The sequence below is a fragment of the Amphiura filiformis genome, chromosome 12 (assembly GCF_039555335.1).
Source record: "Amphiura filiformis chromosome 12, Afil_fr2py, whole genome shotgun sequence".
Lineage (NCBI taxonomy): Eukaryota > Metazoa > Echinodermata > Ophiuroidea > Amphilepidida > Amphiuridae > Amphiura > Amphiura filiformis.
In genome coordinates, this window is record NC_092639.1 from 14,849,393 (window position 1) to 14,921,481 (window position 72,089).

At 36.5% G+C, this 72,089-nt stretch overlaps 1 protein-coding gene across 3 annotated transcripts; it reads right to left on the bottom strand.

Annotated features, from left to right (window-relative positions):
- Positions 1-17,687: 17,687 nt before the first annotated feature.
- Positions 17,688-59,972, bottom strand: LOC140165838 (uncharacterized). Of its 3 annotated transcripts, none has more exons than XM_072189161.1 (4): positions 59,737-59,972; positions 35,801-35,941; positions 22,252-22,346; positions 17,688-18,592 (listed from the first exon to the last, which is right to left on the bottom strand). In XM_072189161.1, the coding sequence occupies exons 1-4, from the start codon at positions 59,906-59,908 to the stop codon at positions 18,251-18,253; spliced, it is 750 nt and encodes a 249-aa protein (XP_072045262.1). In that variant the 5' UTR covers positions 59,909-59,972; the 3' UTR covers positions 17,688-18,250. The 3 variants fall into 3 exon arrangements, with proteins under 3 accessions (XP_072045262.1, XP_072045261.1, XP_072045263.1); XM_072189160.1 differs by lacking the exon at positions 59,737-59,972 and adding an exon at positions 53,230-53,486; XM_072189162.1 differs by lacking the exon at positions 59,737-59,972 and adding an exon at positions 43,274-43,559.
- Positions 59,973-72,089: the final 12,117 nt, after the last annotated feature.

The following is a 72,089-nucleotide window of genomic DNA, read 5'->3' on the forward strand; positions in this document are numbered from 1 at the left end:
TATTCTGAAATATACACACATCATTTCTCCTGCGATTTCTCCACATATCCACCTCTGCATATGTATAAAACGCAAGTATTGCATGTTGTTGAATCCTGGGCATATATATGTGCTGGCACTATGACGATTCAATTGATGGTACTGTTCTCGTACATATTTAATAAATTCTTCCTGTCTGGAAATTTAACAATAGTAATAATAATAATAATAAATTACAATGAGTATGTAGTAAATAATACATATATTCTATAAGAAGATTGTATATTAGAAAAATGGGATTAAAATTTTTTGAGAGGTATTTCCATAATTATAAAGAATAAAATGATCAGGCTTGATCTTTTACTGCTATTTTTTAGCATCATGTTCCTATTGGAAGCACGTAACTTTTGCAATCGTACTCACCCTCGACTGATCATCTTGATGATACATAATTATATGTCTCAGTATTTTTCCACAGTATATCTTTTTGCAATAATAGTAACTGTGATGTTTTGTGTAGTTTCTTTGCCCAGGCTTTTTTTCTTTATAACGTGGTACCGTGATTTGTGGAAATTGGGTGGTTTCACTGTTGGTTCCCTACATTAAAGAGATAAAGTACATATTGAAAACAACATTAAAATGTATTGCAGATCGCCATGAACTTTTGTGGAAAATGAATACTTAAAAATGGATATTTTAAAAAATCTTAAAATTTGCAGCCATTCGCGATCATACCCAAAATTGTTGATGTTTTTTGCACATCGCGAATTCTCCAAGTGTTTACCTATAGGAATAACTGGCTCCACAGTGTCTGCTCGAAACTGTGTTACTTTGCTCATTCCAGATAGCGTGAGGAGCATATCCCCAAACGTATAGTTGTGTCGGTTTGATACAAACGACCCATTCTGAGAACAAAAGTCCTCGCAATAATCTGAACCGGTCTTGGCAAGACATACTGGTAAGTCAGGTGTGTACTCTGCTTGCTTTGACAAGCAACACTGCCCACAACAATCCGAATCGGTCTTGGCCAGGCATATTGGGAAGTGAGATAGTCTCTGCTTGCTTTGACAAGAAACACTGCTCGCCAACAATCCGAATCGGTCTTGGCAAGGCATATTGGTTAAGTGAGGTAGTCTCTGCTTGCTTTGACAAGCAAGACTGCTACATGGCAGGCCAACAAGTCATTGTAATTTTGGCGGCTGATGAAGTTGTCTTTTAGACTTAAGTCACTGCCCCTGTGAATCCATCAACGCCAAATTCGCAAGAAGTTGGCAACATGGGATGCATATTGGATTCGTTTTACAAGGTTGGCACTACTGGAGCAAAATATTTCGACAAACTTGAAGCAATTGTTGAGGTATATACGAGTACCAGCAACATCTTCTTGTTGCACGCCATTGCCTTGTTCGATCTTCTCAAGTAGTGACCGAACCCTTGGGAAGAAAAGCCGCTGTGCCAAGGTCCAGTTTTGACGGTCTTTGCGCTCCACATCTTCAAGTCTTAGACCATGGTCCTTTGAAATGAATGTGTTGTACATACAAGCTGCAAGTGCTTGATATCAGCCACATGACCTCCAATTGGTCCAGTTGGTTCATAAGTTTCTTTGCATTGTGAATGTAATCTTGATTCATTATGTTATGAGATGAATCCTCCCCATTGTATGTTGCACTCACTGGTTGGAGACTTTGGCGATTCTCCTGTTCACCGCAAAATCCCAGTAATTCATCCATCTCTGGCTGATCGGCTGCCTCAGCTTTTATCGCTGTCTTGTCTTCTGCCGTTAATACCGGAACAAGATGCTGAATGTCTGTTTTCTTCTTTGCCTCAGTGTAGACAAAGAAAATCCTTAAGTCACTGCTCCTGTGAATCCACCAACGCCAAATTCGCAGGAAGTTGGCAACATGGGATGCATATTGGATATGTTCTACAAGGCTGGCACTACTGGAGCAAAAATTTTTAACAAACTAGAAGCAAATGTAGAGGTAGATACGAGTAGCAGCAACATCTTGTTGCTGTACCCCATCGCCTTGTTTGATCTTCTCAAGTAGAGTCTTGACCCTTGGGAAGAATAGCCGCTGTGCCGAGGTCCAGTTTTGACGGTCTTTGCGCTCCCAAGTCTTGGACCATGGTCCTTTGCATTGAATGTGTTATATACAAGCTGCAGGGGGTTGATATGAGCCACATGACCTCCAATGGTTAATTGTCTAGTTTGGTCCAGTTGATTCATGAGTTTCTTTCCATTATGAATGTAGTCTTGATTCATTATGTTAAGTTAATCCTCCCCACGCCCCATCGCCTTGTTTGATCTTCTCAAGTAGCGACTAGCGACTGAACCCTTGGGAAGAATAGCCACTGTGCCGATGAGGTCCAGTTTCGACGGTCTTTGTGCTCTACATCTTCAAGTCTTATAGACCATGGTCCTTTGCATTGAATGTGTTATATACAAGCTGTAGGTGGTTAATTGTCTAGTTTGGTCCAGTTGATTCATGAGTTTCTTTCCATTGTGAATGTAGTCTTGATTCATTATGTTAAGTGATGAATCCTCCCCATATTTGTATGTTTGTATTCTTCCTGTCAGCGTGAAGTCATGCTCAAGGGTGTGCACCATGAATGTTCACCTTCAGGACATAGTTCATGTCTTGGGTCGTCATCAGTCGACATTGCATGGTGTCATGTGGCCATTATTCCATTCTGCATGCTTTGAACAGATGACAAATTTCCGCAGATAGCCTTTCCATAGTACGCTGTTAGTTTTGTTATTGTCTTTTCCGTTAATTTGCCATGACCTCTACCACCTTAAGTCACACCATCTTTTTTACTATCTGAAGAAACCTTGTGAAGGGCAGTACCATTCTTTTTGAAACATGGTTAACACATTCTTCTTTCATGATTGGGTGCTCGGGGCCATAGACATCTTCCCGACAGAGGTGATCAAATAGTTTTATGTCTCCATCTGAAAGCATTACAGTATATCGAAATTTGCAATTCTGAATACTGCGGTTGAACAGGATAGAGCCTGCAACCAGCTCCATCAGGGGCCAGGCCAAGAAAAAAATTGTTTGCTTGCCCTCAATTGAATTTTAACAATTGGGTCGGTCGGTCGGGATTTCTTTTTTTTCTTTTTTTTTTTAAATTACTAGGAAACTATACTGTTTGTATATGAAAAATCAGACAATTTTGGTGTCAAAATGAATCAACTAACATTATAAAACAACTAAAATGTTGAACACAAGCTCTAAAATATATATTTTTTACATTTTCAGTATGCAGAAATTTGAAAAGAAAAAAAAAAAACTTTTTCAGGAATTTCCAAAAATAGGGTCGGTATTCTTTTGTACAGTAAATAGAAAAAAAAACCCTTTTTTTCTGATTTCCAAAATTAGGGTCGGTCGGTTGAGGGCAAGCAAACATCTTTTTTTTTTGGCCCCATCATAATTTGATTCACATTCTCCTTTTTCGGGCCTTATGGCTGATAAGCCATTGACTGAACTCATCTTTCTCAAGTTTCGATTTTTTTGAGTTCACATGTATGGCAGTACTTGCTAAGTAGCTCATAAGTCCTGTTTCAAATTCAACTACAAATCCTACTCCATACAGCGACTTATGTCCTCGCTTCATCCATGTTCCGTCAAAAGAGGCGTTAATGTCAATTACATCATCATCACCAAGCTCTCCGGCGTAGTATGTCTCGTTATAATGTTTGCGCACAATTTCTATACTTTCCTTTAGTGTTCTCTGAGGATATAGTTGACTGACCAAGTCATGGTCATAGTTGACCTTGTCACCAAGTCATAGTTGACAATATCACCAAGTCATAGTTGACTATGACCAAGTGTTTGATGTATATGTTCTTGTTCAAGATGCTAAGAAAACTGTATGTGAGCTTATCACAGCTAGGTACATTGGCAGCAAGATTCAGATTTTGATACTGCATAGATCTATTCAAATAGCATTTTAAGGAATATTTATGATAGATTTGCATTTTTGTTTTAACTGCATGACAATTCTCAATTCTGAGCCTGATGGCACCATGTAATTGTTGATTTGACTATCACCAAGTCATAGTAAACTATATCACCCAAGTATTTGTTATATGTTCTTGTTCAAGATGCAAAGAAAACTGTATGTCAGCTTGTCACAGAGTACGTTGGCAGCAAGGTTCAGATTTTGATACGGCATAGATCTATTCAAATAGCATTTTAAGGAATATTTATGATAGATTTGCATTTTTGTTTTAACTGACAATTCTCAATTCTGAGCCTGATGGCACCATGTAATTGTTGATTTGACTATCACCCAAGTATTTGTTATATGTTCTTGTTCAAGATGCGAAGAAAACTGTATGTGCGCTTGTCACAGAGTACGTTGGCAGCTGTGTTGGCAGCAAGATTTAGATGATGATACTGCATCTATTCAAATAGCATTTCAAGGAATATTATGTTGTCCTTGCAATTCACAGCTTGTCAGGTCAAAGATCAGATAAATCATATTCCGATTCCATGTTTAATTTGAAATGAATGAAAACAAAAGCCATGTAATTACTGGCATGGCCAGTCATACACGCCACCGTAATAATATTTCTTTCCAAATACAACAAGGCAAATGAAACTAATAAACTGCAATTTGTTCTGTTAAAGACAGCCCATGCATCTATTAGAAAGTCAGGTCAAATTGCAAAAAGCTACAATTGAGCTCAGCTGTGAGGACAGTGATCCCAGCCAAAGGACACACCCTGATTTTAAGATCTGCAAAAGCCAATAACCATGACAGCCGAGAACCGCAAAATACGGGTAACCGCTCTAGTAATAACAGTTCCTTACCGTTATAGTTGAAACCTCTGTCGTTTTCAGCTGTGTTTTGTTATTGAACTTGTCGACAACAATATTATGGACTTGAACTGTACATCCCTCATCAGATTTGTTTGTGTCCTGTTTCTGTCCTCATAGTTTTAAGCAGATCTTATTTTGTTATTTGGTTGCATCTGTTATAATAACATCCTTTTTCTCCTTCAGGCCCATTCCATGTCAACTCCAGGGATGTGCACGCAGCACCTCTTCAATTTTTTCTTTTTCTGTGTGGTGGTAGATATTGATGAGAAAGTAAAATCCTGAAAAATGGAGCTTCATACTCCATTTAGTTTCCCATGGCATCAATTTGAAATTTAGGGGGTCAGCAAAATGTGTACAACTCTAAGCGAGTTTGGAGGTCCATAAATGTATGTGGAACCCTTTAAAACTTTGAAAAGTAATATCTGGGGTACTTTTTGGTGTAGAAATCAAATTGTATCAAGAACATATCTTCAACCCTTTACTTTAAAAGTTGATGGTCAAAATGCAAATTGTCTGACATTGGTTTTCAGAACTCAAAATGTAAAAAAAGTGGTTTCAATGGGTAATATCTCAGCTAAATGTATTCTAATATGCTCAATATTGATAAGAGTAATGTCCTACCAAAGGGCTCTGACTGGCAAAAAACTTGACGCTAACATTCTTTTTACTTTTGTTGTTCTGCCCCCCCAAAGTTGGTCCTGGTTGGACGGTTGCATTTTGAGGGCCCTGTATCTTTTAAAGTAAAGGAGTTGACAAGTTTTCTGATAGCAGATTTGAATTCTGACACCAAAAGAACCCCAGGATACATACTTTTCAAAGTTTTAAAGGGTTGCCTTTTACATTTATGGAGTTGCTCACATTGCATCATTTTACGCTGACCCCTAAATTTCAAATTGATGCCACTGGGAAAACTAAATGGAGTATGAAGCTCAAATTTTCAGGATTTTACTTTCTCATCAATATCTACCACCACACAGAAAAAGAAAAAATTGAAGAGGTGCTGCAATGTGCACATCCCTGAGTTGACATGGAATGGGCCTTTATCACTCTTCATAAGACATTTTGCAAGAGGGGAAGTAGGCCTATGTTATGTTAGGGCACTTTGACTACAATTACAATATAAACTTCTTTCGGAAGATTTGGTAGCAGTATGGCTAATGGCATTTAATTTTACAATATCCCATTCATTCGTGCACCGTAAAATTTTTACATACTGCATATAAAAAGTCTTCGAATTTATATTTTGCACTTGCAAACTTCAAAAATAAGAATATTAATTTGAATTCTTCCTGCAGTGCTGCAATAAGGGTTTGTCTATTGACAGATGGATTGTCTCTTCTTGAAACACGTCGTTCAAGCTCATCCCAGAGATGTTAGATTGGGTTGAGGTCTGGCGACCGGGAACAGAACACCATTGTAACACATCAAATATGCTGTTCTTCAAGGAAGTTCATGGTAAGACGGGCAGTGTGTGCTCTTGCACCATCCTGTTGAAAATATGAAATGTCTGGATGGGCTGCCATAAATGGTACCAGATGGGGCTCAAAAATTTGACCCACATACCCTGTGCATTTAAATTTCCTTCAACAACAAGTGTCCTGTAATTCCTGGAGATGCCACCCCACACCATCACATTTGGTCCTCCGAAATTGTCGACCTCTCTGATGCAGTAGTCTGCATTTCTCTCACCCCTTCTCTCCGCCACACACATTGACGACCGTCACTTCTGTTGAGGCAAAACCTACTTTCGTCACTGAACACAACAGTGCTCCACTGATGCTGTGTCCATCATTGATGACGTTTCAACCAATCCAGTATGTTGTGCCCTTAAATGGACTTGGAATCAAATGATTGCCAAATAAAAAACAATATACTGGTACTTGCCTTCAAACCCATCTGGTGTTAATACATGTTCAAGATCTTCCTGGTGTTCTTCCAAGAAATCATCAACTTCAAAGTCTGTATTAATTGATGAAGAAGCAGGTGTAGGCCTATGTCTTGGTGTACGACTTGATGATGATGATGATGCCGACGATGAGGAGGGTAGAGATGCTGGTGATACAGGTGTTTTGTCAAGCAAATCGTCTCAAACATTTCCTGATCCTCCAGCACCAGAATTGATTGTTATGCGTGGATTTATCAGATCTCCTATATAAAAAAAAATTGTGCCTTTTTTGAGAGGGCCATAAAGATGTTGTCAACCAAAAAATACATAGACTGTTTTAGAAAATGTAGTTTATAAATATGTGAGGCCATACAGGTACTATACAGTACCAGGAGCGGAGCAAATTTAGCCGGTATTCGCTGCCAAATACTGGAGGACGGCATTTTCTACTATAATCAAAATTATAAGATTCTTTTTGGCTTAGTGTAGAATGGGAATAGTAGAAGTTTTATTGCTGTCAGTCACTGATTTCACAAGTTTGTTACATGCGCTCTTATATCTTTTAAAGTTCTTGTTCAGAGATGCAGCAAGATTGATGTGGATATGTTCAAAACAGTTTTGCACACAGATTTAATGTACTAAACGGTCCCGGCTTCCTGCAAACCGGTCACCGTCATTTTCATCATGATCATTCTCTTGTTGTCGTGCCGGTGGCTCAAACATGTGGGCTTCATGCCCTCTCACTTCAATTCTGCCGTCTTTTTAATCAGGGAAACTATAAAGCCTGTTTGCTGAAAGCTAAATCAAAATGGTAATAACCTGCCTGTTGTGTTTATTGTGAGTAGTTTGCTCTGCTCACTTCAAAAGCAATTCCGGGGACACATCAACAAACCCTCAGCCCTTTGTTCCTTTGTGAAATTATAATTAAAATAATTCACACTACACTGATCATGCTCAAGACACTTTGCACAACCAAACCCCATCAGCTCTCCCTCAATGTGTTTCCCTGAAATTCACCAATTGGGTTGGTTTTGCTTTCATCAATTGCTCTCTTGACATGAATTGATTGTAGGTTGTGCTTTCAGTTCCCAGGTAATTTACTAATCATATATGAGCTCACTTTACCACTCTCAACTGCAGCAACTGGAAAGCCTGGTTCCCCGACTTTTATCCTATGTTTATCATCAAGGCTTATGAATACCGTCTTCATTCTGTGACATATTGCAAAATCTTTCAAGTTTTTTAGATACACAGCACAATAATAATGTGCATCATCGTGTCACGCTCGTAGAAGTCTCTGCTGGACCATGAGCTTTAGATTGAACCTTCATTTTTTAAGCGGGTCTGTTTCTACTGAACCCAAAATTCAATGTTTGGTATTTCTTCAGCAAAAGCTTCTTATGCTGATAGTTAATCAAAAGTAACCAACTGTCCCCAAGTCCACTCTGACCTGGGGACAGTCAGTGGATCTTGATTTTGGCACCTCCACCCCCTCTTAGCGTGAACGTTTCTCTGTTCCCTACCCTCTACCACCACCGAACCCACCTCTGTCGAGGCCTGTATGCCACGCAGTCCCTTCACCTCCACCTCCTTGCACCTACTTTAAACCTCTTCCTAGTCCTACTTCTTTTGCCTACTCCAATTCCTTCTCTTCTCGCTCTTGTTCCCTTTCCCTCCTGTTCTTGTTCCTTCCTTTTTTGCTTTCTCTCTTTTTGAAGTCACTACAGATCATGGATATTTACTTTTTTAGGCCATCTTTCTCTTTCCTTTCTAATTCCCATTCTTCCTCCTGTTCTCTCTCTTGTGACTCAAATATGAAAATGAATCAATGCGAGATTGAATCGTCTCCAAGGCGTCATCTGCTGTCTTTGGTTTAGGGAAATGCCTTCCATGTGAATCAGCAGGCATTGTAATATTTCCTGGCTTGACGCTTCCAAGAGCGGTGGTGAGCACTTTGTTATATGTGTATCCCAAGGTGTGCCGGAAGAAGACTGTGCCCACAAGCTGGTCATTACCATCGCTGTCTGGCATCCAGTAGTATCTGGAGAACTGCTGAGTCGTATTGCTTGTAGGAGTAAGAACATGCCTCTTCGGTTCTTCTTGGATGTGGGAATAAATCCAATCTCTTCTCTTATCATAGTTTAATTCCCAAAACTTTGCTTCTCATTATTCTTGGTTGATCTTTTGAAGGCACTTACTCTTGCAGAATGGGGAAAGGATCAAGAAGTGGATAGTTCTAGGGAGGGTCTGTCTCATCAGCACTAAACCCAATCCTCTGCTTTTAATAGATAAATTGAGACCTCTATACTGGAAAAATTAAGCAATAATTGCAATAAGAAGATACATTTGTGACGTGTCATGTCAAAAGGAGACACTTTTGGGCAGGGTCGTAAAGAGAGAAATAGTCAAATATCTGCTCGTGGGTGATTTTTTCACAATTTGGGTTTGTTGCGAATTTGTGATGTTAGTGATAGTAAAAATAGTGCCTGATAGTTTCAGACCGGAATATAACTGGCATCTTGTAATTTTTGAGACATTTTTCCAGATAATTCCTACTCTCAACATTGTCAATAATATTTTTAAAAGCCGATATCTCAATTTCTAATTTTATAATACCATAACTTATGAACTCAATATCTTCGCTTAGGAATGTCTGATTTCATTGAGGAAAACGGCATTGTGGGGCAAAATATCTCTATATTTAAGATATGTTAAAACCTATGTTAAATTGATAACCTGCCCAAAAGTGTCTCCTTTTGACATGACACGTCACATTTGTATAACAATGAAAACACATTTGTATAACAATGATGATACAAAATCTTGATAGTAGGGTGCCTGCGGGAGTACCTTTTTACCAGTGTTACTGCCTCTAGATGTGATGGGGCTTTTGGTATTAAAGTCTCCAAAACTGTTTACGATCCTTCATAATCATTTGTTAAAAATCCCAATAGTATTGTGGTGCCCTCACACGATGGCGTCCCACACATCAAATCAGCCAGACTGGGTGTTACATGACTGGTTTGTTCACTGGATTCATTCAGGCACTAAATTCTGTCGGTCGAACATCCGGGCTATCTCTAGTCTCGGGCCCAAACTGCATGTGGCGCACGGTTTGTTGTGTACAACAGAAACCGGCTGTGAAGGAGGCTACATAGCGATGTTGCTGGAGTGGCATTCAATTTCGGGAAAAAACGACACTCGACCATGGAATTTAATTTTAAGTTTGTCAGTATATAAACGGTAAATCAAGTAAGTTTCTTTCACTCTTAAGACTAAGAAACGGTTGTTTGATTCCACTGACTATTTGCGATCGAAATTTACATAACACCAATGACAGAAATCATCAACAAAAATCGAATCAGGGACTTGTTTTCACTCGAACATCATCAACCGGAAGTGACGTGACACGGACCGACAGAATACACTACCAGATTCCTATTGCAGACCCCAGAGGTACACTGCTGCCCAGCTACCTTGTGGCTACCCTAGAGTACCAGTGCAGTACCAGTATTAATCCAATACCAGTGTGTGTGTACTACTGTATAAGTGGTAATTTTCGCGAATTTCGCGATTAGAGCTCCAACCGCGAAAATAACACCTCGCGAATGTATGCAATAATGTATTACAAGTATAAGGAAGGACTGGGCAATCGCAAAAAATAACATTCGCGAAAATGTGTCTCGCACTCCAAATCGCGAAAATAACTGTACGTGAAAATTACCACTTATACTGTATGTGTGCGATTCCGATATGTGTAGTCTATAGAGCACCCCCCCCCCCCCTTCCCGGTACTCTAGTACCAGTGATGTAGCTAGGCAGCAGTGTACCTCTGGGGTTGGCAGCAATAGAAATCCGGTAGTAATAGTACTCGCAATATGGTAAACTGAAGCTTGCATTATCAGGTTGTGGCGTCACACTGACATCCTCTCTTATCCAGCAGCATGTCATCATATATTTTGTGGCAGTGACAATTTCAATTTTTGAAAAAATTTTGTTTTCTTTTTGTACTAATGCACATGAAATTACATTTTTGTACATTCAGTGTAAAACATGGTATTTTACATCTATTTGGAAAGTTACGTAGGCTTAATATACCTGCATTGCATTTTTTCTTGCATAATTGCTGTTTATTAATATTTAAACATGGTGTGGTACTGAACCTTAACACATGAATAACCCTCGGAGGCAGAGACAGAGGAAGCCATCTTTCTTGAAGTGTCTCTTGATGATGCCCTCAAGATCCTGTGCATGAAAAATGATATGTATTCATCCTGTTTTAATTGTATGCATAGTAAATAAATTGAGATTTTGACTTGCTGTCATGGTTTCAACTTTACGACTAAGGCAAGGGAAAGGAAAACAGTTTTACGGGCAGACTTTTTTCTAGAGGCTAAAATTACTGTAAAATATCAATCAAAAGTTTAAAAATCTTGCAAAAATTTCTTGATTTTTTTGCAAACATTTTGAAAATGTGAATTTTTTTCAAAAAGTTTAAGTCAAATTCAATCAATTTTGCCCAAAAAAAGAGCTGATTTTGCCTTAACAAAATTAATTTTGAATCCCAAAATGCAAAATCTGAGTCGGTCTGTTCTGTAAAACTGGTTATTTTTTTGTTGCCTAAATGTACAAAATGCATAAAAATTAAGCGAAAAGTGATACGAATTGTAGTTAGAAATCATAAGTTTATCTGAAATGTTCGGGTTGTATGTAAGAGTATTCAAATAAGTATAACTTATGAGCTATAAGCTTGGTTTGATAGAGTGGCGTAACTAGGGTTGGTAGCGCCCGGGGCAAGAAACAAAAATGGCGCCCCCTCCCCAATTCTTGAAACAATTGTGCGCGGAGCGCGCAAAATTTTGGACAAATAAGGCCTACAATTAATTAATTTTGGTTACTAGAAGTTGAATATCGGTCTTAAAATGTTCTTTTAATTGATTTTGTGCTTTTTATGCGCGCGAATATTTTGACTTTTATTGCTTGGAGGGCGCAGAATTGGTCAATTTGGCGCCCCCTAAGGGTAGCGCCGGGGCATGTTGCCCCCCTGCCCCCCCTAGTTACGCCACTGGTTTGATAAACAAGGTTGAACATTTTTAAGCAGGGTATATTATTGTGCTGTGTTTTGAATCAGTATTATTTCAGTGTATGTTTGAAGTTTTATTAAAAAGTTTTCTTTATAAACCTTTCTAATCAATGTGCAGTCATGGCAGTGATAACACATGACATAATACAGTGCTTAATTTCACAGTACCTGTCTGATGTAAGTCATGCTGTGATTGAGTCATTTCAAGTTTTCTTATTTATTATCATACAGGCTGCATCAAAATGTTGTTACCCATTAGGCGAGGGAAAAAACACTGTTCTATGGGCCAGACTGAACCAGAATTTGCATTTTGGAGATATTTTTTTTAAATTTTGCTCAAATCATGTAAAATCAGCTGGGGGGGGGGGGCAAAATTCATTAATTTTGGCTGAACATTTTTAGAAAATATATTTGCAAAATAAATGTGGGTAATTTTAGCCTTCAGAAAGAAAAAAACACGCCCTACCGACCAGCCCTACTTGACAGGTCCGTCTGCCCATAGAACAGTGTGTGGGTGCGTGCGTTTTCACCAACGAACGAGGACACCCACTTGACATTTCACTTATAAACTACAGACACACACAAAAACGAGGGCGTCCTTGTTTTTTTAACGCTTGCAGAGGCGCTATACAGCTCAAAATTGCATAGGGGGTAGGTCCCCCATTGCCGGTAATATGTCAAAGTCCTCGGTTAGTCGATTAATTGTCATGTTTTCACACAAAAGTCCACGATTAGAATGTGAAAATTCAAATGTATAAGGTCCTCGGTTTTACTGTGAAAAGTTAGGTGTCCTCGTTTGGCGGTGGACACGGGTAGGGGTGTGTGTGTGTGTGTTTTTTGTTGCCTTAGTTGTGATATTTATTAAAAAGCCTGCTTCTTTCAAATGCAAGTGATTGGATCTTCTTGAATGACAAGAATATTTTGTCACAAGTTTATTTATTTCAGTCCAATTTGTGTTGTACAAGAATAATTGATTTTCATGCCTGATTTTGATTCCTGTCAGACATTTGATTGGTATGCCTATCATCTTGAGAAAACTAGTAGTAACAAACCAACATATCATTCAGATGTATTTTATTTACCACCAATTATGTACAAGAACAAATCTAGAACTACAAAACAACAAGTTGTAACATTAAAGCATCATGTTAAAAAATTAAGAAATATTTGGTTTGATAATGTCTCATACAATGTTAGGGACCGTTCACAAACACTTGTAAGGGGGGGGGGCTGATGCAAAAAAAAAAAAATTGGGGGCCCCCACTTTACAGACCTCAAAAATTTCAGCCCCCCTTTTTGACATGAAAATTATGGGTCAACCCCATAGAAAAGCATATAAACTCAATTTTCCCAGGAAAATTTGTGGTCATTTTTTTCAGGCCCCCCAAAGTTTTCAGGGCCCCTCCCCTTTTTGCATCAGGCCCCCCTAACAAGTGTTTGTGAACGGTCCCTTATGAAGAGTAATGGGCAGAAAGATGGACAAGTGCAGGCCTCGAAATTCAAAGTTTCAAGGGCTCATTTTAAGGCCAGTGAACAAAGGGCATGAAGGACACTGTACAGAAGAATGCTTTGAAATTAGGTCAAGTCTAAGGCAATGGTCTTTGTGAATTGGGCTATTCCATGTAAAATCCACACTCCCCTGTGGAAGATTTTGGAAATATCTTCCACAGGGGGAGTATGAATTTCAAATGGAATGAACATATTAGACAGCTCCATTGGAAACTCACCCTCCCTCTGTGGAAGATTCAGGTTGAATCTTTCTCAGAGGGTGTATGAAATTCAAATGGAGCTGCCTAATGTGCTAATTCCATTTAAAATTCATACTCCCTCTGTGGAAGATATTTCCAAAATCTTCCACAGGGGTAGTGTGTATTTCAAATGGAATGGCCCATTTCGAGGCCTGGACAAGTGTTCATTTACCATATTTAATTTAAAGGTTACAGGAGAGTTTGTCTCATAGTTAACAAGCAAAGCTGTAAATATTTATATTTATAAAGAGCACTTTCTTTTTTATGTTTTAGTCAGAAAAAATAAATTTGGCTTCTGAAGGCTAAAAATGCAATAAAAAGGTAATTGCACATTTTCACATGATTTAGCATTGGAAAAAATAGAAATGCATACCACTTTGAGATTTTTATCATTTTCTGCTGGGACAACACTTTTTATGACCTTTTATGTTGTTGCATAGATGACAAATTCATGTGAGAGTTTTATTTTTGAGATACATGTAAGTTAGCTTAAAAATGGGATGCTTTAAAAGCAGTGAATTAAGGGGGTTCTACACCCCTGGCCAATTTTGTGCTTATTTTTGCATTTTTCTCAAAAATTGTAGAGCATTGATGACAAGTAAGATATGTATATTATAAGCATGATAAGGGCAAGGACTACAACTACTGCACTGGAAATTTTATATCTGCACAGACAACAGTTGTGGAGTTACAGTAAAAAAAGAGGGAAAACCAATATTTGATCAATAAATCAATAACTACTTGCCTTGAGTTGCTGAATTTTCAGTGCAGTAGTTGTAGTCCTTGCCCTAATAATATACATATCTTATTTGTCACCAATGTGCTATAATTTTTTGAGAAAAATGCAAAATAGGCACAAAATTGGCCAGGGGTGTAGTACCCCCTTAACACATTGGCTATGCCATTTGAAATGCACATCCTCTGATGGAAGACATGACCTAAATCTCCCACACAGTGGGTATAGATTTTAAATTGAGTCGTCCAGTCAGGTAACCCTGTTTGAATGTTACACTCCCTATGTTACGGGCATGTCTTTCATAGGGGGTGTATGCATTTCAACTGGAATAACCAATTTTCTAAGATTTCCAGGTTTGCCATTTTATAAGTTCAATTGTACATACCAACAGTTAGTGATGAACTTATTTGTCCAATATCTCAATAATGAAAATCGGACATCAATTTGTCATCTTTTAACCTATTTTTTTGTAGTTCCACATTTTGCTGTATAGAAAAGAGTTGTTTCTCAATTTGAAGCAAGATTGTGTTTCTACCATATAGATTTGTACTTAACTTTCTCTTCCCAAATATTGTATTGATGCATTCCATTGTTAAATAAACCACATGGCTGATATCTTTTTATACCTCTTTGATTTTGTCAAATATATTTCTGTGTGTTATGTCACAAATTACTTGGCGTATATTTTTACGAATACATAAACCATTCATATAATTGGTTGTATTCATAAAATCATCTGTTGAACCACAAAATAAACCTAAGTACAGTAAGCCAAAGAATTAAGGTACCAGTTATGTTCACCCCCTGTATATCCTACACAAAGACAGATATGTCATAATTAGAACCCGCAGCCAATAGCTGCATCTTTTAGGTCTAATTTAAGACCTTATTTGTTGGAATTGTTCTAGAAATAAAAACATCATGATCCAAAAACCCAAGGAAGATGCCAATTTGTTGGAATTGTTCTAGAAATAAAAACATCATGATCCAAAAACCCAAGGAAGATGCCAATTTGAAAGTTGCAGTTTGCTCCATTGCATGCGAACAAGAGAACCAGCGCCATGCTTCCATTGATTAGCATGTCGTGCTTTCATTGAAAAGAACACAAAAATGCAACTTTTGATTTTGTTTCTTCATTAGTTTTAGATCACTGTTTCTTTAATTCTCAACCAATTTCAAAAAATAAATCAGAGCTACAGAGTACAGGTATTGGCTGCTTGTTTTTAATTTTGACATATTTGTCTTTATTCAGGATATACAGGGGTGAACACAACTGGTACCGTAATTGTTTGGCTTACTGTATAACCCTAATCTTAACCCTAACCCTAAAAAAATAGGGTGTGCAGGGTAAACCAGAATTGTATTGAAAACAAGTTCAGTTCCCATAGGCCACTGTGTTGAATTTTCTCAATCCGGTTTACAAAAAATACAAAGTTCACTCATGAAGCATAAAAACACAGTTTAAAGCTTATTAGTATTACAGAAGCAAGTTACTATTGTTGCAGACAATCAAATTTTGTCTTTGTACCATTAAAAATTGACCAATCCCTGCATATCCCTTTAATGCAACATTTAACAAACAGTGAAAACAAAGCATGTCTGGTATGGAAATGAGACATTCAATATAGGATATAATATGCCTATGGGTCAACACGTCCAGACAGTCCATTCCATCTATGAATAGAGAAAATACAAAGCAGAAACACTTTCATTTTGAACAAACATTTTGTCATAAGCAACATTAAATTAGCTAAAAAAGTACATGGTATCTTGATTGCATGTACTGAAGTATAATTTATTCAATCAGTGCCCGGACACTTGCTAACTGAAGATCTTAGGTGATGAAATAATTCTATTGGATGATGTGATTGACAGCTTCTTACATCCTCCTACTTAACCATCAAATTAAGATTTTGGCATCTCACAAAAGCTCTTTATTTATTTCCTATAAGGCAAAAAAAAAGTTTGTTTCCTGTAGTGCACGCATTTCGTTTTTGATGGCTTTGTGCGCATTTGAATTTTTTTCCACTTAAAAAGGAAAAAAAACCTGGAAAAATCGCAAAAAAAATAATATAAAACACTACTGGAGTAAACATTTACAAATTACACAACAAATAAACAATATAAATATTCTTGAATATGAAGAAATATGATTTTTTTGTGTGTGTGTCGGAGAAACCCATCACTGTAAATTCCCATTCCAATTTGCAGCGAAAAGGGTATTTTTTTCCATTTCAAGACATGGATTTAAAAAAAATGCATTTCGCATTTGACTTTTTGGACCTGCTACAGGAAACAAACATGTTTTTTTGTGGCCTAACCCATGTAAAAATTATGCCCAAGTTTTGTTTTGTTTTGATGTTACTAAACAAAGTAGTAGCCTCATCCCCATGATGGTATCACCCATACTGTTCTGTGATACACGATGTTTCAAACATATTAGCAGTAAAACAGTGCAAAATTACCACAAAATTGAAAGAAGAGTTACTGTTTTTATGCTGTATTTTCATTGGGCAAGAGAACATAGACAAAATCTCAACCCATCTTGATCAATATAATGTCTGAAAATTATGCACTCTTGGGTACTATACCCCTGCCCAATTTTGTGCCTATTTTTGCACTTTTCTCATAAATTATAGCGCATTTGTGACAAGTAAGATATGTATATTATAGGGGCAAGGACTACAACTACTGCACTGGAATTTTTATTTCAGCACAGACAACAGTTGTGGCGTTACAGTCAAAAATGAGGGAAAACCAATATTTGATCAGTAAATCAATAACTACTTGCCTTGAGTTGCTGAATTTTCAGTGCAGTAGTTGTAGTCCTTGCCCTATTAGCCACTTGCGGTTCGCCATTATGCACTATATGTGAGGGGAGAGCCTCGAACTGGCAGCATACATGAATGGGAATTGAACCAGTCATAACATTCTGTGTAAGGTTACGTAATTCTTCCTTTCATGTATGCTGCCAGTTCGAGGCTCTCCCCATATAGTGCATAATTATGAACCGCAAGGGCTAATAATATACATATCTTACTTGTCACCCATGCGCTATAAATTTTGAGAAAAATGCAAAAATAGGCACAAAATTCTCCAGGAGAGTGATTGGAAGCTCTCCTTATAATATTTCAGAGACCACTACTAGGAAATCAGGTGGAATATATACGACATTTCTCGGTACGCTAGTTCATGAGTTCTCATCACTCACACTGCGCTCCCCTATATAAGAGGGTCTACTTGAATCACCAGGAGAGCGATTCAAAGCTCTCCTCTGCAAAACAATATCTTTAAAGCTGGAATAGATGTGCCAGTTATAGATGTGTCTCAGGGTCAGGGCACTAGTACACTACTGACTAGTTCATAAAGTTTGTACAGGCACATAGTGCACTCGCATCCCACCAGAGGATCTCTATGGAGGCACGTTTTTAAATGCGTCCTTCCAAACGATACACTTGAAATGATCACTTGAAAAGTATCAGGTCTGGTCATTTCAAGTGAATCCAATTAAATGCAAGGGCGTAGCAAGAGCCTGGGGGTGGGGGTAGGGCATGGACAAGCATATCTAACATACTTCATTTGGGCTTTTGCTCGGAGCCCCTGAAGCCTCAGGGCCCCTGGACTCTGTCCATCCTGTCCACCCGCTTGCTACGCCCTTGATTAAATGGTACATTTAGAAGAATCGAGCTTTTCAAATATACCACCAAATAAATGCCCTCCTTAATAAAAGAATTTCTTTAAACCCAATAAATATTATTGACATTGTCCATCAACTAATCAAGATAGAACCACTTGCCTAATTTCTCAGTTGGAGTATATTTAATGCCACTGAAAAAGTTAAAATATAAACGTGTGTAAGATTCTATATTAGTCGCATCACACGAACACAGTTTTATATACAAGAGTTAACAAAGTTCAAGAGTGGATATACTATTGGTCATAACTATAGCTTATCAATATTTGGTCCATCCACATTATAAACAAATCATCTCAATCCCAATGGTTGATAGGGGACATCAAGACATTATCCGGATCAATCCGATAGATAGCCGCGTTCTCTCTGTGAAAACCATGCGGTACTGGCACCTGTTTGAATTGCTCCAGAAGCTGATTGGCTGCGTACATCTCTCCCTCCTGACTCGCGTTTAGCTCACACCGTATCACGTATGGAAATGACATGTATGGAGGACCTGGTGGCGTGAAGAGACGGTACAAACCGATGTTACCCACGTGGAGATCTGGGGTGTTGTTTTTCTTCAGGAAAGCGGCGCCTGTTGACTCCTGCCAGGTATGTTCAAAGCTTTCAATATCTGCTGTACCGTCATCTGTGGGCTACAATTTAAAAGGTAACATACTATTAAATGTGGATATGATTTTAAAAGTGGCCGAAAAATAATTATATCTTGTTAAATGGTTCTGATAAGGCGTATTGCTGGATCAGTAGTCCTTGTGGACTCTTAAGGCACGAGAACTCTGCAGTAAGAGACCGTTCACAAACACTTGTTAGGGGGCGTGATGCAAAAAGGGGGCCCTTAAAAGTGTTGACCCTAAGGGAAAAAAAAAAAAAAAATGACCACAAATTTTCCGGGGAAAATTGAGTTTATATGCTTTTCTATATGGGGTTGACCCATAATTTTCATGTCAAAAAGGGGGCCCTGAAATTTTTGAGATCTGTAAGGGGGGGGGGGCCGAAAATTTTTCGTGATGAAATTTTTTTGCATCAGGCCCCCCTAACAAGTGTTTGTGAACGGTCCCTAAACACGTTTAGAGTTAAGGCATATTTAAAAGGTAAACATAACTCATTAAGGGGTAAGTGGTTGAAATGAGAACAAACAAATGGGCCATTTTGCCGAAAGGTGGGGAACACGCACCCACCCCGTCCCCCAGGATTGACGCCCATGCACAAACACAGTTTTATATACAACTTTTTAGAACATAGGCCTAAATACCAACTTGTAAAACTGTAAAAGCCTAAACGCATATGAAGAGCTTTGTTTCAAAATCCCTTACAATAAGTTACATCCACTTGCCCATTTTTGAGAACACATCAAAAAATCATCAAAAAAATCACTGATATATGGGGGTTTGCAACAAAGGCAGTTTTTGGCGGGATGCTTGGGTAGGATGAGCATCCTGCCAAAAACTGCTTTTGTTGAAAAACACCTTATATCAGTGATTATTTTGATGATTTTTTGATGTGTTCTCAAAATTGGGCAAGTGATGTAAGGGTTTTGAAACAGAGCTCTTCATATGTCAAAATAGGCCTACCCCTATTATCGCATGTTGAATTCCTCAACACAAACCTTCATATTCTAAACTTGTTTAGTCTCAAATCGATTTCAAAATAAGTGTTTTAATCTGTACACACTATTATTTTTGTAGTGAATTTTAAAATATTCCAGTAAAGTTACATGTTCTCGTTTATAAGGCTTATACGGTATGAAGTTAATAGTTTTCATTTATACCTTGGTCATACACGTGTCTTGTTTTTCTTTACTCTGTTGTGTGTTTGGTGTTTAACTGTGTAAGACTTTAATTCAAAATTTCCACTTTTAAATGTTGAACAAAAGCGTCAGATTCAGAAATTACAGGAAGTAAACATGGTAAATGAAAAGATTAGTTATGTCAATGAAGTGAATTAGTTTGCTCCTGATGCTGTTGGCATTATTGGCTCTTTGATAATGACCCCATAACCACAAAATCGGTCACTTTCACAACAAATTAACACGGTGTTAAAGATGTTTTAATACGTTTAAAAACGTTTTCTAAAGGTATCGGGAATTTGAGTATAAGTGACATTTTGAACTTTGTGACTTTAGGCTAAGAGAGCTTGATGAATGAGGTAATAAGTTATAAAAGCAAAGTAAAAATCAACAGTGTACCAACTTCGACTTCTCGGTGTAAGATTGGGCCACATAAAACAAAATTTACAATAATAAAAGAACCAGTTTTGTCCCAGCAAACACAAAAACGTTTTTAAAATGTTATATTTTAGGTTTTGGTTTCGGTAAAAACGTTTTAATAACACTGAATGTCGGGTTATATAAAGGTCATAAAAACGTAACGTTATTTTTAAAAATAATGTTTTCAAAATTTTATTGTGAACTACTTTTGCAAACATTTTTGCCAAATATTTTGTCAACACTTAAATGTTAAAATATTTGCACCCAGCAAACACAGAAATGTTCTTAAAATGTGGGGTTTTTTTTTCAAAACGTTTTAATAACATTTAAATGTCCTCATTACATTGAATCCAAACAACTATTGTTGAATATATAATAGACCAACATTTTATAATGGTAGACCTTTCAACTAGTATTATTTATTTGTTGTAAGCGTTGTGGTCATTTGGATTTGCTGGTAAAGTTCATGTAAGGCAGCTTTTAAAACTTTTTTTGATCCTACAGGCAAGTCTTTACCAACGAATAAAAAAGGATTGGAATAAAAAGCTGATTAAGAAGGGCAATCAAAATATTAAGATGAAAAGATACGTTTCTTTGCTCGTGATGATTGATCAAAATTTGCGCCAGTAAAATGAATTATACAGTTGACGCGGGAAGAAACGGTGCGTGTAATTGGTCAAGCTCAATCGCTCATCAGTAGCGATTGCAATGTTAAGTCAGATTTACACTTTTAACCATTTTCCTGATATGACAGACGGATCCTTCCAACAGGAACAACAAATATTTAAGTTCTGCAATTTTTTCTTTAAATTTAATAAATAACCAGGATAACATTATCGAAGTAAGCGCTAATTAAGCTACTAGTATTTTCAATCATGATGGAGATACATTTACTAGACGGAAAATGTGCGATATGGCGAAATTTTGTTCGTCCAAGTTCTTCAATCAACTATCATGACTATACTCAAAGTACTAAGTGAAATTGAAGTGCATTGCCTTGTTATCGAGTTTATTTACCCCAGTATATAAAGCAATGAAAAGCATACCACTTGTTAATGCTTCTTTTAGCTTTCTAAAGGCTTGTTGAAGCAGAAATAGATTCATGTTTATGTTGTTTAAAAAGGCCACTGCTGGCCGTCACCTTTAGGAACGTGAGGTGGAACTTAAGTCTCGCTTTTATTACCAATCTCAGCAAGTGAGATTGTGTAGACTTTATTTGTCAGTTAAATGTAACTATTGGAATATGATATCAGAAGAAAAAGCAATAATATACCCCGCTATTCTGATTTGTTAAGTTATTAAATAAAATAAGCACAGTCGTGATCATGTCGGCACCCCAGAACTGAAAGTTTCCAGTCGCACTCTTATAAAAGTATATATATGAAAGTATATGTGCAGCTAGCTTTACATGGAAAGTCATGATGATAGTTGCGAGTTTTGTTTTGCTTGTTTGTTATGTTGTTATTGTTTTGTAGTTATTGTTGTTGTTGTTGTTGTTGTTTTTATTAAACTTAAAACTTAAAGATTAATTATGTCCTATCAAAATTACAACAAAATGTTGTCTATATAATGGTAGTAGCCTACAGCTCTGAACTATATACCGACTCGCAAAGATTCTCTTCATAATATAGGCCAAAATAACTGACATAAAAAGTGCAATTTAGTTAATCGAAATTTTAAGAACAAATCATTAAGTGATGCTTCTCTTAATTACATAAGATACACGTGGCTGGAGCACGTAGGCCTATACGTACCCTTAATAATATACATGATATATAGACCATTCCTTTAATTGGCACTTACCTGCCGTTGATGGGGTGAACATTGAACAAGGGCGTGATATCAATGTTCATCTCATCAACGATATGAAAGTGCCAATTATAGGAATTTCTGTTAGGCCTAACCCTAATGATTCCATTGTTTTGGTTCGAAAATATAATTATTTACTTAATTAAACATTAATTCACATCACAAAAGAAGTTGTTTTGACCAAAATTTAAACAAAAGAAGTTGTTTTGTGAACATTCGCATCAAATTTAAATATTTAAATAAAAGAAATTTGTGAACATTTCTTTTACCATAACTTACTCTGAAACATGCCATGAGGAAATACGACTTGAGTTTAGGTGGGAGGTCTGGTGCTATTGGTAGGCCGTCGAAGGTTGCAACCTCCTTATAACCACCTACATTATGTGAAAATGAAAGAAGGAAATTAATTCAAAATCAGTGAGAGATAGATAAAAGAGAAGCTATTAGAGAGAAAAGGTGGGAGATGGAGCAGAGAAAGGGCAAGGGACGGGGGGAGGCTATACGAGCTGGGTATGCATCTCCCTATAAACTGATAAAAACCCTTCTTTATTGGCCGCGCATGCAGCTCTAAAACTAAAAGACTCTTGAATCTTTTCAAAACAGATCGCTATAAAAGACCATTGTTTTTTGATCATTTCAGCTCTAAAAGACCCCTAATTGCTCATTCCTCTCATTTCTGAGGGTTTCCAAGCGATTTTCAAGCCGAAAGCCAAGAAAGACACTGGGCAGTGCCAGTTCGCAGCTCAAGATATACGCCGTCATCTCGAAGACCCATCGAGGGAAGCATAATGCACACATCAAAACACTGATGAAGTTGCCCCTCCCCCTTCACAGACATACAGACAAATGGTTACAGAAATATAGCAACCGCTGTCATCTTTCCTATTCTACTTTCAATTTAACATTCTGTTTTTCTTTCATACTTTCCACCTGCCCAGCAAAAGTGTTATATAAATAGCTCAAAGGACCAAAAAGGGCAAATTCGCACACATTTGGCTAGTCCTTTGCGCACCACTATTATGACGGTGCATTAAACTACTAACTAAAATCCCATGACTACCCGTTGATTTTTCCCGGATACCACAGCGTCCAATTTCGACTTTTCATCTTGAATTATTAAAAGGTATGGAATTGAAAGTGATGGATACGTTATGACACATGCAATTAAGGTATCTGGAATGAGCGTTTTGAGTGTTTCGACAGTATTTTTTGTGGGACATGAGAGCACATCAGACATATCGAATTGCATTCTGAATACGAAGAATGTCTTTCTGGTATCAAATAATTTTCATTTTTGAAATTCACGATATAATACAAATTTTATGACAAATTATTAAAATTTGATATTCTTCACATTTTTGATATATAACAGTCCTCGAAGTAAATTTGATAAATCTAATGATATATTCTTACAGTGTATGTAGTTGGCCTTTCATATTGAAGATATGGATTTTTTCCCAAAAGACCAAATTTTTTTGGTGTTTTGGGAAAAAATCCATATCTTCAATACGAAAAGGTCAAAATTTTCAATTGATCGTCGGCTTTTCATCCCACCTACATACACTTTAAGTACATATTAGGCAAAGTAAAATAAAAAACATGTTTCACGTCCGGGTTTTTGAAAAAAAGGAGGAAGAGGGGGCTTTTTATTTTTTATTTTTTATCGCAAAATCGGTGTGAATACCCATAAACCAGAGCTGTTTTAGCGTATACAATAATCATGAATAATGCCTGGAAAAAGGAGGAGGCCTCTTTTTATTTCTTGTTCTGAGAGATAGGCCCCTCTAACTATCACAAAACCTTATAAAAGTGTTTCTTGTGTATTAGCAAGGCTATAGAAAGCATCTCTACTTCCTAGACATATTTTTTGAAAAGTTATAACTGAATTTCAAAAAATAAAAAATAAATTGAAGAAACCTCAAAAAAGGAAGCGGGAGGGGACGTGAAACATGTTTATTTTTTTATATGGCCTTATCAGATTTATAAAGTTTACTTCGAGTACTGTTAAATATCAAAAATATCAATTTTTAATCGTTTGCCATAAAATGTGTATTACATTGCGAATTTCAAAAAATCAAAATTATTTGATATCAGAAGGACATTCTTCGTATTCAGAATTCAATTCGATATGTCTGTTGTGCTCTAATGTCCCACAATAAATACTGTCCAAACGTCCATACCCCACCCCTTAAGCATGCAAAAGTTCACGATAAATGTATGTCACATGAGTTGAGAAACACTAAGATGCTGGGGTTTATACCTCCAAGATCGAGGACAATATCGATTTCAAATTTGAACTCAAAATCAGGTTGCTCAATAACCACAGTACTTTACGGTCTTACTAACACTATGTTACCTGCAAACATTAAAACAGAGGAAAAGGAGGACTCCGATATTATTTCGGACCTTTTCCCAATGTTGTCAAAATGTTATTACAAAATGTTTTTTGGCAAATATTTTGGCAAAACAGTTTGTCAACTCTTTAAAAAAAAGGGGTATAATCCATACAAGATCCCGTCCAACAATTTTTCTTAAACTTCGTACCAATTACCTTTCATCGATATACTTCGAATATCTAAAATAAAAAGAGGGGTCACTGAGCTCGTTTTTGAGAAATAACCATTTTAGGCCGTGTAAAATTAATATTTTGGTTCTCGTCCCTCCCTCCTCAATTTCTGGGATTTGTCAGATTTTTTTTTTTTTTTAGATTTTTCAATTTTTTAGACTTTGGAATGATTTATGAAATCTTCATACATATAAATAAGTTTATTAGAGAACAAGCATCACTTCCAAGTCTTTTGTGGTACTCTAGGGGTTTATCCCTCAGAATCTCACATTTGAAAAAAAAAAAAGGGCCTCATCGTTTCCTCGAGCACTGTTGGAGAAGACCGAAAACTACTGACAATGCTAATTTTACATTGAAAAAAAAAAAAAAAAAAAAAACACCTCCTCCCTCATCAATTCATGAAAATCCTCTGGACGAGAACCAAAACATTAATTTTATACGGCCTTAAAAAGGCTGTTTTGGGGGAAAATTAGTACAGGCGTCTATGGAAAAATGGAAAATTTAGACATATTTTCGATTATAACAAAAAATCTACCCCAACAATTTTGCTGATTTTTTGATATAATATGCGCACTGATAGGATGTTTCATTAAAGCTAATAAAAAATGGGGGTCACCGAGTTACTTTTTTCACAATTTGAGCGGAAATGGCATATTTTTTGGTTCAAAATACCAGTGCGATATCATAGCGCGTCACTCGCAAAAACTTGTCGCAGCTCATACGCGCTAAATTGTCCGCGTATGCAGGTGATATCGCAAACACCTGCAACAACACTGCAAAAAAAAGTGTTCAACATTAGAACACCACCTGTGCAAAATTTGACACACTGTATTCAATTTCATAATGCTTGGTGTTCGTAACCATAATGCTTAGTGTTCGTAACATAACGTCAGAGGAAACTTTTAAACACATAGTGTTTGAAGTGTTCAGCATTAGAACACCACCTGTTCAAATGTTGACATACTGTATTCAATTTCAGAATGCTTAGTGTTCGTAACATAATGTCAGAGGAAACTTTTAACACATAGTGTTTGAAATGTTCAGCATTAGAACACCACCTGTTCAAATTCGACATATATAGGCCTATTTGACATACTGCATTCAATTTTGTAATGCTTAGTGTTCGTAACAACGTCAGAGGAAACTTTTAAACACATAGTGTTTGATCATTCACTAAATGTTCATAAAATGAACACTGTATGTTTAATCTACAATTTTTACAACACTATTAATAGGCATATAGCATAAAATGCTCACCTGATTGTAAAACCATTTTCTAATTACTATTATTTATGGAGATCATCAGTTCTCATTTTATTTTACACAGGCCTGCAGCTTGCACGGAATGAAAGAACATTGAACATTTTGAACATTTTGCGGTTTATAGAAAAATACCTGATAATAGGCCTATTATAGGGGTAGGCTTACGTCGAATATTGAAATTTAGGCCTATACCGTACACTCCAAATAACTCTGGGTGCACGCCCATAAAGGTGTTCACAACTTTTACACTGAATGAACATGTAATGTGTTCGTTTTGAACACTGTATGTATGTAGGCTATATTTACCACGTGCTGGCCCACGCATGCGTCGTTGCACCGTATAATAGAACAGACGATGTCATCGGAGTGAGAAACCGCGATTTGGACGGGGTTTTGGAGGTGAGATTTTATCCACAAAATACCATTTTATTTAAAAACAAATATATCGAACGTGTTCTCCACATATCATAGAACAACGAGACTAAAAATGTAAATTCATCGTTTTTGTATTGCGTGGTTTTAGTGCATTTTAATGAATGCGCAGTAAGCTTATCAATCATGACCATGCAATAGTCACATGGTCAGACAGTGTGCAAATCTGCAATTTGATATAGGCCTAATGTGAATTATACTGTAGGCCTATAGGCCTAAACCTCTGACGAGTGTGTCTTACAACTGGTCAGTATGCGGGTCGATTTCATGCCATGGCATGCCTGATGGAATAGATGTAGGCCTAATTGCGATATTGCACTAGTCAAACATGCATAGGCCTAGCCCTAGGTTTGCTGTAATTTACTACTGAGTCTGTTGTTACAATTAAATTTCGGACAAAGGTGTACATTTATACATTGACCCATTGTACTTTGCTTTGTGTAGCCGTATTGCATCCCTTTTTGTAACACTTATTGAACATATGTAGGCCTAAGTGTCATATGTTCCAGACTTGAACACTAAGTGTAGGCCCTATGACATTTGTGAACACAACTCAGTGTTCAAAGATTAGAACACAAGTGTTCTAAATGATTCGAACACAAGTGTTCTAAAGCTGAACACATTTGATTTTGAACATGTAAATGTGTTCTTAAAGTGTTACATGGCATTGAACATGTAAATGTGTTAGGATTTGGAACACTTTGTGTTCAAAGTTTTAACATTAGGTGTTCAAAACATGAACACACCATGTTCACAAAATGACGACAATATGTTAACATCAAGTGTTCAAAAGGTGAACACACGTGTTCACAAATTATACTGTTGTGTTAAAGTCTGGAACACTTGGTGTTCACAATCAGTACACTTTTATATGTTCAATAAGTGTTACAATTTTTAGTGTTCTAATTCAGAACACTTTTTTTTGCAGTGAAGACAGTGGGGTGATTTTCTTCGGTTTTATTAACCCTCTTGATTCCAAAGTATCCATTAGGTTATAATATAGGTTATAATATAGTTTCACTCAATATTAAGTTCTTCAAAAATCGAAAACCAAAAGTGGTTAAGCCAACAAACAAAATGAGATATTTTACATGAATCTGTAATTTCAAATTGAATTGAATTTGAACTTTGTCAATACTGGCGTTTTTTCTCGTTGCTTTGCATATAGCAAAAATACTATTTGTTTGTTGTCGAGTAATGAGATTTTGAAAATGTAAAGGTTGAACACCAGCATTCTGAAAATCAATATTTGAACACGTGTCATGTGTTAAAAAACCGTTACATTTCTTTCATGTGTCCGAGGTGTTCATAGATAGTAATTTTGAACACCAGAGTTTAAAGGATTAGAACATGTTACACTAGTGTTCTGAGGTAATAACACCTGTGTTCTCTACATTAACACTAGTGTTCTCTAAATAAGTTGAACACGTGTCATGTGTTAAAAAACCGTTACATCAATGAACGCGTTCCATGTGTTCTGGTCAATTTACAGTGTACCTATGACAACTTTCACGACTTATCCTTCACTCCTATATGCAATCCTATAAACAATGATACTTTTTTGCAGGCTATCACTGAATAGGCCTTTACTTTATATTAACTTAAATATTAGCGGATCCCGTTATTTATCATGTTTAGAGTCATATTAATATTACTCAAATATCATCTCAGGCAGGTACCCAGCAAACACAAAACATTTTCGACATCATTCGCAAAGGTTAGAAAAGGTTGCAAACGTTTAAATGCCGACATTTAATTTACTCAAATCAAAACCCAAATGTTTAAAAAGTTTTAAAATTTTTTGTGTTTGCTGGGAAAACTTGGTTCGATCTACGTATCATTCTTGTTTTATCATAAGTTATAAAGTCAGCTGCACGCGAAGTAACTCAGATGTGAAAATAGACATTTTATTTAAAAAATAAAATTGACTTCATGTGAAAAATATATTTCAAATTACAGAATTTTACCTTAAAATACTATTGAAATAATTTCATTATATTAATAATCAGTAAAATAAGAAACTGCTTTATAATAAATAAGTTATATAATACTAGTTAATAAGACAAATAAAAAGGCCGTTTGATATCCCTTTTATAGGCCTATATAATATATAATCCTATAGCCTATATTATTTTTACGTATTATTGATTTCCTCTTGCCCAACCTTTACCAAAATTGAGTTAAATTGTGTTACATTACATTACGAAGTTACACTTTATATATGTAACCAAATGAGAGATGTGTAACGCTAATACCATTACATCATAATTTTCTTTTCCATGAAATAATACATTTTTTGGATTTCTGAAATGGGCTCGCCCTAGTCTAATTAGGCCTAGGTCTATATATTTTGTTATCTTGGTTATTATTTTATCTTTCTTTTCCCTCATTATTTAATTCTGTATTCCTATTTCTTACTTTTCCTTCTTCTGTCTTTGTTTTGTTTTGTTTTGTTTTCGTTTCCTTTCTTCTTTTTATTCTTTCTCACTTCTTTCTGTTGTTGTTATTTATTTGATTGATTACATTAATTTTTTCAGTTTCCTTTATTCTTAAATTTTCTGTTATTTCACTCTGTCTTTCTTTGTTTATCTTCCTTTTATTCCTTCTCTTTTCTTTCTTCCTTTTATTAGTTTTCTTTTTCTTTCTTTCTTTCTTTCTTTCTTTCTTTCTTTCTTTCTTTCTTTCTTTCTTTCTTTCTTTCTTTCTTTCTTTCTTTCTTTCTTTCTTTCTTTCTTTCTTTCTTTCTTTCTTTCTTTCTTTCTTTCTTTCTTTCTTTCACTCCTGAACTTTTTCTTTCTTTCTTTCTTTAGTTATTTCTTTCCTTCTTTTATTCTTTGTTTATCTTTCTTTCTTCTACAAAAATCATTGGTAAATGGCGATGAAAACACGGCACTCTCGCGTAGCTGAACTTCTTACCAGTGCCTGGCGCACACTCCACGCAGTTTTTAGTTTGACGCGTGCGTGGCGGCAAGAACTGCGCGGACAAGATTTCACAGACATTTCAGTTAGAAACGAGTGCGTACTAGACGCGTGGATTATACCCCTTAAAGACCCATTCAGTGATCCCAGCGAAAGTGTAAAAAAAATTAAATTGCTTATAAATTGCTTAAAAGTGAAGGATAAGTCATTCAAATTGTCATTTTGTATTTTTGAAATGAAAAATTTGGCAAAAAAATTAAGAAAACAGCAGTATTGAATCATAGACAGTAATTCTATGGCTGTCGAAAGATCAAAAAAAAGTTGAAGCCCCATTCAAATACATGTACTAATTTATATACTGTCAGTATATAAATTACAGATTCATGTAAATTCCTTATTTTTGTCTTAAATACACGGCTTTCGGCGAATCACTAGCATTCTATGTTAACACATTTATGACAATGACAAGGGTACCAAAATCTGAATTTTGATGATTTTTACGATCGTCCGGATGAGCAAATCACTGAATGGGCCTTTAATAACATTATGTTAGCATGTTTTGCATTAAGTTTTCAAAGATGTTTTCTAAAGTTTTTTTTTTTTTTTTTTTTTTTTTTTGAAGTTTTTATTCCCTGTTCTTGGAACTGGTGGAGGAGAGAAAACATACAAAATGGGCCACCAGTTCCCAACGATCATGAATTAAAATATAATATTATAGTCAAAATTTTTAAGAACAGGTACAAAGGACAATCACAAAAGAGACAAAGACGATGGACAAAGAGAACGTTCACTCTTACAAACAAAACACAAGCACCAGTCTTGTGTCAAACAAGTGCACACATTACTTGGTTACACCCATCTTGATCCTGCCATAATCAGTTTGAAAATAATTGAAGAAAAGGACAACAATTTAAGATGCTTCAAGATCAATGGTCCATTTTTTGAAATGGAGCCGCAGTTTACCTTTACTTTCAGCAATTTTATACTCAATTTTCTGCTTCAATTTGACCATATTCAGAAAGGCATTGAAACTAAGGTTAGTCTGTTTAAATCTGCACTTATGAATGTAAAATTTAAGGCACAGAAAAAGGAAATTAATACAAAGGTCATGTTCTGAGGTATCCTGATACCAAACATTTTATCAAATTTGGAAAATGTAAAAAGAATCCCCAGTGACACTGTTAATATAAAAACATAGTTCATCCCACATGGGAGACACATTCTTGCATTCACAAAATAAATGCAAAATTGTTTCGGGCAATTCATTACAAAAGTAACAATTGGGTGAATCCACCCTACCAATTCTGTGAAGAAAATTATTTGTACAAATTGCCCTATGAAAAACTTTAAAATAAAAAGAGCGTAACTGGGTTTCAATAGTACATTTAAAATTGCTACTATGCACACAGTTCCATTCAATTTCATCAAACACATCGAGACAATCAACCCATTTGTTTTCAGCTTCAACAGTGGCTTGGTTCCTAAGAGTTGAGTAGGCATGTTTTGAAACCTTCTCTGCATCTAAAAGCGAAGCAGAAATAGTATCAAAAATGTTTTCTTGAATGTTCTTAGGGTTCTGGAACCAATCCAAATAAATCCCATTCATTAAATAATTGTATTTTCTCCTGTCTTTAATGGAAATATCAAATTCTAAAACCAAATCTTCAAAGGTTTTAACTAAATTGTGACCCATATAAAGATCTGAAATGCAATGGATCCCTTTTTCATCCCAAGTAGGGTAAAAGAAAAACTTTTTTGTTTTTAACCGAACATCTTTGTTCCACCAAATTGGGTCCTGGAGATGGAAATCGGACCAGTTTAATTTTTCCTTCATCTTGCATTTGTATAAATACCATAATTTGATAGTCTCAATTAGCTGACAATTTGACAGGGTATTTAAAACACAATCTGGAGCATCTGTCTTCAACAAGACAGTATAATCTGGATAAAAAGAAGATAAAACAGAAAGTTCAAGGGATTTCCAAAAACTAGAATAATTAGGATCAAGCAGCTGCTTAACCCACACAAATTTTTGAGCCTGTGAGAACACAAGAAGGTCAATCATCCGAAGACCACCATTATCATAATCATTACACATGACATCCCTCTTAACTCTGTCATTCCCTCCATTCCAAATGAATTTATAAAACATACTATTCAGTTTCTTGAAAAAACTTTTTGGAATGTTTATACAAAGAACAGAAAAGAGATACAAGAGCTGGGGTAACAACAGGGATTTTACAACTGTAACTTTGCCCAAGAGAGATAAATATCTACTCCTCCAGCAATTGAGTGTTTGCTCAATTTGATGAAGTTTAGGGGTAAAGTTGAGCTCAAAAAAGAGCATGTGTATTAAGAGAAAAATTAACACCTAAGGTTTTAAAGGTGTTTGTCTTCCACTTCAGCCCAATATCTTCAAAGGGATGGAAATCAGAACCTTTTAAGCTGCCAATATGAATGGCCTCAGATTTTGACATATTGATTTTGCAACCTGAAAAGGAAGCAAATTTATCAAGGATGTTGAAGAGAATTTGGAAAGATTCCAAATCCTTGTAAGAAACAAGTGGTATCATCAGCCAGCAAATTAATCTTCTTTTCTATGTTACCCACTTTAAGACCTTTTTATTTTTCATTACTGCGAACTGCGATAGCCAAAATTTCAATGGCAAAAGGAACAAAAAGGGTGAAATAGGACAGCCTTGAAAAATTCCACGAGACATGTCAATAGGATTGCTGAGAAAACCATTATTGATAACATAACTTTTCCGGCAATTGTAAAAAGTTTTGACCCACTGAATAAAATTATCCCCAAGATTAAACCGACTTAAAACCTGAAATAAGAAACTGTGTTCAACGCTGTCGAAAGCCTTTTCTATATCTAACAAGACAATAGACCCTGGGATATTATTCATATCGGAATATTCAATCAAATCAATAATGTTACGAATGTTACAACCAATATTCCTACCCTTCATGAAACCAGTTTGATCATCATGAATAAGATCCTGAAGAACAAGTTTGAGACGATTAGCCATGGTCTTTGCAATAAGCTTATAATCAGTCGTCAATAAGGAAATAGGACGGTAATTTTTAACAAAAATAGGATCACGGTCCTTTTTAGGAAGCAAAGTAACAACACCATTTCTTTGGGAAAGAGACAAAAGGCCTTGTTCAAAGGAAAAATTAAAAGATGCAATTAACATATCAGCAATATCATTAAAAAGACGATGTAAAACTCCACTGGGAGGCCATCTAAACCTGGTGCTTTGTTATGGCACAAAGATTTCAAATTCAAAAGCAGTTCAGCTTTTGTAACAGGTCTATTCAAATTCTCTTTACTTTCTTCAGACAGCTGAGGAATTTCAAGCTGATCAAGAAAAGTACTTGCAGCTTGGTCTGATGCTGTAGTAGAGCGAGAAGTATAAAGATCATCATAAAACCATGAAGGTCTTTCAAAATGTTAACAGGATCAGTTTGAATGGTACCGTTTTCCTTCATAAGATTCCGGATGACCTTTTTCTCTGAGGAGCGCTTCTCAAGATTGCAGAAATATCTGGTACTCTTTTCACCATGCTCAACCCACTTTAATCTAGATCTGACAACTAGCCCAGCAGTCTCTTGATCAATAATATTATTTAAATCACTTTCCAGAGAACTAAGTCGTTCAACCAAGACATCAAGACTAACATCATTATTGATATTAGAAAATTCAGAAATGTCCTTTCTCACTTTGTCAATTTCTTTTAGAAGATTAGACTTTACTTGATTTCGTTCCTTTTTCTTTCTGCTGCTATATTCAATACAATGGCCTGTAATGACACATTTCAAACTGTCCCAAATGATGTTTGGGTTTGCAGGAGATTGACTATGGATATTTTTAAACTCAGTAATTTTTGATTTAATAAAATCAACAAAATCTGAGTCATGTCTCAAATAATAGCAGTTACATTTCCAATAGCCCTTTCCTCTTGCATGGACATCAGTTGAAATTTTAGCTGTAACAATCGAGTGATCAGAGCTAACACCAGAAATGATATTAGATGATTTAACATTGTTTGCCAGGTTACTGGAAGCAAGAATGTAATCAAGTCTGGAAAGCACAACAGGGTGTTTCTGGTGCCTGGTATAACTCCTGGTGTTGAGGTGTTCAGACCTCCAAATATCGACTAGATTAAATTCATCCATTAAAGCTTCAAGAGCATTTCTTGAATTAATATTAGAATGATTTGTGAGAGAACCTTGATAATCCAGGGGACCTAAAGCAATGTTTAAATCACCGGCAACAAGAAAACTAGAAGAATCCATATTATCAAGTAAGGAAAAAAGATCAGGAAAAAAATCAGGGTCATCCTTATTGGGAGCATAAACATTTACTAAAATTAAATGTAAACCATTTAACAAAACATCAAGAATTAAGTATCTACCATCAGGATCTTTAATAACCGCATTTGTAGTCACAGAAACAGAAGACTTGATTAAAATCCCAACACCTCTACTGTTAGAAGCAAAGCTGCACAGCCATGAGTGACCGCCCCATTGGGTAGACCACCAGTTTTCATCATTCACGGAAGAGTGGGTCTCCTGTAGAAAAATAATATCATCATTACGTTTATGAAAATAACTGAAAATTTTCTTACGTTTAAAATTATCTTGAAGCCCTCTGCAATTAAAAGTACTAAACTTTAAAGCCATATCTGGGGAATATAAAAAAAAGAAACAAGTTACAAAAAGATCATTAAAGATTTAAATATCATGGCAAGATCAAGATAATAAAAACAAGACATGAAATATGAGCACAACATGAAACATGAAAACAAAACACTAAAACAGACCACCACACACACAAACAAAAACAAACACAAATACAAAATTGTCACAGAAAACCACATCATGGGGTGGAACCTCAAGTTTTATCACAGTTCCAACCGACAGGTATCACTGATCAAAAGGAGTGGCATGTGGCTACTCCACATTAAAAATGCAAAGTTTGAGGCATAAAGTTCAAAGTCAATTAAAAGTCTATTGATATAATGCCTCCATAATTCCCTCGGAAAGGAATAGGATCGATTCTTTTGAGAACAAACAGCAAACATGCAGAAGATAGAAACATTGCAGCACGTGAAGAGATAATAAAAAGCTCAATTGGCTTGAAAACATGAATGTTTGTGCCACCTAAATTCCCGCAAAAGGGAACAAACATGAGAAACAGTATACTTAATAACGTCATATAAGTGTCCTTTTTCACAAAATGGTTCAAGTCCAAAGAAAATGGCCTAATAATTTTTTTAAGAGTTGGACTTGAATTTTAAACTTTTAAACTTCAATTTCATACATATTTTTTCCAAAGAAAACTGGCAAGAAGACACAAAATGTCCGCTTAAAACTGAAGCTGGATAATGAAAGTGTTTTGCCAAAATGAAGATATTTGGATGAAAGCAAATATGCAACCAAATGTCACTGAAGAAAGTTCAAGTTCTTGAATTTGAAAGTTAGACTAAAGTGCTGGTTGCTGAGACCTCAATGGGGTATTCTGACGACTGAAAGGATTCACATCTGGTGTGATCTTGAAGACTTTGACAGCGCCGTTTTCCCAATATTTCAGGATGGCCGGGTAGGAAAAGAAGGGTCTTTTGCCCTCCTCACGAAGCTTCTTGAAGGTAGGTAACATTTCCTTTCTCTTATTCTGGAGACGCTTGCTTATGTCCTCAGCCACAAAGAGTTTGCAGTTCTTATACTTTGTTGCTTTGAAAGCTGGAATTGCTGCCTTGCGAACCATTTCTTTCTGAGAAAATTGGTTGAAATATACATGAATGGGTCTGGGCTTGATCTGACCTGGTCTAGGAGGTCCAGTCGGCGTACGATGCGCTCGCTGAATATCAACTGATCCTTCTGGAATATTGGGGTCGATGAATTCTGTGATCAAATTGTTCACAAAGTCAATGCAGTTGCTTGGATTTGCTTCAGAACCTTCTGGGATATTAAACAGCACAATGTTATTACGACGAGCACGGTTTTCTAAATCATCTATTTTGTCCCAACACTTATCTATCTCTGATTGCAACTCCTTCACTTTGGAATCACATGCTTCATTGTGAAAATCCAGGGCTTCACTAACTTCCAGCTTGATCTTCAAATACAAAGATTTAAAACGATCCTCCAACCTTTGCTCGTATGCTGTAAACCATTGTGGTTGTTGTTCATGCACAGCGCCGCCGCCGTCTGCTTGTGACTTGGAATTAGCATGGCTGCTTAAGCTTAACTCCTGCGTTGTCGACGCAAAGTCCAGTTTTTAGCCTGCTTTTTCTTGTTGTTCCTTGAGCTCCTCCAGGTGTTCCTGGTCTCTTCTGCTTCCCTGAACCTTGGTTATTATTCATCTTGGAAAAGTAGCTCTCAAATCCGAGGGGGAATGGGTAAAATGAACAGAAATAGTGGAGCAACCGAGCCGCGTGACTCGCCTACTCAGTGACCATGCTGCAAATTTATGTTTTCTAAAGTTGATTACAACGTTTTATATTATATATTAAATATACCCTCCATATAACTTGACTTTTAAACGTTTTCTGTAAAACGTTTTGTGTTTGCTGGTTAATGACAGGTACTTTGATATCAGACCCCCCCTTATCCGGATGAATCGGTTGTATCACATACCTGGGAAGTTAACTTGGTGTCCTGGTGGGCCATGTGCATCGATTAAAGCTGCCATTAACTCTGGTCCCGGGTTGATAAAATCATCCATTACTTTGTGGTCGGATCCTTGGAATATGGCAAAATTGACGTATGGAAAACGTTCTGCATTAGGTAAAAGCACAGAAAGAAAAGTAAAAAATATCAGACACGTCAGAAATGATCAATTCTCGCGTTCTGTCAAATCTTGGAGCTTACGAAGAGTTTAAACTCCAATGCGGGTTGCGGTTTTCTCTTTCCCGACTCAAACTCAAATAAGCTTGAGATGCTCGAAACTTACCTTCCTTTGACATAATGAAATACTTTTACTAATTTATAGCGTTAATCATGCTCTGTCAACAAATGCCTTTAAAATACGACAAATTAAATTGTTCATTTTCTCCGAGACAAATAGCAGCCTTTTGTAGGCCTATGCTATCTTTAGTAGATAGAAGTATCTGGTATACTATCTTCAGTAGATAGCAGTATCAGGTATGCTATCTTCAGTAGATAGCAATCTCAAGTATGCTATCTTTAGGAGATAGCAGTCTCAGGTCTGCTATCTTCAGTAGATAGCAATCTCAACTATGCTATCTTCAGTAGATAGCAGTCTCAGGTATGCTATCTTCAGTAGATACTGTCTCAGACATGCAATCTTCAGTAGATAACAGTCTCATGTATGCTATATATAGCAGTCTCAGATATGCTATATTCAGTAGATAGTGGTCTCAGATATGCTATATTCAGTAGATAGTGGTCTCAGATATGCTATATTCAGTAGATTGCAGTCTCAAATATGCTATCTTAAGTAGATAGATATATGCAATCTTCAGTAGATAGCTGTCACGGGTATTATATTTCAAGTAGATCTCAGGTATGCCAACTTCAGTATATAGCAGTCTGTGACATGCTATCGTCAGTAGATATCAGTCTCAGGTATGCTATCTTCAGTAGCTAGCATTCTCCGGTATGTTATCTTTAGTAGATACATACATACATACATAAAGGTATTTATAAAGCGCCTTTAAAATTTATCAAAGCGCTGAACAAGGAGAGAAAGGATGGGGAAAAAAAAGAAACACAGCGGAACAAGAAAGAAGCTAACTGAAAAGGTGAGTTTTCAGTTTCTTCCTGAAAACTGGAATTGATGGAGACTCCCTAATGGCTTTAGGGAGTTTGTTCCATTCCCTCGGGCCAGAGACAGAGAAGGTATTTAAACCAGATCCTATATGTGCCCTAGGCTGACTAAGCAGAGTCTTATCAGAAGAAGATATCCTTCTCTTCCGGGAGCATAGGCTGAAAGAAGCTCACAAAGATAATTAGGGGCACGGCCCTGAGAGCGCTTGAAAACATAAAGCAGAAGTTTAAAAAGAATTCGGTCCTGGATTGGAAGCCAATGCAATTGAATGAGAAGGTTGGAGGTACCAGTTGAGCGAGGGACAGAGAAAATCAAACGCACAGCACGATTTTGCAGCTTCTGCAGTCTGTTTCTTTCACCTTGAGTGATACCATAGAGGATTGCATTGCCATAATCAAGTCGGGACCATGACAGTATGAGAGAGCGAACAGCATGGTGACAGGTATCCTGGTCAATGAATTTACGGATGCGGTAAAGATTACGAAGATGGAAATTGACAGACTTTGTGAGAGTGGTAATGTGGTCACGCATAGACATGGTGGGATCAAATATGATTCCCAGATTCCGGATGGAATTGGAAGGCTCGATGATGACTGAGCTGCTCAAATGAAGCGTAACATTCGAAATAGAGTTAATGGCACGAGGGGATGCAGCAGCAAAGAATTCAGTTTTTTGATCATTCAACTTGAGTTTATTGATTGTCATCCACTTCTTGATATCTGAGATACATGCAGACAATCTAGTCCTGCCAGCAAGACTTCAGTCTTTATCATTTAACATAATGACATCTACTGACCTGAAGTCTTGCAGCGGTACATAGGGATGCACTGTACGTTTAAGAAATCCAAACTTCAAGCATCAAGAAATATACCTTGTATTTGTCAGTTTTACCTCAGAGATGCTGTAGACTCTCTCTACACAGTGTAGAAACATCACAAGTAGAATGCTGCTCAATATGATAAATCCAAATCATGAAAATCAAGACATTTTGCAGAGCAATATTTTGACCACTTTTGCACTAAGTAAATTACTCCCATGAAGATTGCAGGTTTTGCCAACCCTGGGAATTTTGAACCCACCCAAAAGATGAGATCAATGTTGATCAATTACCTCAACTTTGGGAGTATAGACTAGCACAGTGGGATTAAATCATCCAAGCACGCCCACACCCTGGTACAATGGGATTAAAATCGTCAGTGCATGCCCAAACTGTCCTTGAGAGAGTTCCTCAGCTGCACCCTTAGAGCCCAAAATGAGCCCACATAATGTGATGTTTCTTATTTGTGGAAAAGATAATAATAGAGTGAACTGTAACTCTAGGTACGACGAGTTACAGTTACTGGAACTAGCAGACAATCTGGATAAAGCTAGATCAGAACTTCCAGGAACAGAAGGATCAAAGGCAGTATAAAGCTGTGTATCATCTGCATATACGTGGTATCTCAAATGATGATGAGTTATGATATCAGCGACAGGTTTAGTGTAAAAAGTAAATATGAGGGGACCCACGACTGAGCCCTGAGGAACCCCAAAATCCACAGATTGCTCATCCGAAAGGGTGCCAGAGATACTGACACGATTTGTGCGGCTCTTGAGGTAGATAGCAGTCTCTGGTATGTTATCTTCAGTAGATATCAGTCTGTCTCTGGTGCTATATTCAGTAGATATCAGTCTCAGGTATGCTATCTTCAGTATCTAGCAGTCTGTGGCATGCTATCGTCAGTAGATATCAGTCTCAGGTATGCTATCTTCAGTAGCTAGCATTCTCCGGTATGTTATCTTTAGTAGATAGCAGTCTCAGGTATGTTATCTTCAGTAGATAGCTGTCTCTGGTATGCTATTTCCAAGTCTCTGATATGCTATCTTCAGTAGAAAACAGTCTCAGGTATGCTATCTTCAGTACATAGCAGTCTCAGGTATGCTATCTTCAGTAGATAGAATTCTCAGATATGTTATCTTCGGTAGATAGCAGTCTCAGATATGCTATCTTCAGTAGATAGTTGTGTCTGGTATGATATTTCCAAGTCTCTGGTATGCTATCTTAACAGTAGAAAACAGTGTCAAGTATGCTATCTTCAGTAGATAGCAGTCTCTGATATGCTATCTTCAGGAGATAGCATTCTCTTGTATGCTATCTTCAGTAGATAGCAGTCTCTGATATGCTATCTTCAGTAGATAGCATGTGCTATATCTAGTAGATAGCAGTCTCAAGTATGATATCTTAAGTAGATAGAAGTGTCTGGTATGCTATCTTCAGTAGATAGCAGTCGCTGGTATGCTATCTTCAGTAGATAGCAGTCTCTGGTATGCTATCTTCAGTAGATAGCAGTCTCTGGTATGCTATCTTCAGTAGATAGCAGTATCTGGTATGCTATCTTCAGTAGATAGCAGTCTCTGGTATGCTATCTTCAATAGATAACAGTATCTGGTATGCTATCTTCAGTAGATAGCAGTCTCTGATATGCTATCTTCAGTAGATAGCATGTGCTATATCTAGTAGATAGCAGTCTCAAGTATGATATCTTAAGTAGATAGAAGTGTCTGGTATGCTATCTTCAGTAGATAGCAGTCTCAGGTATGCTATCTTCAGTAGATAGCATGTGCTATATCTAGTAGATAGCAGTCTCAAGTATGATATCTTAAGTAGATAGAAGTGTCTTGTATGCTGTCTTCAGTAGATAGCAGTCTCTGGTATGCTATCTTCAGTAGATAGCAGTCTCTGGTATGCTATCTTCAGTAGATAGCAGTCTCTGGTATGCTATCTTCAGTAGATAGCATGTGCTATATCTAGTAGATAGCAGTCTCAAGTATGATATCTTAAGTAGATAGAAGTGTCTGGTATGCTATCTTCAGTAGATAGCAGTCTCAGGTATGATATTTCCAAGTCTCTGGTATGCTATCTTAACAGTAGATAACAATGTCAGGTATGCTATCTTCAGTAGATAGCAGTCTCTGGTATGCTATCTTCAGCAAATAGCAGTCTCTGGTATGCTATCTTCAGTAGATAGCAGTCTCTGATATGCTATCTTCAGTATATAGCAGTCTCAGGTATGCTATCTTCAGTAGATATCAGTCTGTGGTATGCTGTCTTCAGTACCTGTAGATAGCAGGCTCAGACATGCTATATTCAGTAGATAACACTCTTTGGTATTTTGACAAATATGATAATATTACGCTCGTGCCTTACAAATGTTTAGAGTGGCAAAAGTAGACTTACTCCTGCCCTTTTGGGTTTCTTTGCATCTAAAGCACCACTAAATAAATGTTTTCTCAACTCTTTTTTAAACGTTTTCAGTGTTTTCTATACGTTTCACATTAAAGAATAGGTCACTTCGGTGTTAGGACTCTACAGACGTTCCTTTTAGAAATAATATCCCTGTATTGACCATTTTGAGCCCAGGCACCTATGTCTTCAAAGTGACACTCATAGGTAATGTATGCGTTCTGTAAAGGGTCAGTCAAAAGCTGCACCCACACTCATATCTTTGCATTATATTTGAGTCATAGACTTCGAAAATACCTTTAAGCAGAAACATATGCATAGCATGATTTAACTTTTTGAATGCATAAAATGTATACAGAAATACATCGAAAACAACGAAACAATAAAATAGATCTGCTTCCCATGCATGTTCACCCAATCACCCAAACAAATATTTTGTTTTTAGCAAGAGCAAATAAATATGGAATGCATGCTCTACAAGTTAAATGCATACGCTTTTTTTTTCATAATCTGAAAGCTTGCTTTACGTGCGTGGGTTCGAGTCCCCGTCCCGCCACCGTGTTGCGCCCTTGGGCAAGGCGCTTTGTCTCGCTTGCTTCACCCCACCCAGATGCAATGGGAAGCTGTTAGGGGTAGTCACATTAGTTGTACTGATGAACCCTGCGCCATTTGTAGGCAGCAAACGTGGTTCCGACATATTCTAATAACGGCGGAATAAATGTAAAGCGCTTTGAGGCTGTTTACGGCATAAAGTGCTATATAAATATCTACATTTTTTTTATTTTATTTAAACGACCGCTTCTAAAATCGGTTTTAGGTAATCTAATTATTTTTGTAATTGGCGAGTCTTATATACAAGAATGTGAGATGACAAAACTGTATTTCTGAGGCTCGAGGCATAACATTTTGAATGACCCTCGTAAGTGCTCAGTATTACATGGCATCAAGTTTACAGGAGCATGAAGCGAATACTAATTTGTGTCTCGGATTAAATCTACTGAGGCAAGATTTCATTGATTATTATAATTTGTGTCGAGCGAGGGGAATTCAGTTGCAATGCATTTGATTAGATTATGCAAGAGAATTTTATAAGCATTGCGTTTAAACATTCATATTCTTTTTTTAAAATATATATTATAATATGTAAATTTTGTACGCAAAAAATTATATCTCAACTCTCAAAATAATTTTAAAGGAGGATTTCGTGATCCTAGCATCCTCTTTTTATGACATTTTTCAGTAGATATCCACGAAAAAGCTTATTTCCAAAATTTCAGTTGATTCCGATTTTGCGTTTGCGAGTTATGCATGATTATGTGTATTACACTGCTCCATAGACAATGTGTTGTAATTTCGTTCTGGTGCACCAGAACGAAATTCAAATTTGGCGATATTTTTGCTAAACGAATTAATCTGCAAGAAATATTTGGTACATAAACATTTTGTAGCCAGAGGTATCCAGTGGTGTAAAAATCTCAACTTTTTTTGGGAAAAGTGGGTGGATGAGGCTGTGGATCACGAAATGCCCCTTTAAGAAGACCAAATAAAGAAGCATTCTACATCTGTGTGCGTTTGATCCTCGTTTTTGTAACAGACATAAACTCATAATGAGTTTACTAAGTGACGTATTAATTAAGCTCATCTTTCCGAAATTGTAAAAGTAAGAACGGAGTTGACTGATTATGTTTCCGAACACATTAATGACAATTATTACATTTCGTCTAGCCTTAGTCTATAGCAGAGAAACTGGATTCTATTGTCTAGTCTAAGTAGATCAAGCTACACTGTTAAAAATATCAATTACTGTAAACATGGTAAATAAAAAAGAGTAAAAATTACTCAATGTTGAGTAAAAAGGGAACAAAGAAACCAAATGTATCAAATGCAACTCAATATTGATTATTTTACTCAATGGTATGAGTACAATATAATCAACATTGAGTTAAACTCACTCATTTTGTTGCTCCGTTCCTATACTCAAGAGTTGAGTCATAATTATTTGTAGTAAGGTTAAAGTTTACCCAACTTTTGGATACTCAACCATTAACCAACAGAGCAACATTTACTCCAAAGCATGTACAATATTATACGAAAACTGTGTACTAACACATGGACCACAATAGCTTCATCTCAATGGCATAGTCCAATATTCTCAATTAAACAATCATAGTGCAAAAATTGACCTCAAGTTGCAGAGTATGAGTTTTTGTACCCAAAGTTTCAAAGGTCATTCAATGAATGTACAAATGTATTGGGGTTAAAGAACTGTGTGCTGATAGATGCGCATGTTGTGGATCCTATAGTGTAAGGACATCAACACCAGTGGCGTTAATCCGTCTTGAAAAGTGGGGTAGGTGGAGAGTATTTGGCCTAAATTGTCAAATAAAGGCTGAAAAGAACAAAAAATCGCTTATTTTGCCAAAAAGTGGGGCCACATAATACCAACGTTTCCCAAGGATTTACGCAAACGATCAGTATATGTGATTTGGGAATCTTGACCCTTTTTTTTAAACAGTGTATTCAAGTATCCTCTTCATTCAGCTCCGTGTCGACGACGCCATACATTCACGAGAGACCATCAAATCGAGGGCAAATTCATTTACGGTAACAGTACCTAGACCTCATACCGTGATAGTGAAGACAACATAGATTCACTACCATATTATATTAACTAATCATTTTACAGTATATTGAAATATACAACACGCCGCCACCAAAAAAAAATCATATGTTTGTACTAGTTTGGAATATTTTAAGCCGCAAGCACGTTTGTTTGGCTTGCGAAACATGTGACATTATACTTTCATTAACGTTTGATATATTGCTTCATACGAAATGTAGAAACTAAAATGCACTAAATTTGAGGAGCATTTTGAGGTCAATCCCACGTGCTATCTACTGAAGATAGCACGCAAGCACATTATCGAATTATACATCGTCATTTGATAGCATTTTCAAATAAGAGATGGTTCAGTTCAACACAACTTTGAAAGATTTTTGTTCCAATAATGGTAACATTTCAATAAAAGGTTAGTACAATATGTTTTGCTACATGTGCACAGGTTAACATCATCATCAGCAAAGCATGCACTCTTACCCGCCTGGTCAGTGTTCTTATACAGTTGTGTACACAAATAATGATCCAAGTTATCAACAAATTTGCTCATCTTATGCCATCCGTCTAAAAATGTCTCATAGTTTGGCGCTGGATTCAACGTTTGATAAAAGTTAAACACCGTATTGATTTCTGGTTTAGAAGCCATGGTTTTAGATCAAAAATTATCAGTAGTTCTTCACGATCCAGGTATTCCAAATGATGGTTTGTTTAAACTGCGGCTGACTTAATGTCGTGCGTGACCTGGTTTGGGGTGCAAGGATAGCGAAGGCGATTTACTCATGCTCTTCCTCCCTCATTATGTACACTAGGAAAGTGCAGCGCCCTATCAGAGCTGATAAATCTATAATTTTGCATTTATACCCACCACATTTTGCTTCACTATAATTATTGTTACTAATTATATGAATCAATGCCGCATACGGTAAGTACAAGTTGCTGGAAAACCAAGGTTTATTTCATTTCTATTAATTGGTGGTATAATGAGTTAATTGCCTGGTAAGGCCGTATAAAATTAATGTTTTGGTTCTCGTCCAGAGGATTTTCATGAATTGATGAGGAGGGAGGTTTTTTTTTTTTTGGTTTTTTTTTCAATGTAAAATTAGCATTGTCAGTAGTTTTCGGTCTTCTCCAACAGTGCTCGAGGAAACGATGAGGCCCTTTTTTTTTTTTTTTTTTTTGTATTTTTAGGGATAAACCTTTTAGATTACCACAAAAAGACTTGGAAGTGATGCTTGTTCTCTAATAAACATATTTATATGTATGAAGATTTCATAAATCATTCAAAAGTCTAAAAATATTGAAAAATCTATAAAAAAAAAAAAAATCTGACAAATCCCAGAAATTGAGGAGGGAGGGACGAGAACCAAAATATTAATTTTACGCGGCCTAATATCAACTGCTCAGTGCCAGAAGTGGGTAAGTACATTTATAGCTGCAATGTGGAACTACCGTACAATATACTGTGTGTAAATTACCAAATGTTCACAGGGCAGCTATTGCACTTACCCACTTCTGGCACTGAGCAGCCGATATTTTCTATTATATTTGTAACATGCTGCTATGAGCATAAATAATTGGATAGAATACAGGCACATTATTATAACGTTATTATGTAAAACAATGCTTTTTTGCTTTAATTTTCTTTGTTGTTGTATTGTTCTGGTTTTTTTTGTTTTTGTTTTTTTAATTTACATTCCATGATATTTTCAATTTGAAAGCGCCCAAATGTTGAATTTTGCAAAATTTTGCTACAAAAATTGACACTCTTTGAGAAAATGGGGAAAACAGCCTTTCTCAAACCGTTTTTCATGAAGTAGAGCCATCAATAAACCAAATTGGCTGAAATGCACCCCAAAACTAAACTAAAGGATGAAAATGCACCCGAGTCTGCCGCACATCGCCGTGCCCTCATTTCCACGAAGAACACCTCCTCCCCCCAAAGACCAGACCACTCGAGACCCCATTGGCACAACACAAAATACATGCGCTGATTGTAGATGAAGAAGGATGCAGTCTTCTTCCCCATGACAAAATAATTGCTTCACATGAAGTCGCGCGACCCCATCGTAGCGACCCCAATGGAATCAGTCACTGGTTTTGAGCTCCAATTTCCAAACTACAAAATGTTGAGAACCAAATTGTCCAATTTGCAAAACCAGGTCGGCAGAACGTTCCTCAAGCCTAAAAGCATTAGGTCCTCGGGCAATATACATGCTATACGTGCTTTTTTAAAGATAATGGCATGCCAATTTGTGCCAGCATGCAGCATTTATTTTCAATTTTACATCCGTATTACATACATACATTATAAACATGGAATAGACAAATTAAACCGGGAAAGAAATAGAAATTTACACCAAAGAGTAATTAAAAAGAGAACAAAATCAAGAAAAAAGAAAGAATGAAAAATTTAAAAAAAAAGCAAGATGGAAGGAAGCAAGAACTTCATAAAACATGAATACAAAGAAAAAGGAAAGTATACAAAAAAGGAAATTAGAAAATCCAGGAAGAGAAAAGGTAAAGAAAGAAAGAAATCGAAAGAACGGAAACGAAACCAAAGAAATAGATGAACGATTGGAAACATTAAACAAGATGGAAAAGAAATGAAAAAAGAAAGAATTACACGATAAAAAAGATTTTTGGAAAGAAAGTAAAAAAACCTTGTGTGTATCCAGGTAAAAATAAGGAGCAAAACAACAATCAAATACATATCAAAGTTGATAATTTTACAACCAAGAGTACAATGTACGATTTCAGCAATAGTGCACGTGTTGGCTCTGAAAAGAGCCGTTCACGTGATAATAGTATACGTGGTGGCTCTGAAAAGAGCCGTTCACGTGATAATAGTACACGTGGTGGCTCTGAAAAGAGCCGTTCACGTGATAATAGTACACGTATTGATTATCCTTAATTACTGGACAAGTTTATGATGATAATAACTCGATAATCAACATTTTCTCCTTCACTCTTAGACAAAATGGTTCTAACTAAGTAAAACCTAAAAAGGTTCTTGAACAGTCCTGTATGTAGAACCTCAAATAGTTTTATGAATAAGGTTCTTACACCATAACTTGTTCTAGGCATATGATGAGCCAATATCATTCTGGAAAGGCCAGAAAGAACAATTTTGGACCTGAAAAAGTTCTCTAAATGCTAGAAAGAACAATTTAAAGGTTCTTTCAATTTTCAAGAACCCTTTTCTCTTGAGTGTTCTACAAATCGGACAGACAACCTTTTTATATATATATATATATATAAGAGTGATTGACCTTCTTAGATCATATCCCGTCATGTAGTTTACAAGCACTATACCTGCCGATCTAACATTGCCCCTGATTGATCAATTACACGATATCTTCATTTTAATCACCAATCAGAATGGAGCTTTGCAAATAATTCACCCCAAATTTTTTGCGTGGTGAAATTGTTCTAACAATGTTGCTGATTGGTCCAATTGATAATAAAAACTTCTTTTTGACCAATAGGCAGGTAGTTCTCATGGAGTTAAGTAACAATTGCACCCCGATTGCGAAGATGCACGATTACCATGAGCAGGTGTAAGGGTAATTCTTTAAACGCGCGGAATGCAATCTTGAAGATACGATATTATAAGCGAGTCATTTTGATTTTACGGTCCGATGGCATTAGTTATTTAACACTTAAGATATCCCAGACAGTTTTGGTGTCAGGAATTATATGGGCATAGCATCGATTCCAGTGGGGATAGATTTGGTAGTTTGATCTCAGTTACCACAAAAGTAGAGTGAACTTCAAGAAATAGGTTTATTGGGCTATTCCATTTAAAATCCACACTACCCCTGTGGAAGATTTTGGAAATATCGTCCACAGGGGGAGTATGTTTTTCAAATGTAATTGGTCACATATTTAATCATTTTGAAACCCCTACTCCCCCTGTATATCCGTTACAACTGGAGTGAGTATTTCAAATATAAGTTACCCAATTTGAAACTTATACTCACTCTGCGGCAGACTTTAGCTAAATCTTCCACAGGGGTAGTGTGGAATTTAAATGGAATAGCCCATTCCGTAGGCCTACTATTTTCTTACACGTTTTTATTATTATCATTATTTTTGTTGTTGATCGAACGCAACGACGACTATATGCCCTTAAAATGTCTCTAAATCATTATAAATTAAGACGAGCATATTATTAGCTATAAGTACAAGACAATTTCTTGATTACAACAATAAAGCATGCATACAGATTATTAAAGTCATAATGTACGATCTTATAATATGAATTTGGTTAATTTTTTTCAAACCTGATTTTTTGGCATATTTGTAATGTTTACACATGTCACAACTTGCACCTAAATGGAATCAGCCACATTTGTCGTGTTTGTAGGTAAACAGAGCAAAGTTCGACATTAAGTCATAATTCAAAGAATTATGACTTTATGTCCTCCCATAGAACTGCGTGTTAAACGGTCAAAATAACAAGCAGTGTTTCTTTCACTTTACCTCGTTATTTCAGCTCAAAATGGACAGAAACCATTCCCGATAATTATTACTAGTATTATTTCAGCATTTTGAGTATATAATGACAAATTTAAAATTTGAAGGAAATCGTACATTAAGCCTTTAATATCCCTTAGGCCCTAATAAGTTCTCAGATTAATTAGAATTATGCCAAATAGTTGTCAAATAATGAGAACTGAGCCACGAATTTAATACAGACGAAACGATGATAACAAAAATCAATATCGATATTGTTCGTCTACTGAAGACAGCATAAATTCTAGACTATGCCATAGTCGAATTTTGATTTAAAAAAATACATTATTATTATTTAATCATGATGAACGCATTCCGTTGAACTCAAAATTATACTGATGTTTATTAAACATGTTAAAATTAAAGTGTTCAATAATAAAATGGTCATAAAGAGGTTATATAATTAGATGATTAGTGACAATAAAAGTTATTGAATGCAAAATATCTTGTATAATTATAATTTCTCACTTCAATACTAAACAATTATGATTTTGGAATCTACCAGTTAATTGATCGCGAAAGCCCGAGTAAAAAACACTTGGGAAGCTAACAAACAGATGGGAGTATGGTGACTGAAAATATCAGATGTGAAAATCTATCAATTGCACACAAATTAATACAAATCAGCGTTTTATGCTTAATGTAATAGCCAGAGTATATGCAAAATGGGCAAGTGGACTACGGAGAAGTCTACATAAATTCGTGAGCATCCTAGCCGTTGAACTCCATGCCCATCACATACCACACACGGAGCAGGTATTAAATTCAGACTATAGGAAAATGTACATCAGATAATAATTCTATAATTCTATTACTCCAGACTTAACCAAACACCCTCCAAGAATTTCAATATTTGATTTAAAGAAATATTTCGATGGAAGTAATTATGTAGTGAGATGTGTAAGAGAACATTACGCTCAATTACAGCGATCAATTGCACAGGCGACAATGAGTTGAGGGTTATTTGTATTCATGCTGAGGATTACAGGGTGAAACAAAGGTTCAAGTTCGGATATTAATTTTGCCTTAGGTTGTATTTGTTTATACTAGATAATAAATAGGCCTTTCCAGATTACTTAAAAAGGGACGTTTCGTGATTTTAGCATCCTCTTTTTAAGGTACCAGGTATGATTTAAAGGCCCATTCAGTGATTTGTTCATCCTGACGATTGTAAAAATCATCCAAATTCAGATTTTCTGCTAGTGGTTCAGCCGAAAGCTGTGTATTTAAGACAAAATAAGGAAGTTTACATGAATCTGTAATTTATATACTGACAGTATATTTAATTAGCTACGTGTATTTGAACGGGCTTCAACTTTGTCAATACTGCTGTTTTCTTCGTTTTTTGTCCAATTTTCATTTCAAAAATACCAAAAGACAATTTGAATGACGTATCCTTCAGTTTTAAGCAATTTATAAATTTTATATTTTTTTACACTTTCGCTGGATCACTGGATCGCTGAATGGGACTTTAATTGATATCAACAACAACAACAACAACAACAAAACACTTATATCCAAAATTCCAGTTGAGTAATGATTATTTGCAGTGTATGCAATTATGCGTTACTCACAAATTCAACTGGAATTTTGGATATAAGTGTTTTGTTGTTGTTGTTGTTGTTGTTGAACTCAGTGATGATTAAATTGTACTCGCAAACATTTGAGTTCAATTTCACCCATTTTGTTGCTCTGTTCCGCCCTCTTAGTCAACATTGAGTATTTTTTACTTAGAGTGATAAGTCTCTAGCGACAAAACTGTGGGCGGACATAATTCTAAATAATGAACAATTATTCTTGAAATGCAAGAACCTTTAAAGGTGGTGCTACACCCCCTGATAAATTTTGTGACTGATTTTGCATTTTTCTCAAAAAATATCTATACAAACTGGTAACAAAAGTTATGTATAGGGGCAAGGAATCCAATTACTTCACTGAAATTTCAGTGATTCAAGACAAGTGGTTCATTATAGGCCTACCCACGGTATATGTTAAGAAATGAGATACATTCTAGCGGTACCTCCTTTCTTATCATAAATAACGTACCGCTTGTCTTGAGTCACTGAAATTCCAGTATAGTGGATTCCTTGCCCCTATAATATAGGCCTACATAAGTTTTGTTACCAGTGTGTAGTTATTATTTTTTGAGAAAAATTCAAAAATAGTCACAACTTTATCAAGGGTGTAGTACCACCTTAAAATTACATACAATCATCGTTGATTCGAGTCCAGAATGCAGTCTGCCTGAGAGTGAAATGTCAGACATTTTTAGCCTAAGAACCAGGGTTGCAGATGCGGTCCTGTCGTTCACATTAAAAAATTTCTTGATTTTTTTTAAATAATATGAATCACAAAATCGGCAGTCTCAATTGTGAATACCGTGAATATAGGCCCTAGGGCCCACTGTAATAATTAAATTTTCCTATTAGTGATTTTTTATTTGTTTAAAGCTATCGTACGATTTCATCAAATTTTAATGTAATAACGAGGTAAAGTGAAAGAAACATCACAGGGTTTTTTTGGCCGTTGTACGTGGAGTTCTCTGAGCGAATGAATCTATGCAAGAATATTTGTAACCCGGGGTTTCCGGTGGTATACAAAGTCTCAACTATTTTTGAGAAAAGTGGGGGGGGTGAGGCTATGGATCACGAAACGCCCCTTTAACATAAAATTACAATGGGAACATTAACATGCACATGCAGTTAAGTCAGATTAAAAAAAACTCCGGACATAGGCCTACATGCCTGTGCATGGATTTGAACCCTGGACCTTCGGATAGCGAATCAGATGCTCTATAACCATTTTAATGACTTGATAAACATGATAAAGAAATCTCAAGTCTGGTATACTGATAATGGATTTGTTAATTGTGACGTATAGTTAAATGTGTTTGTTTGTTTGTTTGTTTAACCCCATGAGAACTACCTGCCTATTGGTCAAAAAGAAGTTTTCATTATCAATTGGACCAATCAGCAACGTTGTTAGAACAATTTCACCACACACACAAAATTGGGGTGAATTATTTACAAAGCTCCATTCTGATTGATGATTAAAATGAAGATATCATGTAATTGACCAATCAGAGATAATGTTAGATCGACAGGTAGTGCTCAAGAGGTTAAACGGTCGCTCTGTGTGGAGACACACTAGGGTCCTGATGGGAATTAACTGCAGTGTGTAACATTGAAGCAAATCACAATGCTAATCTACTTCCTAGATTTCTAGAATCTAGAAATCTATAAGTAAATAACGCTGTTAGAACACTGGGTAATAAACCGGTTGGGTATAGTTTTTACCCAACATCGGGAAAATTTTACCCAACATCTGGTTATTTTCAGTGTTGGGTAAATTTTTACCCAATATTGGTTAAAAAAACTTTAACCAATCCATGAGGGTTGTTCAAATGGTACCCAATTTTGGTAATTGGTAAAATGTTGCCCAAGTTGGGTAAAAAAACCTTACCCAACCGGTTTTTTACCCAGTGTTATAAGAGTGTAGCATAACTCTTGTGACGAAAGTTGAAAACCCATTTTCTGCTACTATAGTTTACTTTTATTCTTGTGTCGTAAAGACCATTTTCTTACAGAGCAAATAACCAGCAAATGCGTAATTGTATCTTTATTTGCCAAAGCTAACACTTTTATTATTGTTAACCCGGTAAGTACAGACTTAATTCCGAAGTCCTAACCCTGTAACTGTCTTGTTTTACAATGATAACAACCGTTTAGCCCTCCTAATGCGCACTGACAACTCCTGAAATGAACTCTTTACGTCACCGTCTGATTTCCTGTGATTGAAACACGCCAATTGCGAGATATAGGACATTCAGGAATTCATTGGTAATATACGCAAGTCTGTCTAGTAAGCAAATCATTATGTAAATTCATGCAAATTAAGAAGTTGTATTAAGGGGTACTACACCCCTGCCCAATTTTGTGCCTATTTTTGCATTTTTCTCAAAAATTATAGCGCATTCGTGACAAGTAAGATATGTATATTATAGGGGCAAGAACTACAACTACTGCACTGGAAATTTTATTTCAGCACTGACAACAGTTGTGGAGTTACAGTCGAAAATGAGGGAAAACCATTATTTGATCAATAAATCAATAACTGCTTGCCTTGAGTTGCTGAATTTTCAGTGCAGTAGTTGTAGTCCTTGCCCCAATAATATACATATCTTACTTGTCACCAATGTGTTATAATTTTGAGAAAAAAATGCAAAAATAGGCACAAAATTGGCCAGGGGTGTAGTACCCCCTTAAGGTTGGTCTTTGGTCTTAACCCTGGAATTATGGAAACTTTCGGGCCTCATAACCGCTAAATTGTTATTCTAAAGTATATAAAAGTATACATATTTAGAATGGCAAAGACCCAGGCAAAGACTTGATAAATTCATCTGTGAGGTCAAATTTGGGCCAAAATGCTCATTTTATATTTTGAGGGACGAAACTGCGCATCAGCAATGCCCATTGCGCTAGCTCCTTCTCTTAAGCGTAAACTTTAATATACCAAAACACCATCACACAAGCATGGTGTTTAAATCAAATTGGGTGAAAGGCTGTTTGGTATGCTTCCACAAATGAACAAAATAAAAATAACGCATAGAAATTGTAAAATGCCCACACTGCGAGTACAATAAATGGACAATGTTACACACACAGGCACGTCGTTATAGCCTGTAGGCCGAAATTTTTGTTGGTTTCAAATAGTATTTCAAATCTTTGTTGTGTTATATTTTTAAACATAATGTGGTTGCAGCTTTACATACTTTCCCTCCAGTTATATATAATTAGTGCTATTTTTATGCATTCCGTTCAACTTTAATTTTATTAAGCTGTTAGCGTTGTGACTTGCATTTGCACTTGCACTCTCAACCAATCAGTGAGGGCGAAATGTTAAGCGGCATCATTAGACCAAAGAATTCGTTATTTATCCGGGGTGGGGGGGGGGGCACTTAACACAAATTACCATATGGGCTCCCCCGGAAAGACCCCCCTTTTTGGATTTCGCAGCTCCTAAAGACCCCCTATATTTGACCAAAATAGAGCTCCGAAAGACCCTTGATTTTGATCATTTCAGCTCTAAAAGACCCCAAAATTGCTCATTCATCATATATCTGGGGTTTTCAGGCGATTTCCAACCAAAAAGACAAAGACCCTTGATTTTGACTGTTCGCAGCTCCAAAAGTCCCCATTTTACTTGCTTAATGTTGGGTAAATTTACCCAATGTTGGGTATTTTACCCAATGTTAGGTAAATTTACCCAATGTTGGGTATTTTACCCAATGTTAGGTAAATTTACCCAATGTTGGGTATTTTACCCAATGTTAGGTAAATTTACCCAATGTTAGGTAAATTTACCCAATGTTAGGTAAATTTACCCAATGTTAGGTAAATTTACCCAATGTTGGGTATTTTACCCAATGTTAGGTAAATTTACCCAATGTTAGGTAAATTTACCCAATGTTGGGTATTTTACTCAATGTTAGGTAAATTTACCCAATGTTGGGTAAATTTACCCAATGTTGGGTATTTTACCCAATGTTAGGTAAATTTACCCAATGTTGGGCAAAAAGGTTTTTTTACCCAGTGTTCTATCAGTATCATTATTATTATTCAAATCATCGTTATTATCATCATCTATAATACTATATGAGTGTCTTCATCTTTGGTATGCTCGTCATTTTTATCAATATCATCAAAATTACGTTTCTCTTGAGCATAAGCAACTTTTTGCTCACAATTCTACATTTTCTTTATAAAACTTAAAATTACCAGCAAACAAAAGAAACCAACAACATCACAACCCTGCATCACAATAACAACAAAACTGATGAAAACATATATCTTGCTGAACCCAGCACTTTTTTTTTAAATCCACCGAAACACAAAACACTAAACATTTTGATCAACACCTACCATTTGGATTTGTATTTTTGTGTAACTGTGCGCATATATAATGATCCATTCTCTCCACAAACTTTCCCATCACTCTCCATCCAGCAATGAAGGACTGGTAGTTAGGTGGTGGAGTCAATCTCTCGTAGAAATTATACATGGCTTGAACTGCCATCCTCTGTATCTGCCTATCCGATGACATCATTATTGTGTCTGTGCAGGGCTATGATTCCGATATATGACAAACTCCAGTGTAGTGGTAATACGATGAAATGATACCAGTAATAAAAGCATGTAAATCGCTTTTGAACTTATTTCACTGGTGGTGTCTGGTAGCTAGGACTACGAGCTTTTGATTTGCGTATTAAGTCGGGCGGGTGGCTTGGATATACCAGACAGACCGAGATTGTATTAAAGGGCATTTCGTGATCCACAGCCTCATCCCCACTTTTCCCAAAAAAGTTGAGATTTTTACACCACTAGATACCTCTGGCTACATAATGTTTATGTACCAAATATTTCTTGCAGATTAATTCGTTTAGCAAAAATATTGCCAAATTTGAATTTCGTTCTGGTGCACCAGAACGAAATTACAACACATTGTCTATGGAGCATTGTAATACACATAATCATGCATAACTCACAAACGCAAAATCGGAATCAACTAAAATTTTGGAAATAAGCTTTTTTCGTGGATATCTACTGAAAAATGTCATAAAAAGAGGATGCTAGGATCACAAAATCCTCCTTTAAATGCCCCGGGTAAATCAAATTGGTATATAGAAGGAAATATTATTTGCAGCGTGCCCTCTATATTTATTAATCAACGCTGGGTTTGGCAATGAATTTGGAATTAAAGTTGAATTAAAGTATAATTAATTAGTGTATTCATTTTACTGTCTGTCTGTTTCATTTGCTATTTAATGTTCCACATTATGAAGTTCATTTTTTAAACATGCACATGCAGGCGGGGACTGACTGCTGGCCCTACGCTTTGCTTGTCAGAAAATATGGCCTCGAGTCCGAAAAATAAAAGAGCTAGGGTTAGGATTAGGGTTTGGGCTATTGTTGAGGTTTACGTTAGAATTCTATTATAATACTAGCGAACTTTTGGACAGACGACCCTCAGGACTAGCGACCCTTAGGACTAGCGAACCTTAAGACTAGCGACCCTCAGGACTGGCGAACCTTAAGACTAGCGAACCTCAGGACTGGCGACCCTTAGGACTAGCGAACCTCCGGTCTAGCGACCCTTAAGACTCAGGACTGGCGACCCTTAGGAGTGGCAAATTTTCGGACTAGCGACCCTAAGGTCTATCGACCCTTAGGACTAGCGACCCTTGGGACTAGAGCACCTTAGGATTGGCGACCCTTAGGACTAGCGCACCTTAGAACTAGCGACCCTTAGCGCACCTTTGGACTAGCGAACCTTCGGACTGGCAACCCTTAAGATTAGCGACCTTTAGGACAAGCGACCCTTAGGACAAGCGACCCTTAGGACTATCGACCCTTAGGACCATCGACCCTTAGGACTAGCGACCCTTAGGACAAGCGACCCTTAGGACTATCGACCCTTAGGACCATCGACCCTTAGGACTAGCGACCCTTAGGACTAGCGAACCTTAGGACTAGTGCACCTTAGGACTGGCGAACCTTAGGACTAGCGACCCTTAGGACTAGCGACCCTTAGGACTAGCGACCCTTCGGACTAGCGACCCTTACGACTAGCGATCCTTAGGACTAGTGCACCTTAGGACTGGCGAACCTTAGGACTAGCGAACCCTAGGACTAGCGAACCTTTGGACTAGCGACCCTTAAGACTATAGCGACCCTTAGGACTAGCGACCCTTAGGACTAGCGAACCACAGGACTAGCGAACCTTAGGACTAGCGAACCTTACGCCTAGCGAACCTTACGACTAGCGAACCTTAGGACTAGCGACCATTAGGACTAGCGACCCTTACGACTAGCGAACCTTAGGACTAGTGCACCTTAGGACTGGCGAACCTTAGTATTAGCGACCCTTAGGACTAGCGACCCTTAGGACTAGCGAGGACTAGCGACCCTTCGGACTAGCGACCCTTACGACTAGCGATCCTTAGGACTAGTGCACCTTAGGACTGGCGAACCTTAGGACTAGCGAACCCTAGGACTAGCGAACCTTTGGACTAGCGACCCTTAAGACTATAGCGACAAGCGAACCTTCGGACTAGCGAACCCTTGGACTAGCGAACCTTGGGACTAGCGAACCTTACGCCTAGCGAACCTTACGACTAGCGAACCTTGGGACTAGCGACCCTTGGGACTAGCGAACCTTAGGACTAGCGAACCTTAGGACTAGCGACCCTTAGGACTAGCGAACCTTTGGACTAGCGACCCTTACGACTAGCGATCCTTAGGACTATAGTGCACCTTAGGACTGGCGAACCTTGGGACTAGCGGACCCTAGGACTAGCGAACCTTAGGACTAGCAAACCTTAGGACTAGCGAACCTTGGGACTAGCGAACCTTGGGACTAGCGACCCTTAGGACTTGCGAACCTTTGGACTAGCGACCCTTACGACTAGTGATCCTTAGGACTATAGTGCACCTTAGGACTGGCGAACCTTAGGACTAGCGGACCCTAGGACTAGCGAACCTTTGGACTAGCGAACCTTAAGACTAGCGACCCTTAGGACTAGCGAACCTTAGGACTAGCGACCCTTAGGACTAGCGAACCTTAGGACTAGCGACCCTTAAAGGTCAGGTATATTGCTCGGACATCATATCATTGGCAAGCTAATATTATGAGGACAATGAAAATGACTCTTTTTTTGAGAAAATACGAGCGTAAGACGTTTAAAATTGATATTCCGCAAAAACCAACTTAAGCGACGAGTTCCTTCGAACGAGACAGATTTGACCTAGAAAAAAGATGACGTCATGAAATGACTGTGCCTGAGGGACTATAAACATTCTCAATGCACAGAACGTATACTGTTGTTGTTCACAGAAAAAACCTCTGAATTAAGTATTACAAATTTAATGTTTTTTAAACATATGGATTACATCAGCCGCTTCTTTTTTTTAATATATATATTTGTAAATTATAATATTACAATTCATGTATATCAATATCATATAAACCGTGTTAAGTCCACAAACTCATGCAGTTATTATAGTTTCATACAATAGCGAGAACCAATCAGAGCAAGCGTTAAAAAAATCCAAACCATGCATTGATTGTGTCTAATTGCACTCCGCGTACTACGCGCAATGTTTTGCGCGAGTTCGCGTCGCGTAGGATTGATTCATTTTTCGGGCAGGTTGATGCATTTATATTTGGTTCTATTTTCCAATATTTTTAGTGATAATTTTGTTATAAAAAGAGTAAAAATCACGTGTTTTTTTCTCCTCCTGTTTGAAATAGGTTAATGAACTCGTATTACTTATTGCTCGAGAAATTAGACAAAATAATGCACTTGCGCTGATGTTGATGCGTCTAATTAGACGCATCAACATCAGCGCGCGTGCATTATTTTGTCTAATTTCTCTCCCAACAAGTAATACGCGTTCATTAACCTATTATTCAGTTGGATGCATTACAAAGCAAACGCATAGTAACAATACTGTGTGAGGCTTTGTTTCCGAAATGAGAGCAATAGTCTCCATATTGTTATGCAGCATTGTTATGGTAAATAATAGTACAACTCATTGTTGCTAATGTCAAACTTGTCAAAGTGATTGTGAGTGTGTCACACAAGTAAAATCTTCATTATATGGACCACATTGAAGTCAAAGCAATTATCTATCCTATCCTGTATCGTTTTATGGATAAAATTGACTCAAAATGTTATTGATGATATTATTGCTATCTATAACATCAGTTTTGTCTTTTCAACGGGAAAAATCCGATGGAAAATAAAGTTTTTAGGGGCTAGCTATAATATTGAACAATATATCCCATATTTTGACATGCACTTATAGAAAATAAATAAATTATTGTCTTACTTTATAAATTATAAATACTATAAAATGACACATAACTAAAGTGAGGCCACTTTCTATCTTTTTATTCGATTCATAAAATTACATTCAACAAAATGATTGAAGACTGAGAAAACACACAATGCAGACTATTACAGAATGGAGTAGGTAAGATGCCATGTCCATAGCTTTGCAGGAGTTTCGGACTAACAATCAACACATTCAAAAAATACAGTTTAAAAGTGAAGATTGTAGTGAATGATCAGTCCTTTATCATGTGCGTGCCACTATCTACTTTGTAGTAAACTATACATTGCGAAATAATATAAAATCATTTTAAAATAAAATGTGCATGTAAGTTGAGTTTACATAGCGAATTAACTAACAACTGCAGTGTATTTCTTGATTTTAATAATAAGCATGGGTAAAAAGCAGTAAAGACAAAATTACAGAACAATTTGGAGTAATGAATTAAAGAGTTGACAGGAGTTATAGGAGTTAATGTTTTTTCTGTTTCAGTGTGCATGTTCTCACCATTCATGGTTTGGTGGACTGTCATGTAACATGGATGTAAGCGTGCTCCTAAAAAAAATGCCTTTCACGGTGACCCAAACTATTTACAAGACCTCTTCTGCATTGAGGCTGGCCTTCCCTTTTAAAGGGAATTTTTATTCAGGAGAAATACGCATAAAAAAATTGCAACGAGTGTCAACTTGTGATGTAATAATTATTCTCTTCAAATAGAGATAAACTTGTTTTTGCAATAGACCTGCCCTTTAAGACTAGCGACCCTTGGGACTAGCGAGCCTTAGGACTACGCGACAGCCCTTTTCACCCCGAGCATGGGCCAAAATTGTGTAAAATGCAAATTTTTTGTCCCAATAAAGCCTTTTTTGGAAGCTCGGAGACTTTACATGTAGTGTTTCTCTTAGTCCGAATAATCAGTGCCAGAACAAAATATACATTTAATACTGACATGACATGATCGTGATCTGGGTCTGAAACTCTGAACTGTTTCCATTCGAAATCTTGATGGCATATTGGACAAAAGAAGCACATGGTTATAATTCTACTTCACAGCCATTGATAATAACGCTATTTGTATTTGAACAAAACAAAAAACAAACAACGAATCAAAAATCCAAACAATATAGACCATTGTTTCAACCATGCATGTTCAACCAAAATAGGCCAAATATAGGTTTACAGGTTTGGGGGACATCGACAGTCTACAACCTGCTATGACATTTGTCGTCTTTAAGGTTAGTAATTATTTTAAACTGTTGTGATTTGGTAGTTCACAGCATCTTACGAATGGTAGTAAGCTTTGGCAAAAACTGCATTGCTCAATTCATAGCGAGCGTGTAGAAGAATTAAAATATCACAGATATACTTTTATAAGTGCTGCGGTTCTTGAGTTACGTTGTAAAGAGGGCTGAAACAACAACACTTTTGTAAAACGTACATAACTCATTAACAACAATAAATTAAGCAAGTTTGCAAAGTATACGATTTTGAGAATGGACTTTTTCAAAACATCAAGGTGTTAATTTTCAATAATATATTGATCTAGATAATGAAAATCGATTTTTAGGTTGCTTCGACCAACAATACCTCGTCTACCCTTAATAATTATATTACAATCCTAACATATCTATAGGCCTACGTATAACTATCAAATCAATTCTATTTTTGATCATATATGAATCATACCAACCTTTTCAATTATGCTTCTGCTGTTGATAATAATTATGATCGTTTATATTGTAGGTTTGAAGTTCGGCATACAAAAAAAATGAATCGTGAAGTGAGAAATGGAATCTAGTAATTCTAATGGGCATATCCATTTATCATTCACGCTCCCCTTGTGGAGGATTTTGGAAATATATTCAACAGGGGAGTATGAATTTTAAATGGAATCAAGACAATAAGCAGCTCCATTTGAACTTCATACACCCTCTGAGAAAAATTCAACCTGAATCTACGACAGAGGGAGGGCGAGTTTCAAATAGAGTTGCTTTATGCGCTAATTCTATTTGAAATTCATACTCCCCTTAGTCCGAATAAGCTTGAATAATCAGTCACAAAACAAAATATTCATTTCACTGACATGACTCCCCCTGTGGACGATATTTCTAAAATCTTCCACAGGGGGAATGTGGACTTTAATGCTCTGCGTGCTAGTCATGCGCTTCAACGGAAAAAGTTGAAGTTCTGAGATATTTTCTCAAAATATCAAGAGCTATCTTAAGATCTACTGTACCAATACTAGGCTTGTTTGTACTCATTTTAATGTATTTGTCATGCTGATTCTAAATATGGTCATGAAAAGTTACATTTCTGAAATATTTGAATTTTGATTTTTTTTAAAAAACATGTCGTCTGCAGTCGACACTCGCGTGAAGAGAGTTAAATGGAATAGCACATTACAGGTTTGAAGTTCGGCATATACAAAAATGAATCGTGAAGTGAAAATGTAATCTATCTGGCAATTCTAATTGATGGTAGGCCTATATACTTTAGTAATTCATTTCCTTCATAGACATCCTTGAGGCAACTTACCATTGGGGTTTGTATTTTTCTGCAATTGTGTGCCAACATAATGATCCAATGTGTCCACAAATTTACCCAGTTGTCTCCAACCCGCTAAGAATGAGGGATAGTTCGATGCTGGTGTTATCGTCTCATAGAAATTGAACACAACTAACCAAGCGTTGTTGTTGATGGATAACATGATGATGAAATCGTAAAGATGCGCTGGTATCGAAGATGTTGTAGGCCCTATGTGATATTCAAAGAGGACGCGACAAAATACTGTTTCGTCAAACGTTTAGGGTGGATTTCTCAAACGCTAGGTTTGTTTATGGCTCAATTATGCAAAACATTACATATATACGACCTTTAATTCTGTTTGTTTTGTCATTCGATTGAATACAAACATCCTTGAAACTGGGCCCGTAGCCAGATTTTTTTTTGTGGGAGGAGGGGTGTTTCCAAAATGTGGACCTTTTTCCCGGGCCTTTTTCCAAAATAAATTAGCTTATATATGCAGCAAGTGGACTTAACCCTGAACATTACTTTTGTAAGACTATTTTGAACAGATTAACATGAAAAGGTAGTCCCTTTGTTAATTGTTAATTAGTCCCTCTAATTTTGATCGTCTGCAATTTTTTCATTTCTCCTTTGAAAAGAAGACCTTTGCAGTTGCGTCGCAACTTGCATCACATGGGCCACGGGCCTGTTGAAACCACTTTGATAGACACATCTCATTCTAAGACTAGTAGCCTATGTTGTCACGATATTTTGTTAATGTTTCTCTCGTAAGCGTGATAAAACCCAAAACTTCGTACTTTTTTGGTAAAGAACTTGACTTTAAACTCTCATATCATGTATTAATTGCATTGTTTGTCAATAAACACAAGATAATACAAGATACAAGGCCAAGGTATATTTTTATTTGGTCACGTAGGCCTATTTATGCACCCTAGGTATATGAACTTTCCAAATTCATTACTTTTAAAGGTATTGAAAAAAAAACCAACAAAAAACAATATTTTATTTAAACTCATATTTGGTGAAAATTTCGTTTTGACGAAATTTACATAACGCGTTAAATCTTCAAAGCTTACAGGAGTCTCAAAATTGAGGATATCTCAATCATGATTGAAAACATTGAGAAAGAGTGAAAGAGGGGAGATCCGGACAGCGAAGCGAGAGACGGGTAGTGGCGTGCGCAAAGGGGGAGGGGCAGGGGGGGCATGCCCTCACTTTTGTTGGTGATTCGGGGGGAAAACGTTAAAAATGTCAAAATTTGCTCCTAATCAGACTCCATTCGGGGAACTGAACAACCTGCCTCCCCCCTCCCCCACTTTCAATGTGCTGCACGCCACTGGAGACAGGGGAGGGATAGACATCAGACATGGAGAGACTTAGTGATAGGGGAGGGTCTAGGTCAAGAAGCTGCAAGAAAGTGAAAAGCTGCCCTCTTTCTCTCCAAAATAATAATAATAAAAGATTAAAACTGTCTATAGCCCTGGTCTCATGGTAGCCTACACACGAACCTTGCTTTGAGAAATCGGGTACCAAACACCCCTTCTCTTATCAGTAAACACTTATCTTATTGTTTGACAACAACGCATTATTTACATATTTTAATATTATGCTGGATTACTCATTTTGTTGTCCTTTATGATGTTAATTCCTTTTAGAAAATAGCTATATCGTGTGAATAACAACACATGAAAACTGATGAATTGTATAAACTTGTGTGGCAAGCGCAAACGGAATGTAAATTATCCTACGAATAATAAAAAAACTTATTGATCCTAACACAAACTGGTTTTCTGGTGAAAGAAATTTCAATTTGAATACAAAAGTCTATTCAATTTTGGCCAATTTTTAAAATAACCCATATTACAACGTGGCTTGAAATAGGTCGCTGAACCACATTTCTCTGAAAAACTAAAATTTGAAGAAACTGAATGGAAATGACATTAAGGGTATATGATGTTGGTCGAAGTAGCAACATAAAAATGTAGTTCACAGCATCTTGCGAATGGTAGTGAGCTTTAGCAAAAATTACATTGCTCAATTCATAGCGAGCGTGTAGAAGAATTCAAATATTACAGATAGGGGGGGCCTATACTTTTGTAGGTCCTGTGGTTCTTGAGTTATGTTGTAAAGAGGGCTAAAACAACAACACTTTTGTAAAACGTACATAACTCATTAAGTTTTCAAAGTATATGATTTGTAGAATGAACTTTTGCAAAACACCAAAGTGTTATTTTTCAATAATATATTGATTCAGATAATGAAAATCGATTTTTTGGCTGCTTCGACCAACAATACCTCGTATACCCTTAAGTTTTAAAAATATAAATGACAAGTCCAATAGGTGACATATATTTTAAGGGATCGGATAGCAACGTTTGCACAGTATTTTTTGTGGGCCACGGGAGCACATCAGACACGCCAATTTATTGCATTCTGAATACGATGAATGTCCTTCTGATATCAAATAATTTTGATATTTTGAAATTCACGATATAATACAAATTTTATGGCAAATAAATAAAAATGTATATTTTTGATATTCAACAGTCCTCGAAGAAAACTTAAAGTGTATGCCCGAGTGTATGTAGCTGGGAGGAAAACCCGTCCATCATTTGAAAATTTGGACCTTTCGTATTTGAGATATACACTTTAGGGAAAACACTTTAAGTAGGGCCTACATATCATTAGATTTAGAAAGTTTAGGCCTACTTACTGTTAAATAAAAAAATATAAAGATTATCAATTTGCTATGCTTAATCAGTTTTTAATAATAAATAAATAAATAAATATATAAATAAATAAATAAATAAATAAATAAATAAATATATAAATAAATAAATAAATAAATAAATAAATAAATAAATAAATAAATAAATAAATAAATAAAAATTATAAATTTATATGCTCTCCCTTTATTGAGCATTATATTCAAAGGTAACTATGAGTAAAAAGTTGTAAATAAACAATAAATAAATAATAAATAAATAAAGAAAGAAAGAAAGAAAGAAAGAAAGAAAGAAAGAAAGAAAGAAAGAAAGAAAGAAAGAAAGAAAGAAAGAAAGAAAGAAAGAAAGAAAGAAAGAAAGAAAGAAAGAAAGAAAGAAAGAAAGAAAGAAAGAAAGAAAGAAAGAAAGAAAGAAAGAAAGAAAGAAAGAAAGAAAGAAAGAAAGAAATACTAACAGCATAAACATTATGAAAAGCTAGCTGCTCTCAGTAATAAAATAATATGATCCTGTCGGAAAATATCGCGCGTTAATCCGCGTCTTGGCCGAAGGCGACAACGCAACTTTGCGCGCGTCGCGGCATTCTACAGCGTACTGCGCGAAGATGTACTAACTTTTTATGGATTTTGGCCGTGCTTGTTTTGGTTAGCATATTGATAAGAATGTACTCTTTTTGTTCAAAAATACATAGTGAATACAAGCAATTTTGTAGTATATGGTCTTGCTGAACTTCCATCGATAGTTTTCTATTCATTTGCTAAAACAAAACTTCGTTTATGATGCGTCATCCACGAAATGCGGTTTCCAAAATTGCTCATCTTCACGATCTTGTCGATATTGATTGTTCTTGCGTATTTGTTGCTGTATGACGGGATGTGTGTTAGCGCACCAATTGACAATGTGACTATATTTTCTTCAAACTCTTCATCACTTTTATTATTAAATGAAACAATTGGAACGTTATTTGAAAGTAAAAACCAGGAACTTGTTGTTGGGTTTACGGATGATTATAGCAGTGAAACATTACCTGAATTTGGTAGAAAAGACGAGGCGGGAGATTTAAAAGGTAAGTTTTTCGATGTGCTCACAGAAGTAGGCTACATAAATTATGGGCTAAGAGCAAGATAGAAAAGGCGGACCGGGCCGTGCTTTGCTCTATAATTGTTAATTTGGTGTCATAGCGCAATTAATAACCCAGCAAACACCAACAATTACGTTTCAATAACATTTAAATGTCGGGTTATATAATTTATAAAAGGTCATATAAACGTTTATATGAAAAAGCATTACAACAACATTTTAAAAACATTTCAACATGGTCAATGTTATTGTTAAATTTGTCAAAATTAATGATAGTTGGTGTATGTCATGTTTGCCCTTCAACAGGGGCTCACGTGGAAAAGCTCGTTATGAGACCCCTTAAATAACATTATGCAGCAAGTTTTCAAAGATGCTGTTTTGATTTTAATAAAACATTTTATACCAGTTATTTTCGACATTTAGACGTTTTCTGTTTTGTTTGCTATGAGTCCATAAGCAGAGCACCCAGAGAAAACGCTCCCAATGAAAACGCTTTAGGAAGCTGCTTCAATTCAGAAATGAAGTTGCTTTTAAGTTTTACCTCTGTTTTGTGTTTTTTTACAGATCCCGATATGACAAGAGAGCCGCTTGATGTTATTTTAGAACCGCTTTTCATTAGTAAAGAGGAAAGCAATAGTTTTCTCAGTCGAGGAAAAAGGTATGTTGCAAAACGGCATTAACATTATAACGCTATAAAGAAATAAAAAATAAATGTTTACATTATCAACTTGTTCATATCTTGTGCCGAAAAATCAGTTACGAACATTAGGCCTATTTTGTACTTTTCTTGCCATTACTGTTACACGCAGTTATTCAGTTATGCATACAGGGTGAGTCAAAATGAAGTAAACTCATGTTTGTGGCGTTTTTGTGCAAAATCTAAAGAAGAAATCCGCTGTAAGTGAAAAGAGCAGATTCCGAACGGCAAAATTAAAAAAAGAAAAGAATTGTTGTATTTGCTTTCTGCAAACCCGAGTTATACTCATTTGAATAAAACCACCCATCTTAGACGTATATGGTTAGACCCAGCAAACACAAAAACGTTTTAAAAACGTTTTAAATAAGTTATATTTTGGCTTTTGGTTTAGGTAAAAACGTTTTAATAACATTAAAATGTCGGGTTATATAAAGGTCATGATAACGTTTTAAAACGTTTTGTATGAAAAACACACTACAGCAATATTTTTAAATGTTTTCAAAAAATGTTATTTTAAACTATTATTGCAAACATTTTTGCCAAATATTTTGTCAATACTTAAATAACATTATGTTAAAATATTTGAACCCAGCAAACACAGAAATGTTCTTAAAATGTAGTTTTCAAAACCTTTTAATAACATTTAAATGTCGGGTTATATAAAGGTCATGAAAATGTTTTTAAAACGTTATTGCAAATATTTTGGGCAAACATTTTTCGCAAAATATTTTTCAACCCCAAAATAACATTCTGTTTAGAATGTTTTGTATCAAGTTTTCAAGAATGTTTTTGGAATGTTATTAAAACGTTTTTATACCCTTTATATAACCCGACATTTAAACGTTTTCTGTAAAACATTTTTGTTTGCTGAGCAGTAGATTATCAAAAAATGTTTTTAAAGGTTATGAAAACGTTTTATACTCTTAATATACCCTTTATATAACCCGACATTTAAACGTTTTCTGACAACCTTTTATAACCTTTTGCGAATGGGGTCGAAAACGTTTTGTGTTTGCTGGGGACGTATTATCTTAGGCGTATTTAGAAGGTATCCGCCATCTATAAGTCAAGAACAAGTTCGCCTATTGGTGTTCAAAAGTGAACTTTGACATACGGGATGCGTTGCATGGCACGAAAGTATCTTACCTTTTTTGTTTTTGTCTATTTTGGTTTGTTTATTTTTATTGCAGAGCCTCGAAGAATAAGCCACAGAGGATCAAAAATCAAGGCCCGTTGAATTTTGACAAATGCAGAACTGCATATTACAGGAATTTTAGGTAGGTGCACAAATTGTGGGATAGGCTTTTACGACGGGAATTCATAACAGTCATAAAAGAAGTCAGAGCTATACTCCTGACGAAAGCTTGACAGATCTAAATTTGTTCGACGGCGAACCCGCTAAAAACCCACTAATTAGGTGCACAAAATACGAATATCGTAGTAAAACAAAAAAACACAATTGATTATAAAATCAAGAATATTAACATCAGATGTAAAAGGAATAAAAACAAAGGTCCTAAGATTGACCCCTGGGGAACTCTATCGAACAGAAAATACTAATTGGACGAAAAGTTATACCGGTATGTATAGTCTGAATGTTCTAATGCATAATCCAATGCCTTACACGGAAAGAAAACCTCGCAACTTGTAACTACTTCCAGGATATCACGTTTTCTGTTTTTCAGGTATAAATTTCCAAGAAGGGATGACTGGTGGCCCAAGAAGGAGGTAAGCAAGGGATGAAATCAAAACTCGACCGGCGGTTGACCGGCGGTTACCGGTGGTTGAACCGCGTTCCATTGTTTAGAACAACCACCTCCAACCGGACGGAACCGCCCGGAATCGGCGGTCGACCGCCGGTCGAGTTTTGATTTCATCTATTTCAGCACATCATTAACTTGATATACCCTTTTCATGCCCATGCACGCAAGACTATGTGATGGCAAACATCTAATAATCAATTTAAAATTAATGTTAAAATTAATTATTGCCGTGAAGCGAAGTTGCTGATCGATAATGTAGGAATAGGCAAAACAAAGTCACATGACATGAAAGACCAAGTTTATAGTAGCCTACCTCTTCAAGTGGTAATTATAAAAGAGTGATAAGTGATAGTTTAGACAAGCAGCTTAATTTGGGCGAGCGACCTCCTTCTATTCTCATCTTCTCTGCTCCGATGTACTCTCAAAGGCGGTAAATTGGTTGCATGATGTGCAACACCAACCTTTCTTTGCCTTCTTCTTCTTTTCGACCTGCCAAACATGCTTTCGTTCTCTCAGGCTTATGCCACAAAATGCTTGCCCTCCATTTAATTCACCCGGCACACATAATTGAATACATGAATACAAAACCCACCCAAGTCCATGGGAAGTGATTTTGAGAGAAAAACCTGTGTATCATTTTAATTCCTTCAGTTAGATTTACCTGGTCAATATGGTAAGTTTTACGTGCAAATGAGTGGATTAACTTGTATTAGGTATGACGATTAGCATTTCAGGGACTTCGTGGGATTCATTTTAAATGCTGGACTTGGGTGTTTTTTTTAATCATGTAGCCTTCTTCACTCAGTACGAAGGCTACATCATCAATGTATTGAAAAATGCAGGGTCCATCGATCATGTCAGTAAATGAATAGGGCCTATTTTGTTTTGGGACTGATTATTCGGACTACCACCCGGCATGCAGGTATACCTGCATTAAATACATCAGAATTATTACCATTGCAAGATGGCTTAAAGCTAGCATTTCAAGTATCTCTTATAAGCTAATAACAAATGGTGCCTGCTGGAATCTCTTGAGGCATTGTCTTTTTTAAAGACATTTCTTGTTTGAATCATATAGTAAGACAACAATGTTGGAATGAGATTACCACTAGTAAGATAATACAAAATAAAGCACACAGGTATGTATAATGTTGATAAGCATTCTGCCATGTAATATAAACCACACACTTATTAAACCCATTTTGTTTTCAAAAGTCACTCTCCAGCAATGAATGTGTTACAAGTGAACTTTTATACTGGATTTCAATCAATGTGTTACAAGACTCAAATCATGGAATTGGGTGGTTCTTTGATACATGCTATTTTTCACATGCTCAATAGACACAGAGGATGAATTTGCGTTGTTCTTTCATCCATATGACAGGCCTATAGCAACAATTTCCCATGCTTAACTCAATTTGGCCAAAGTATGGACTTGGGTGGGTTTTGTATTCATATATTCAATTACTACACCACTGGTACAAATTTACAATTCATATATGCTTTCTCCATAATTTCCTATAGATGAGAGGCGATAAACTGCAGAAGGATTGTATGCCTTTTAACAAAGTGCATAAGTACTGCAAGTCTTTTGACAGCTATTATAACGTCTACAAATGGGGCTGGAATAAAGAATTCACACCGCCATGGACATATGAATTGGCTGTAAGTTTACAAGACCCAATGTACCTGTACAAAATGTACCAGAAATTAAAGCCTTAATGTACGATTTCCGTTAAATTTTAATTTTGTTATTTTTTATTCAAAATGTTGAAATAATATTAGTAATAACTGACGGGAATAGGTTGATGTCCATTTTAAGTTGAAATAACAAGGTAAATTGAAAGAAACCCACTGGTTATTTTGGCCATTTAACATGCAGTTCTATGGGAATGTCGAACTTTGCTCTGTTGACCTACAAAGACAACAAATTTGGCCGATTCCATTTAGGTTCACTGTTATGTTTTCTTTGATGTTTTTCATAAAATATTTTATAAGATATGCAACATTAATGTATTTCAGAGTGTGATTTTTCGATATGTCCGCTGCGAGAGAGGGACGGAAGCAATTGATCAAAGTTATAACTGTCCAAGTAAGTAGGGCCCAGTAGGGTAAGTAAACCCATCTGTAACACCCACGGACCGATGGGGCGATTTTGTGTTGGTTCAAAACCAGGGTGCAAGACGGTAGCCTTGTGTCAAAGCGTTGACATTATTGACTCGGGAAACCAAAACATTGTTTTAACTTTCACTATACAACATGAGCAGTAAGTCTACGCTCAAATTCTAGTATTAAAAAAAAAATTATTGAAGGACATTCACTACTGGAGTGCCCTTATCTAGACTATACTTTCGCACATCTTATAAATGCTAGATATATATGTGGCCGTGCACCACGAATGTGCCGTAAAAGTTGTATTCTGAGTTACAGTGTCAAATGTGCATGAAGGTCGTATTCATACTCATAGGTACCTCAATTTGGTGCTGCATGTATCTCATTTTGATACCGGTAGTCAAACACTGCATTGCCCAAGTTAGCGTTACCCATCCGACACCACGTGGAGGTTTGGGTTGAGTTGCCCGCGAACAAATACTATGCCAGCTCTGCGGACCTTGCCGGACTCATTCGTGGTGTACGGTCACATATTATAATATCATAAAAAAATACACATTCTGTGGTGTTTAAATCTTTTATTTTTGTACGTCTTCTTATCAGAACCATGCTCGAGTAATCCATGCACAGGGCCGCATATGACAAAGTGCGTGGAGACGGGAACCAAAGCAACCAAATCCTACTACTGTACGTGCAAAAGCGGCTGGAATTATAACCCGTCTAAGAAAAAATGCGAGGGTTAGTATTTATATGAATGTATAGTCTTCCCTTTCAGTCTCTGTTTATCTACCTGCCGTAAAAATTCATCAATAAGCATATGTGCTCATTAACGAGTTTTTAGGGTAGTTTGTTAAACTTAAAAAAATGAAAAAGTTAAACAAACTACAGTAAGAATTCGTTCATGTCCGAGCAACTCGTTAATAGACACGTATGCTTATTGACGAATTTGTACGGTATATGCCTATCTGCATTATTTTTTTCTTTAAGTTTGCCATCATGTCTGTCTGCGTCTCTCCTTTTGTATTTCCGGACTCTCTTCCCCTCTTTCTTTTCTTTTCAATTAATTCATGTTGTTTTATAGCTGAAAATGACACAGTAACCATTCCTTGAATTCTTTAACCAGATATTGCAGTTTGCGGTACAAAACTATCAAAATGTGTGGCGACGAATACTGAGCGTTGTGTGGTAAGTGTGTGTGGGGTGGGGTGGAGTGGGGTGGGTGTGTGTGGGGTGTGTAGAGGTAAGGTACGTTGGGGTGTTGTGTGCAAATATGCGGGAAACTAAATCGGTGTACAGGCTGTTTTCGTGTGTTGGCGTGAAATTTAGGAAGAGAAGAATGTTCAACAACGTAGGCCTAAATGAAAAAAAAAACCCAAAAAAACAAAAAAAACGTAGGCCTAAATGGTATCGCGGAGGGTGGTGGTAAGACGACATTGCTTTTAATTTTGACTTCATTGATTTTTTAACTAGTAGGATCCCTTGTCTAAATTGTCAAATGTTCACAGGGCAGCTATTGCACTTACCAACTTCTGTCATATTTCGTGTAAAATTACATGAATGAATAACCCGAATTGATTTTTTTTTTAAATATTCGCTGCTTAGTGTTTGTTCTACTGTTTGTACCTTTGTTCCAACTTATGACAGAACGGGGTAGGTCTAGATCACGAATGCATATGTAAGCCGCAATGGATGGGGGACCAGTGTGAACAACCGTATGACGCGTGCTTTAGTTTCAACAATCCATGCGGCATCCATGGTATGTGCGTACCACATAAAGGACAGCAGACGTGGACATGCGACTGTGATGCAGGATGGGGAGGTGAGTAGTAGGGATGTTTGTACTTGTGCATAGTCTACTTTAGTAGACCATTTTTTAATGTATCATCACTGTTATCAGGCATGTTCCCTCCGATCATGGTAAACGCCACACACCGACACCGCCTGGCTAATAATTATTTGGTGCAGCAGATACACTAAAATGAATACACGTGATCGATACACGTGAATTGCTATGCACGATTTTGATATCAGACGAAAATCTTCGGATACCGGGTTAGAAAATGATGAATATCTCCCGTAAATGAATTTTTCTCAAGAAACCAGATGTGGTCTCATACACTTGAAAATACGTGTTGAACAGATATGATGGTTCAAATTGCCAATCGTGGCTGTGGATTCAACCTACCATGGCGATTTCTGCCTTGAAGATATAGGGTCGATGACACTGTGCGCCATCTATCCTATTCTGATCCAAAAGTTTTAACGTTGGTGGCATACTCCGAAAACCGCCGTCCGCCGAGAACCGCCCTAGGCGGGGAGCAGGCGGCATAGGAAGCGCAACAAGTGACGTACGAGGCTGGCGAAGATACAGGGCTGGCAGCCCCATTCAAAATACACGGTTAGCAATTACAAATGGAAAATTAACATACTTGCAGTGTGGTACACGGTCGTACCCCGACGGTTTTAGAGTAAGATAATTTTGCTTTGACACCACATAACAAATTTAGAATTGTTTATGAAGATTTCATGATTATGTGTTAATCCAATGGCGACCTCAAAATTGGCGATATCGCTTCCATCACCGCCTGGCGGGGAGCAGTTTTCGGTGTGAGCCATCAACGTTGAAGATTAAGCTGTTGAATCAGAACAGGATAGATGGCGTTTCCATGGTCAGAGGGGGAAGGTCAGATAACAGTGATGATAAATTAAAAGGGTGTACTAAAGTAGACTAACATGTGTATGGCAACAACTTACTGTTTTTTGTGCCAACTTGATTTTAGTTATTCGCTCTTAAAGAGACATGCAGACATATGTTACCACGAACTTACTCTTAATTTCTCCTCTTTTTTTTTGAATTTTCATTGGGGCATTTGAATGCGGAAACCTTACATGCAGTCAAGTTAGCTCAATCGATAAGGCGTTCGACTGTGGTGCGAAAGGTTGCGTGTTCGAACCCTGGTGGTGCCTAGTACGCTCTCGTGGAAAAATTGAGTTAGTCTCAGTAGACTGGTGTTATACATGTACGTGGAGCAGTGAGAGAAATAATTGTCACAAAGTATCTTAAAGCCATAATGTACGATCTTTTAAAATAGGCCTTATAATTGGTGGGTTGTTTTTTTTTAAACCTGATTAGTTAGCATATGCCTATTTGTAATCACACGTGTCCCAGCTTGCACCTAAATAGATTCAGCCAAATTCATTGTTTTAGGACAACAGAGCAATTTTTAATTCAAGTCAACATTTTGACTTAAATTAAAGTCATAATTGTGACTTTAAATCTCTCGTAGAACACTATATACAGTAAGTGCCTAAGATAGTGAGTTTTATTTCATTTTAACATTAGATTGGCTTAAAATGACCAGAAAACTTCCCTGACAGTTGTTACTAATAATATTTTAAAATATTTGGTAAAGAATGACAAAATTAAAATTTGACCGAAATCGTATATTAAAGCCATAGGCATAATATGTGATTTGTCGACTTTCACTTTTTTTGCATGATTGTGATGCCCAATGGTGTACTAAAATACCACATGAAAGACTAAGTCTGAAGTGCTTTAATTACAATAAAATTGTAAATTTTATAAAAGAACCGAAAACTTGAATCATTGACGTATAAACTATGAGTATATCGCTATTCGTTATACGTCTTATTTATACGTCCCAGTCGCGTGAAGATCCGCTCAAATTAATAACGATTGGCGAGCTAATACACGCATTGACGATAGTTATAGGTGCTGGAATGAAATATCAATTTTCTTTGTTTTACCTCATTGACTTGAAATAAAACTAGGGACATAACGTGATCAGTGAAAACTAACATTTTGTGGAAAAATATAAGAATCAATTCTTTATGGAAATCGCACCTTATTGCTTTAAATATCACCATTTAGATGATATGAATCACAAGGGTAGAGACTGCGATAAGAAAGACAACCCGTGCGACGATCTCATCTGCAGGAACGGCGGCGAATGTCAGCGAGGTGGC

What these genes read in the sequence shown, in the direction of transcription:
- LOC140165838 (XM_072189160.1), bottom strand. Translation starts at nt 53,413, where the DNA reads ATGATGTCATCGGATAGGCAGATACAGAGGATGGCAGTTCAAGCCATG. An exon ending in CAAAAATACAAATCCAAATG is followed by an intron (nt 35,942 to 53,229) that starts GTAGGTGTTGAT and finishes TACCTAATGCAG; the next exon opens with AACGTTTTCCATACGTCAAT. An exon ending in ACACCAAGTTAACTTCCCAG is followed by an intron (nt 22,347 to 35,800) that starts GTATGTGATACA and finishes CACATAATGTAG; the next exon opens with GTGGTTATAAGGAGGTTGCA.